The sequence below is a fragment of the Phyllostomus discolor genome, chromosome 2, assembly GCF_004126475.2.
Source record: "Phyllostomus discolor isolate MPI-MPIP mPhyDis1 chromosome 2, mPhyDis1.pri.v3, whole genome shotgun sequence".
In the NCBI taxonomy this organism is placed as follows: domain Eukaryota; kingdom Metazoa; phylum Chordata; class Mammalia; order Chiroptera; family Phyllostomidae; genus Phyllostomus; species Phyllostomus discolor.
Window position 1 is genome coordinate 8,694,206 of NC_040904.2, and position 69,932 is coordinate 8,764,137.

Genomic DNA, 69,932 nt, shown 5'->3' on the forward strand with positions numbered 1-69,932 from the left:
ACCCTGGGTGTCAGGGGCCCGGCATCCTGCACCGACTCTCCCTTAGTGCTCAGAAACACAACTCGGAGGGCCAGACTGGGCTGACGTCTCTTCCAGAAATTCACCAACTGTGTTAGCGTCTGGACACCTTCTGGCTCCAGCCCAACAGCACTAGTCTTAGCAAACTCTTAGCAAACAAACAAACTCTTAGCAAACTCTTAGATGCTGCACTCTGAACACAGAAAACGAGCACAGCGAATTTACAACACTAACAGCCGTTCTCTAGCAGTTTCATCAGCCGTGGGTGTCTTTCCTGGCCCAAACAATAAAGGAGCGGGCGCCGGGCTTCCTCCCACAAACAGGAGTCTGTCCCCCTGTATAAGTGAGTTGCAACACTATTTCCTGTTGGTGAAACAAGCACGCAGATAATGTACTAATTTGAAACATAACCCGCTTAGAAAGAAATGATTGAGGTGACGTCAGCCAGATGTCACACAAGGAGGTCTCAACTCTACCCTGTCCCCGCCTCAAAAAAAAAAAACAAAAACAATAAACACACAACTACCCACAGAAGAAAATAACTCTGGGAGCGCGCCAGAGTGTAGTAAAGACGCTGCAGAACCCAGATCAGCACAAACACCAAGGATGGCCGCACAGAAAAGCAAGCCAGCATTTCACTTTCACCCCACCCCCACTCTGGCACACTTTGGCACCAAGAGGGATTTCCTTGGCATGACGCGCCAGCCCCTCCCCTCCCCCACGAGGGAAAAGAACAGCAGGAGACCCCAGTGGCCCTCCTTGTCACCGCAGACACCTGCAGTTCTCATTCCTAAGGGTCCCCATGGTCTTCGTCGGTGCTCAACCTGGCTGACGGGGCTGCTTGATGGTTCTGCCACTGCAACCCACCCGCCACCCAGAGAGGGGAGGAGTGGCCGCTGCCCCATGCCAGGCAAAGAATGACCCCCGCACCGTGTCACCTGCCTGCGCTATAGCTGCCAGGTACCGCCCACAACTGTGCACATACCCTAGAACCAGGTTTCACAACAGCTCTGCCCGTGTCTCAGACTCAGAGACCGCTCTCCCCACATGTGCACCACCATGCTGGACCCAGCACAGAGAGAGTGCCCTTGGCCACAACTGACCCTGAGGGTAAAAGAAGAACAGGACAATCCCAGCAGCCTTCACCTCTGAAGACGTCAACAGCCCTTGCTGCTACCGTGGCCGCCTGCAGCCTTAACAGGCGTTGAGCCGCCTGACGTGGTTCCGTAGACACTATTCTGCCACTCATTCCCCTCCCCAGCGCTGGGTCTGCCACACCTCACGCAGCTGGCGCCCTCGCACTCACCCCTTGGTGAAGGTCTTTCCCCACGGAGGTCAGTCTGCGAGTCTGGGAGGGACGGCTCAGCTCTGAAATCCTCAGGCAACAATGCAGAGCTGCGAGAAGCATGAAAAGTCAAGGACACATGATAGCGCCAAAGAGACACAATCACTCTCCAGTAAATGGCCCCAAGGAAACGGAGATCTAGGGACTGTCTGACAAAGAGTTTAAAATCATTGTTTACAGGAACTGAGTGAGCTACACAGAACACAGTTAGACACTCACTGGAGAAGGAAAGCAATCCATAAACAAAGTGAGAAGTGCAACAAAATAGAAATCATAAAAAAAAAAGAACCAAACAAAAGCTGGAGCTGAAGGATACAACGACTATAATGAAAAGTGAAAGACAGTTTCAGCAGCAAACTCTGTCGAGCAAAAGCAAAGATCTGCAGACTCAAAGACAGATCATCTGAAATCATCCAGCCAGAAGAGAAAAAAAACATTTCAAGAGTGAAGAAAGCCTGTGGGACTTTTGTGGCACAATGAGGTAACTACTATACACATTGTGGGAATCCCAGAAGGAGAAGAGAAAGACAAAGAAAAGGGCAGAAAGCTTATTTAAAGAAATAATTGCAAAAAACTTCCCAAATCTTGGGAGGAAAATGGAAATCCAAGTTTATGAAGATCAAAAGTCTCCAAACAGGTGAACCCAAAGGAAAAGCACAGGAAGAGACATTATAATCAAATTGTTAAAAGTCAAGAATAGCCCTGGCTGGTGTGGCTTAGTGGATTGAACACCAGACTGCGAACCAAAGGGTCACTGGTTCGATTCCCAGTCAGAGCACATGTCTGGGTTGTGAGCCAGATCCCCAGTAGGGGGCACGCAAGAGGCAACCACACATTGATGTCTCTCTCCCTTCTTTCTCCTTCCCTTTCCCTCTGTATAAAAATAAATAAATAAAATCTTTTAAAAATTAAAATAAAATAAAATTCTTAACTGACCACCTAATAAAAAAAAATAAGTGTCATACATAGAAATGGATTACACTCACCAGCAAAATAGTATATCGTGGTTGTGTGGATAAACAACAAGTTCCAGCAATATGCTGTCTACAAGAGACTCACTTTAGAATAAAGACACACATAGGCTGAAAGTGAAGGATGGAAAAGGATATTTAACTGAGAGAAAGCCGGGGTATTTATATTCATATCAGATGAACTAGACTCTAAGTCTAAAGCTGTCTTTAGAGACAAAGGCGATCATTACCTAATGATGAAAGAGTCTACTCAACAGGAAGATACAACAATTAGGAAGACATACGCATCCAACATCAGCACGCCTAAACACAGGCTGGGGCACACGTAAGTCTAGAGTTGTTCCTATGGAAATGGGTACAATGATTAATAAATAACAATACTAGAATAAACGCTTGTGTTTCACGTACTCATAACTGTAAACCTACTTTCGCCACACCCTGTGTATAGAAACAGATATTGACACATCTGAAGGCAGAAATAGACAGCAACACCATAACAGTGGGGGGATTCAGTGTCACAATTACAATAGTGGATAGACTATCGAGACAGAAAATCAATAAAGAAACAGCTGAGTTGAACAATACTATGGACCAAATGGACTTGCTCAAAGCACACACAACTTCCCACCCAGCAGCAGAAGAACAAACATTTTTCTCAAGTACACATAGAAAATTCTCCAGGATAAATCACATGTTGGGTAGCAAAAGAAGTCATAACAAATTTAAGAAAATCAAAATCATTTCATGACCACAATGGATGAAACCAGAAATCAGTAACAGCAAGGAAAAGGGAAAATTCACTAATACATGGAAACTAAACAACACATTTTGTACAACAATTGGGTTGAAAAGGAAATCAAGAGGAATTTTTAAGAGTATTGCAAAACAAATGAAAATAAAAACACATCAAATGTATGGGATGCAGCAAAAGCAGAAGAGAAAATCTTATAGAGACACACACACATTCAAGAGAAGAAAGATCTCAGATAAGCAACATGACTTCACCAGACCTCAGTGGACTATAAGAAAAACAAACTAAACCCAAATGTTAGCAAGGGAAATAAAGAAAGGAAATAATAAAGATTAGATGCAAAAATAAATTAAATAGGGAACAAAATAGAGAAAAATTTATAAAACTAAGAGATTTTTTGAAAAGGTAAACAAAAGCAATAAACTAGAATAAGACTCAAATGAGTAAAATCTGAAATAAAGAAGGAAACATTACAATAGGTGCCTCAGAAATAAAAAAGGATCACATGCTAACAAACTGAATGACCTAAAAGGACAATGGATAAATTCCTAGAAGCATATGGTCTACTAATGTTTAATCAGGAAAAAACGGAAAGCCTAAATAGACTAATAAGAGAGTGAATCAGTGATCAAAAATCTCCCAACAAGGACAAACCCAGAACCTGATGACTCACAAGTAAACTCTACAGTCAAAGAGGAATTAGTAACAATCTTCTTAAACTCTTCCAAAAAGTAGAAGAGCACTCCAAACTCATTTTATGAGGCCAGCATTTTCCTGATACCAAAACTAGGCGAAAACACTACAAGAAAAGAAACCTACAGGCCTATATTCCTGATGAGCATGCATGTAAAAACTGTTAACAAAATACTAGGAAGCCAAATTCATCAGTATATGGAAAGAATCAAGTGGGATTTATCCCAGGTATGTTCAACGTACACAAATCAATCAGCATGATGCCATGCACATTAACAAAATAAAAGAAAAAATCACATGCTCATCTCAACAAATGAGAAAAGGCACTTAACAAAGCTCATTATCCATTCATGATTAAAAATCTCAACAAAATAAAAATTGAAGGACCTTGCCTCAATACAATAAAGGCCCAATATGAAGAGTCCACAGCTAACATCATAAGCAATGGGGGGGGGGGCGGGGAATGAAAGCTTTCTCTCTAAGATCTGGTACAAGGCAGCCGTTCTTGCCACTTCTTTTCAACATAGCGCTGGAAGTCCTAGCCAGAGCAATTAGACAAGAAAAAGAAATAAAAGGCATCTGTATTTAAAAAGGAGAAGTAAAACTGTCTCTATTTACAAATGAAAAAATCACATATGTAGAAAACCCTAAGAGCTCAACAACAACAACTGTTAGAACTACTAAAAATTACAGGACACAAAATCAATGTACAAAAACCAATTGCATTTTTATACACAATGAACTATCCAAAAAGCAAATGAAGGCAACAATAGCAATAAAACAAGTGAAATATTTAGGAATAAACTTAGTCAAAGAGGTGAGAGATTCATACACTGAAAATTCTGAAACACTGGTGAAGAAAACTTAAGACGACACAGGTAAATGGGAAGCCATCATTTGATCATGGATTGGAAGAATTAATATTGTTAAAATGTCCATTCTTCCTCAAATGATCTACAAATTCAAGGCAGTCCCTATCAAAATACCAATGGCATTCTTCACAGAAATAGAAAAAAAAATGTAAACTTTATATGAGACTACAAAAGACCCCATACGGTCAAAGCAATCTTGAGCAAAGAGAATATCACACTGGAGGCATCGTACTTTCCAATTTCAACATTTAATAAAAATCCACAGTAATCAAAACAGTCTGGTACCAGCATAAGAACAGACATCGAGACCAGTGGAGCAGAACAGAGCTCAGGAATGAATCCAGGCATATACGGTCAAACGAACTCCAACAGGGGCATCAAGAACACAACGTGGGAAAAGAACAGTCTCCTCAGTGCATGGTGTTCAGGAAGCTGAATATCCACATGCAGAAGAATGAAACAGGACCCTTATCTCACAGCAAAAATCAACTCAAACGGATTCAAGACAAAGGTAGGACCTGAAACCATAAAACTAACAAAAGGAAACATAGGAAAAGAGCATCTTGACAATGGCCTAAGGAATGATTTTCTTTAACGGGGCACTAGAAATACAGGCAATAAAGGCAAACACACACAGATGGGTTACAGCAACCTATAAGGGTTCTGCTTAGCAAAGGAAACAGTCAACAGAGCTCCAAGGGAACCCAAGGAAGAGAAGAAATATCTGCAAACCATTCATCTGGTAAAAGGTTAATATCCAACATATTTAAGGAACGGATACAACCAAATAGCAAAATGTAAATAAAGAAGTAATCTGATTTGAAAAGGGCCTAAATAAACACCTCTCCAAAGAAAACACACCAATGGCCAGCAGGTATGCGAAAAGGTGCTCAACTTCATTAATCATCAGGGGGATGCAAGTGGAAACCACAATGAGATATCACTTCACACTTGTTAGAATGCTATTGTCAGAAAGCCAAAAAGACAACAAGTGTTGGTGAGGATGTGAAGAAAAGAAAGAGAACCCTTCTGCTGTGGTGGGAGTGTGAATTGTTATGGCCATTATGGAAAATAGCATGGAGGTTTTGCAAAGAATTGAAAATAGAACTACTATGGTTGAGTAATCCCAAATCTGAATATATATTCAAAGGAAATAAAATCAGGATTTCAAAGAACAATCTGCACTCCTCTATTCATTTCAATGTTATTCACTAAAGTCAAGATGTGGAAACAACCTAAAGGTCCACTGAAGGATGAATGGATAAAGACATGGTGTATATATATTGGAATATTGAAAAAGAAGGGAATCCTTCAATCTGTCACAACATGGGTGAACCCTGAAGATGTCACGCTAAGTGAAATAAGCCACATGCAGAAAGACAAGCATCACTCTATCACACTTCTGTGTGGAATCTAAATGATCAGAACTCACAGAAGCAGAAAGTAAAATTACCAGAGGCAGGGACGGGGTGGACAAAGTTGCATTTATGTAAGATGAGGAAGTTCTAGAGATGTAATGTATAACAGTGTGATTCTATAGACTTCCAGCCAAGATGGAGGCATAGGTAGACACACTATGCCTCCTTGCACAAACAAAAGAAGGACAACGACAAATTTAAAAACAAAAAACAACCAGAACTGACAACGTTGAACTGTATGAAAGTCCAACAACCAAGGAGTTAAAGAAGAAACACTCACCCAGACTGGTAGGAGGGGCGGAGACGGGCAGCCAGGAGAGGACCCATGGCAAGGTGGCAGCTGGTAGACCAGGTAGTCCCACATTCTCATGCAGATAAACCGGGAGGAACAACTGGGGAGCGAGACAGACTTAGCAACCCAGAGCTCCAGTGCGGGCAAATAAAGCCTCAAACCTTTGACTGAAAACACCTGTGGGGGTTGCGGCGGCAGCGGGAGAAACTCCCAGCCTCACAGGAGAGTTTGTTGGAGAGACCCACAGGGTTCTAGAATGTACACAAGCCCACCCACCCAGGAATCAGCACCAGAAGGGCCCAATTTGCTTGTGGGTAAGAGGGGGAAGTGACTCAAATCTGGCAGAGAGTGGAACAAGCAGCACTGGTTGCTCTTGCACCCCTCCCCCACAAACAGCATCACAACACAGCTTAGGTGGTAAGGCTCCGCCCCTTATACGTAACAGGTGCCCTCAGAGATTAAAAAAAAAAGGCCCAAATGCAAGAACAGATCAAAACTCCAGAAAAAATACAACTAAGCAATGAAGAGATAGCTAGCCTATAAGATGCACAGTTCAAAACACTGGTAATCAGGATACTCACAGAATTCTTTGAATTTGGTCGCAAATTAGAGGAAAAAATGAAGGCTATGAAAAGTGAAATAAAGGAAAATGTACAGGGAACCTATAGTGACGGGAAGGAAACAGAGCTGTTCAAATCAATGGTTTGGACCAAAAGGAACAAATTCACATTCAACCAGAACAGAATGAGGAAACAAGAACTCAAAAAGAATAAGGAAAGGCTTAGGAACCTCCAGGACAACTTTATGCCAACATCTGAGTCATAGGGGCGCCAGAAGGAGAAGAGGAAGAGCGAGAAATTGAAAACTTATTTGAAAAAATAATGAAGTAGAACGTCCCTAATCTGGCAAAGGAAATAAACTTTCAGGAAGTCCAGGAAGCTCAGAGAGTCCCAAAGAAGTTGGACCCAAGGAGGAACACACCAAGGCACATCATAATTACATTACCCAAGATTAAAGAGAAGGAGAGAATCTTAGAAGCAGCAAGAGAAAAGGAGAGAGTTACCTACAAAGGAGTTCCCATTAGATTATCAACTGATTTCTCAAAAGAAACCTTGCAGGCAAGAAGGGGCTGGAGAGAAGTATTCCAAGTCATGAAAGGCAAGGACCTGTTACAGAGCAGACCCGGGGCGGGGGGCAATGATGCACTATTACCAAACGGACCCATCCTCATGCTCTGGGGTACCCCACCCCCGTACTAGGTTTGCCTTGCCCACCACCAGGGAAAGACCTCTCTCAATGCCAGAGATTGGTGAAAAGGAAAGGGATTATTTATTTAAAGAGTTAGACAAACTTAAGAGTAATAATGCCTTCACTGAGATCTCAAAGTCCTTTAGAATACCCACAAACGCACAGTCCTTCCTTCCCCCTCTGCCCAGTCTAGAGTACCATATCTCAGAAAAAGAAATGGAAGTCCATGGTGGTTCTCTGCCCAATCCAAGTAATCCCAAAAAGACACTTGATTCTTCTCTGCCCAAGCCGAGTGGTCCCGAAAAGACACGGCATGGCTGCCACACCTGAATTTAAATCCCAGCACCAATCTTCCTCTGATGCACCATTTCTGACTCCTCCCACAATTGGCCACAGCTGCCAGCATTCCTGTATTTTTCCAGCTTTACTGGGCTGCCATAGTAAGTCCAGGCAGGTGTGGCCCTGCTGTGTGGAGCCAATCACCTCCAAGCTCTTCTGCAGGCTCTGTAACCAGGGAGAGTTGCCTCCCAGTTACATCATGGGTTGAAGTCACTCCCATCCCCCTGGTCAAAGCTTGGCCACAGCTGTTTCACATATCTATGAAACCAGTTAAAGGTTGTAGATGTGTTAAATGACCATGCCAGAGGTTAGCTGCAAAGCTGTTGCTATTCAAAACACCTCTGCATGGCCCTGCTCCATGCATCCCATCCCCCAGGTCAGATTTGTGAGGGTGAGGATATCCTATATATATTTTTTTCTAATATTTCCTAGACACCCTGAGTTCTGGACCCCATTACAAATCCCTTTTTGAGCCCTCCCTTGGCTGCACCCTGTTACAGACCTACACCCAAGATGACTCTATCCAGCAAAGCTCTCATTCAGGATGGAAGGGCAGATAAAGTACTTCCCAGATAAGGTCAAGTTAAATGAATTCATCATCATCAAGCCCTTATTATATGAAATGTTAAAGGGACTTATCTAAGAAAAAGAAGATAAAAAATATGAACAGTAAAAGGACAACAAACTCACAGCTATTAACAACTGAATCTAAAAAAACAAAAACTAAGCAAATAAGTAGAACAGGAACAGAATCACAGAAATGGAGATCACATGGGGGGTTAGCAACAGGGAAGTGGGAGGGGGAGGGGGGAAGGGTACAGAGAGTAAGTAGCATAGATGGTAGGTAGAAAATAGACAGGGGGAGGGTAAGAATAGTATAGGAAATGTAGAAGCCAAAGAACTTATACGTATGACCCATGGACATGAACTAAAGGGGGGGAATGCAGGTGGGAGGGCGTGTGCAGGGCAGAGGGGAATAAAGGGGGGAAATTGGGACAACTGTAATAGCATAATCAGTAAAACATATTTTTAAAAAAGAGAGAGATGCAATACGATGAAAACAGCCGCAGCTGTGGGCAGCTGGTGATTGGCAGCTTTGTCACGACAATGCGACCACTCAGGCATCACATCTCATGCCGAGTTTTTTGGTGAAACATCAAATCACCCAGGTGACTCAGCCCCTCTACAGCCCAGATTTGGTGCCCTGTGACTTCTGGCTTTTCCCCAAACTAAAATCACCTTTAAAAGGGCAGAGATTTCAGACCATCTATGAGATTCAGGAAAATACATCAGGGCAGTGAATGGCAACTGGGAGAACTGTGTGAGGTCCCAAAGGTGCCTACTTTGAAGGGGACTGAAGCATCACTGTCCTATGTACAATGTTTCCTGTATCTTGTATCTTCTTCAATAAAATGTCTCTATTTTTCACAGTATGTGGCTGGATACTCTCTGGACAGGACTTGTATGTCAAATCACCAACTTGTACACCTTAAATATATCATTTTAATTGTCAAATATTCTCTAATTAAAAGAAAATAGATTTAGCAATGGTTCGGTCTTATACCCAAAGCTGGATCCTCCCTTAACCTCCCTACTGCCGTTGAGAAAGAGGGCACCCCACAAGAAAACAAAGAGCGAACTCTGGCAGGACATGAGTCCACAAACCCTCACGTTCGAGGGCGGGGGGACAAGGGGGGCGCTGCACAGTCTCTGACAGAGAGCGGGCACCAGGTGTCTCTCTAACAGTCTGATACATTGTCTCCCTCCGGTGGGTCAGAGCGATGGGAGGATCCTGAACCTCTGAGCAGACTCCGCACGTCTTCCACCCCACGCAGGGAGGTTTCTCGAAAACACGTGCGACCTTCCGCTTGGCCTCTGATGGCAGGCGTTCTGAGCCGCGCTCCACAGATGGGGAAGTGGAGAGGTTAATTAAGTCGCTTGTCGTCAGAAGCGGAGTCAGCGTTGGGCCTGGGAGGACCAGGGGGGGCGCGCCCCTTTGTCCTTGGCAGAGCCCGGAAACAGCTGAGCGGCCCCACCCCCACAGGGCAGCTCCCGCAGAGCCAGCCGGAGGAAGACGCCAGCTCCACTCCGCAGTGATTCGTCTCCCTCCTAGTGATTTATAATTACTTTGTTCCTCTGCGTTTCCAGGAATAAGAAACCGTGCCTATCGACCACACTAAGTGCAAATTATTTATATTGTTTAAACGGCCCCAATTATTGTTTGAGAAAATCTTGCACGCCCGTCAACAAAAGGACACAGCGGAGCCGTTTCTGAGCAAAGCCACATTAGAAAATACTCAAAAGGATGAGTAACACCAGCCCTGGGGCTCGAGTCCCTCCTCCGGACTTGCAGCCCCCGACCTCCGGGACGACAGCAGCTTGTAGCCAAGCGCCCCAGAGGCCCCTCGGTGCAGGCGGCCGGCCTGTCCCACCCGGTGCCTGCATCTCAGAGTCCCAGCCTCCGGACTGTGAGAACACAAACGTGTGTCAGTGGTATTTTGTCACGGCCACCAGAGCACACTAGTGCAGGGAGAGGGTGGGGAGAGGCCAGACAGGGAGGTGGCTGAGGGAAGGTGCGGGCTAGAGGCAGCTCCGACCTGGCCCCCGGGGGCTCTGAGGGTGTGGAAGGTGCACCTTCCAGAGGTGTGGCAGGTGTGAGCCGCCAGCAGGTCACAGCTGGTCGTGGGTGCCGGGCCTGGCGAAGGGGGCCTGGTAGGGCATCAGCAGCAGCCACTGCCTCACCCGGGGACTCTCCAGCTGGCACCAACAACCCCGGCTGGGTGGGTTACTAAGTCATCACTGCCCCTGAGCAGGGTGATGTTAGTATCTGGACACAAGGGCCCGGAGGATTAGACTGGCCATCGAGTGACATGCCCAGGGCACACAGGACTTTGTGGGGTGCTGAGACCAGGCCCTGCTCAAGGCTGGGGTTTGCCCCCCACGCCGGCGTTCTCCGAATGCCGCCTGCGCCTGGCTCAGAGCCCACGGGGTCTCCATCAGTGGCTGTCTTGTCTCAGGGAGCCTGGCTTTAGGACAAGCTTTAGACGCCTCTCCTGGGAAACAAAATAGACTTCAGGTCATGAACGTGCCAGTAAGAAGCCCTGCCGTGAAGGAGGAGGAGCGTGGTGGGATCCGGAACTCAGCCACAGCGCTCCCAGGTCCCCCCAGTGTGTTGCACGCCAGGCTGTGTCCTGTTCTCCAAATGCCTCCAATCGCTGCTGGCAGGGGTCCACTCACCCCCACTGCATGCCCAGCATAGACCATGTGCGGACCCTGCAGAAAATTGACCATTGCGGGGACTCGGGTGTCTGACAGTGTGAGATTATTTTCTTGCAGTTTTGCCCCAATGATGTGAATCGGCCTCTGGGTGACCACGTGCTTTCCTTGGGTTCCGACTTAAAGCTACAGAAGGAAAGAAAAGACATTTGTAGGCAACTCGGGAGGCAGCCCAGCCTCCCCGCTCACCCACTGCGGTGTGTGTGCCAGTACCTGGGCGCACACAGGTCCTTGGCTGGTACCAGACAGGCAGGAAGGCTCTTCTCGGAAAGTGAGGGCCGAGGCTCGGTGGAAGGTACGAGGGCCTGAGGTGTGAAACCCAAGAGTTGTCTGAAGCCTGGAGACAGCACAGCTTTGCACAAGGGACGGGGTGTCCCTTCTATGCGCCACCCTGTGCCGGGAAGGTTTGTTTAGCCCTCTGCGCCCTGGCTTTCTCACAAGGTGGGAGGCATGCTCAGCCGTGACGATTAAATGGGGCCTCTACCAGGCCCGTGTGGGGAGCTCTTGGCGACTGCCAGCTCTCTGCCCCCTGCTGTCCTTCACACCAGGAACTCAAGCACATGACACGTGGCTCCTAGCCCCCCCAAGGCCTCAGACCCACCATGAAGCATGGGTCTTACTCACCAGGGCACCAGATACGCAGGGCAGGAACAGAGTGCACCCAGGTGTTGATGGTGACAGCGATGGTGACAATGACGATGCGGCTTCTATGTAGCCTCTCTCCCACGCTGATGAGGGTCTTGGCGTAGCCAAAACCAGCAGGGAAATTTGCCTGCACTTAGCTTCGGTCCGGGCACCCCTGGTTCCATTACCCGCCAGAGCGGCACTGCACACCCAGTGCTGGGGCAGCGCCCCACAGTTCACGCCCCCAGGGTCCACCGAGGCCTCCAAGGCTGACGCAGGGCACCCCCGCTCTGTCTTACAGGGACGGGGACAGAGCTCACGGTGTGGAAACGACTTGCCCTGTGTGGCCTCGACACTCCCACTCCTGACGTGCTTCTGAGTGTCACGCCCCCACAGTCTGGCGTCACGGCTCCGGATCGCGTCGTCCCGGCACACCCGTGCGCTTGGCACAACGCCGAGCAGGGTGGGAGGGAAGTTCAGGACACGCCAGGACCTGAGCGTTGTATCACAGGAGCACGTTTCACCCTCGACTTCCGGTGCGCAGCCTAGAAAGACAGAGAGGCGTCCTTTCCCTTTAAATCAGGGCAGAGCAGAAACCGGACCACAGGCACCGGGCGGGACATACCTGCATCTGGGCCGGGAACGCGGGGTCACCCCCGCCCTGCAGAGACAAAGGGAGAGCCTGTGTGCAGTGGCCTCTCTGGAAAGCCCGCTTGCGGATAAGCCGGCACAGCGCGCGCGTGGGCAGCACACCCACGTCACCCGGCTGCCCAGGGCGTCCCCAGCCCCGCAGGACCTGCTTGGTCACAGGAGTCAGGGCGGTGGCCCTGCCCCCCGGGGTGGGACTGTGGGGGGTCTGGCCTTCCTGAGTTCTCCAGTCCATGTTCGGGAGGGAGAGCTGACCCCCAGGTGGGTAGGGTTCCACAGTGGATACTCCGAGCCCACAGCGCAGCCCGGAGGGTCTGGATTCCTGCGGCATCTGTTTTTAAGGGTCTGGGAGTGGTCCTCTGGGCATGTAGGTGACAATAGGCATGCAGGGTGGGATAAAGTAGGGCGACAGTTATAAAACAGAGAGAGAACACAATAATAATTAATACATACTAATACAAGAGTGGACTCCGTGTTCCGCACACGTGCAGCTACACACCTATTCTGCCCACCCTCGTGTGACCAAGTGTCAGCCAAGACTGGGAGGACAGGAGGGATGACAGCACCAGCCGGCGGACTTCACGGGTTCTCTTGGCAGAGCCCGGAAGGTCGTAAACCGGCCCCGCCAGGCAGACAGCTCCCTCGGGCAGGGGACGCCCTGCAGGGCCCCGCCCCCTCCCGCCCTGCTCACACTCTGATAGGGGGAGCGCAGGGGGGCCCTGGACTCGCCGCTCCCCAACTGCCCCCCTCTGTCCACAACCCCTGGGTGTCTTCCTTGGCGGGGAGACTGTCCCTGCCACCTGGGACCCCCTGGTGGGTGAGCAGATGTCGCCCGTCCCAGCCGCTTAATGTAGACGCCACGTGTACATTCTGAATCAGGCCCCAGAGGGGTCGGCTTCTTCTCCGAGGGAGAAAGGTCCCGGGGGTTTCTCCCCTGCGTCTTTTCTCACGACCCGTCTCCTTCCCGCCCGAGTCACATTTCAGGATGAGTCTGCCGTCTGGCGTCACGCAGAGCGTCATCCTCCTCCTGTCCCCGGGTCAGCTGCTCGGCGGGCCTCCACCGGCATCACATGCCGCCTGCCTGGCTGCCTGGCGGGCCTGCCTGCGGGGTGCGGGGGTGTGGTGACCTCACCTCCCTCCCTCCCTCCCTCCAGGGCAGGAACCGCCCACAGGGGAGCCGGGCCCCAGCTGCTGCTTCTCGCTGGGTCCTGAGTCCGTCACCCCAGGGATGAACCGGCCCGAACCGGCCCGAGGCTGCGGGGGCGCTTGGCTCTGGACCACGCCCACGCTGTCTGCGGGAGCCCCGGGAGACAGAAGGTTCATTCCCGCGCCGGGAGTGCTCCTGAACACCGTGGTCTCCCCGAGCTCAGGGAAGGGGCTCTCGGGGCTTCTGGCAGATGACGGAGGTTCTTTCCTGGGGGAAAAAGTCCCGGGAAAGCGCATCACCTCTCCCTAGTGTCCTCCATTAGGAAGACGGGTGTTTGCGCGTCAGCCCTTTCCTGAGGGGAGGTCGCAGAACCCTGGCACCGGGTTCGTGGTCCAGTCGGCCTGGGCGGCCCCTTGGGGGTAAGGGGGGCCTTGCTGGTGGGTGGGCTGGAAGGCCGGCGGCCGCTGGACCGCCAGGACCGGCTGGGCTCCGTGGTCACCCTGAGCACCCCAGATGGGGCTGGCCTTCCCTTAGGGCCCCTCTGTGCCACTGTGTTCTAAAACTTCTTCCTGGGTCACAGGCCTCTGGGTCCACAGTTCTGTGCGATTCCCGTCTGTTCTCCAACCTCGTATCTGACTCCTGCTCATTCACCACACTGGCTCAGGGGGAGTGGCGCTCCGCTCCGGGGCCTCCCTGCACAGCAACTCGGCCTGCGGAAGCCGCCGAACCAGGCGCAGGTGCTGCTGCAGGATGGGGTGACCCAGAGGCTGACTTGGGCCAGGGCGGCCTCCCGCAGCTTGACCGGGCCCTCCCCCGTGACCGTGACCGTGACCAGCCAGGGAGAGGAAGCCTGGAAAGTGGGCAGCCGCCTCCCCGAGGGCATGTGTGCAGGTGGCGCTGTGGCGAGGGTGCTCAGAAGACTGGGGGCTGTTTGGGTCAAGGGCCAGACCACCCGCATCCTGAGGGCCGTGGACTCTCCTTGGGGTGGCGGCTGGGAGACCCCTTCCTGGGCTTCATCCTTCAGCTCACCTGCCGGTCCCTCAGGGAGGGACGGAGGGCCCCGCAGCACTTCACCAGGGAGGCCCCATGCCTGACCACCCCCCACGGAGAGGGTGTCCCTCAGAGGGTCTGCTCTACCCTCCTTGTCTGCCCTCCTCTCATCTCCGTTGTCACCAGGCTGGTTGCCCTGCAGAGAGAGGGGTCCGCACAGTCTGATGGTGGCGGACTGGGCTCTGGCCCCCTCCCTGTGGGAGGACTCGATGTGTTGGTCCTTGTCCAGCAGGTTGGGCCATGTGGCACCTCTGGCTGATGAAATGGGCACAGTGACAGAGCCTCCACCTGAACAGATGCCTCACGGCCGTCGCCAGACTTCCGCAGCTTTGTCCCCCCGGCTATAAGGAGGTGGCCTCAGGCAGGGTCTGTGCCCTCATCCAGGTCCCGGAACGAAGGGCCTCAGCCGACCCACCAAGGCCGGTGCGTGGGCAAGGAGCGCACCTGCCGGCAAAGCAGAGCGCAGCCTGAGCGTTGCTGGGTCCTCTGCTGGGTACCGGCCCTCACCAGCCCGCGGGAGGGGCAGGCCTGGGGATGGCCCATTTCAGCCCTCTGCTAGCATCCCCTTGCTGGGGCAGCACCCCCGTTGCCCTTTGGGAGCCACCCCCAACTCCTTGTCAATGGAGACCAGGTGGTGTCTGCCCCTGCTACCGCCACCGGGCTCCAGGCCATGTCACCTAGCCTTGGACAGGCAGAGCCACAGAGGCAGCTGTGGAGTCCTCCAGAAGTGCCAAGAGAAAGGTCCAACCTTTGCCCCTGTGCCAGCGTGGACAGACCTGGCACCCCCCAACAACCCCCCAACACCCCACCTCCCCTCCCTGCCCCTGGGAGAAGCCACTCGGGAGGAAAGACCTGGGGGGAAAGGGCAGGGGCAGTGGAGGGGCGGCTGCCTGGTGGGACCAGCGCCCCTTTCTGCGTGAAGGGCCAGATGTTTTGCTCATTGCTTAAGTTTCAGGGCTGGCGGCCACGTGCGGTCCCTGTCACACACCCGTCTTTGTTTTGCATCTTTACAGCCTTTTGGAATTGTGCAAATGCTGGCGGGCTGGACACAGGCTGTCCTCTCCCCGCTGCAGGGCCCCCACCTCTGGGAGTCAGCAAGGCCCTCTGGCCAGGCCAGGATGGCAGGGCTGCCGACGACACCTGAGGACAGTGACGCTGGGACTGGAGCCCAGAGAGACCTCGCAGCAGATGGATGCACATCAGGGCCCTGAGCTGTGACCGGCCAGCGGTCTAGGCCCCGGTCCCAGCTGCTGGCCAGCAGACCCAGCCGGAAGGAGCAGGTGCCGGGGTCACACAGGCCCTGTGCACCCCTTGGCACAACCAGCAAGCTGCCCGGGGGCACTGGGCTCCAGAGCCCGGCGTCCTGAGGGGACCCTGAAAGGTCACCTGGGGTCTGTGGGGCGCCTGGCGGGGCCCTCTCTTCACCGTGAATAATTCACCAGAATGGAGGACTTTCCAGGCTGGGCGCCAGTTCCTCCTCCAGCCCAGCCACCAGACCTGAAGGCCAAGTAACAGCCCAGAGGGAGGGGGGAGGGGAGAGGGGACAGAGCAGAGAGTGGCCGGAGAAGGATACCGAGGGTCAAGGTGGCCCCTGGCCTGACCCGTCCTGGAGGTAGACGAACTGCTGTGCCAGGGGTCTCCATGGCAACTGGCCAAGAGGTGACTGATGAAAAGTGGGGATGCCAAGGCTGCTCTGGACCCCCACGGGTGGGCGGGCCCTTTGCCCATGGCGCATGGCTAGGCAGCCCCCATCCGAGGTCAGAATCCAGCTCAGCAACCCCCAGAGCCGGGTGCCGCCTGTGTCCAGGGAAGGCTTGTTGCATTTCCTGTGAGTCAAAGTCTCCCCTGGGGGTTTGGGGGGCCTCCCACAGATGCCAGACCCTTGCCATGGTTGCAGCCGGGCACAGCCCAGGGTGACCCCTCACAGGCCCCACCCACTAGCCCAATGCCCTCCACAGGCCTTTGTCTGTCTCTGGTCTTGCCTGTTTTCGACTGCTTTTGTTTATTGTCAGATCAACTGCTTCATCTGAAAGCAAATGTCTAAACTACGGGGACGGACGGTGAAGCGGTCAGGGAGGGACTGCCAGGTGTTGGGGGGAGGGGACGGGATGACGGGGGAAGCACAGGGGACGTTCACTGCACAGGGGCAGTGAGACTGCTCTGTATGACCTGACACACGTCACACACCGTTGTCCACATCCGTAGAACGCACGACACCGAGAGTGACCGTAATGCAAACAATGTCAGTGTCGCCTCATTGACTGTAACGGGGGTGCCTCTGATGCGGGGGAGGCTGTGCGGGTGTGAGGGCAGGGGCTACATGGGAACCCTCTGTATTTTCTACTCAGTTTTGCTGGGAACCTAAAAGTGCTCTCAAAAATAAAGTCTATTAAAAAAACAAAAAACAAAAAACACATGCCTGACTTCCAGCCAAGATGGAGGCACAGGTGGACATGCTTTGTCTCCTCACACAACCGACAAATTTAAAAACGAAAAACAACCAGAACTTCCAGGAAATCGAACTGTGTGGAAGTCTGACAACCAAGGAGTTAAAGAAGCAACACTCACCCAGACCGTGCCACAACCCAGTGAAGTGGGTTGCCCTGCCCTGGCGAGTTCGTAAGGCTCCGCCCCTTACAATGTAACAGGTGCGCCGAGACAAAGAAACGGGGCCCAAGTGAAAGAACAGATCCAAACTCCAGAGAAAGAACTAAGCGACACGGAGACAGCCAACCTGTCAGATGCAGAGTTCAAAACACTGGTAATCGGGACGCTCACAGAAATGACTGAGTATGGTCACAAAATAGAGGAAGAAGTGAAGGCTATGCAAAGTGAAATAATGAAAAATGTACAGGGAACCAACAATGACGGGAAGGAAATTGGGACTCAAATCAACGATTTGGAACAAAAGGAACAAATTAACATTCAACTAGAACAGAATGAAGAAATAAGAATTCAGAAAAATGAGGAGAGGCTTAGGAACCTGTGGGACAACTTTAAAGATGCCAACATCTGAGTCATAGGGGTGCCAGAAGGAGAATAGGAAGAGCAAGAAATTGAAAACTTATTTGAAAAAATAATGGAGGAGAACTTCCCCAATCTGGTGAAGGAAATAGACTTTCAGGAAGTCCAGGAGGCTCAGAGAGTCCCAAATAAGTGAGACCCCAGGAAGCACACACCAAAGCACATCATAATTACATTACCCAAGATTAAAGATAAGGAGGGGATCTTAAAAGTTCAAGAGAAAAGGATACAGTTCTCATAAGACTACCAGCTGATTTCTCAAAAGAAAATTTGCAGGCAAGAAGGGGCTGCAAAGAAGTATTCAAAGTCATGAAAGGCAAGGACCTACATCTAAGATTGCTCTAACCAGCAAAGCTTTCATTTAGAATGGAAGGGCAGATAAAGTGCTTCCCAGATAAAGTCAAGTTAAAGGAGTTCATCATCACCCAGCCTTTATTATATAAAATGTTAAAGGGACTTATCTAGAAAAAAGAAGAAGATCAAAACTATGAACAGTAAAATGACAACAAACTCACAACTATCACGAACTGAAAAAATGAACTAAGCAAACAAGTAGAACAGGAACAGAATCACAGAAATGGAGATCACATGGAGGGTTATGGGCGGAGGAGGAGGGGGGAGAATGGGGGAAAAGGTACAGGGAATAAGTAGCATAAATGGTAGGTACAAAATGGACAGGGGGAGGGTAAGAACAGTACAGGAAGTGGAGAAGCCAAAGAACTTATATGCGTGACCCATGGACATGAACTGAAGGGGGGAACGCTGGTGGGAGAGGGGTGCAGGGTGGAGGAGGATAAAGGGGAGAAAAAAAATGGGACAACTCTAATAGCATAATCAATAAAATATACTTAAAAAATGAAAAAGCATATGCCTGAAAGTCCTTCAAAATGCATTTCCCTTAAAAATATAAATTTATGCTTATTAATAAAGTACCGTATATTTATTTCAACTTCTAAAGCTTTGCAAACATCCGTCCCCCTGGTGACTGCACCATTTGTTCTCAAAACACTGTGCATTTTAAAAATTCATTCTTTTATTCTTTCTTCTTTCTTTATTTTTTTAAATTGATTTATTTTTCCAATTACAGCTGGCACACAATATTATACGCGTTTCGGGCGGACGACATAGTGATTAGATGCTTCCACCACCGACGGGGTGACCCCCAATAAGCCCGGTGCCCTCCTGACACCAGGCTCAGTCACCACGGCACTATCGACTGTGTTCCCACGTGTGCTCCCCATGCTGTACTTTGCCCCTCGGCGACTGTTGTTACACCCGGCAATGTGTGCTTCCTGACCCCTTCACCTTTTTACCCATCCCCCCAGCCTAGCTGCGAACCTCTGCTGCAAGTCAGCGTTCTGGGAGGGCAGAGGGTGCACCCAACTCCAGTTCTCGGGGACACGTGCAGGCTGTGGGGGCAGGTGCTGCCGACCCTGGCACGTCGCCGGGGTGTGCTTCAGTGACGGCAGCCCAGGGCACACGTGCATGAAACTGAGACTCCGCTTCTATCCGCAGCAGAACCAGCCCAGGACCCCCAGGCTCAGGGCGGAGATGCTTCTCACACACCCCACCCCCCGTGACCAATTGCTCAGGGCTGGTTCTTTTGAGAAGGGCACTCACAGGAACCCTGACAGCCCTTATTGACCCACTTGAAGTTTCCAAAGAGCAGCTCAGAGGAATATGCTCTTTCTTACAGGAAATGAATTCATAATTAGTTTTTTTTCTCCCTTGCCAAATTGGGATCCTGAGGGCCTGGTACGACACAGGAAAGTGCGGCTCAATTTATAGCTGAACCTGTGTGCCCAGGGTGTGCGCGGGGGTGAGTGAGGGAGGGAGGGAGCCTCTTCAGCAAGGGGAGGAGCCTGTCCCGCTGCAGATCCACCAACAGGGCCGCTGCGGGCAGAGCCGAAAGAGTCATCTGTGTAGCTGCGGCAAGAGCAACGTCATCCTGGAGGCTCTAAGCCTATCCCCACAATGGGCTGTAATTATCAGAGAAGGTTGGCAACACATTTGCATTCTAATTAAGATTAATGAATCATGCATGATTCAGTAGACCATTCTCGCTGTTGGCAGGGGACAGAGAGAAAGCCACCATACTGATGAGGGTCCGTGACAGTGACCACGTGTCAGGTCTCACACACGAGAGGACCCCTCCCTCTGGCTCCTCCCACGGGCTCTGGGCAGCGTTCCGTCCCCAGGGACACCCATAGTGGCTGTTCCTTGGCCACGTGACCTGAGGGTGCAGTCCCACAAAAGCTTATCGTGCGGGAGATCAGTAAATGTGACATTAAACAAACAAAAAAGTTCCGAGGTTAAGTAAAAGGCAAACAGCTGTGTGTGTTTGCAGCTGCAGGTCTTCTCCGAGCCCACGAGATGCTCATGGGCATCCCCAGGCTCCTTGGCGCCCAGAGGCTCTCCTTCCAGAATCCACCCCGGACACTGGCGCAGTGAGTGCTCCCCGGGCCGGGAAGCTGGCAACCCAGGCAGACACCCCTCTGTGGAGTGACTGTGCTGTGGGAGCCGCTGGGGCCACCCCCTGGGTGGCTGCCTGGTGGAACCACGGACACACGTGCACAGAGATGGGGGCCCCTCCAGGACGTGTTCACAACAGTGGGGGCATCAGCTTGAACCTGCACCCGACGCCAGCGTCACCCCCTCGCTGTGGTCTGTGGTCTGCACAGTGTGGAGCAGCCCCACACCTGGCGTGGGCGCCGTGTACCCCCAGCACTCCACAGGTGCCCGAAGCGCCCCAGGGGGCTGCAGGACGCACGAGGCGCACCCCGTGAGCACACCCCCTGCTCTCAGTTTCCCTCCCTGTGAAATGAGGTTGGCCGCCGTGGGTCTGCGTGGTCAGTCCAGGTGACGTGCTCGCTGCAGTGCCGGCGCTGGGCGGCCTCAGGGACCAGCAGGTGGGCGGGAATGGTCACACGCACGCTCCGCCCTGGGAAATCTCACATGTTTCTCTGCAACGGGCGGATACTTTGCTGGGCGTACACTTCTGGGGGACACTTTTCTGTGGGTATTCTGGGGTTCACCCTGTCTTCTCTCAGCTCCCAGCACCACTGCACCGAGGGCGGGAGTCAGCTGTGCTCAGATGCTGGGTCTTCGTGGTGGACGTGTTCTGAAATCTCGGGACGGCTCTCGAGGCTGGCACTTCTTCACGCATCATGGAGTGGCCTCCTTCCTCTGCTGGGCGGGTGATGGGGAGCGGTCTGGGGCCGGGTGAGGAGGGGGTCTGGGCCCTGCAGCTCCCAGTGGCTGCCCCACTGGGCACCCAAGCTGTCTGGCCGGAGAGCTGGCTCTGGGACGTCGTCCCACCCCACTCTCGGCATGCAGTCCAGGCTGGAGTTTGGGGCACTTACCGGGGCGTAGCTCAAGGGTCAGGAGGAGCTTTGTCTCTGTGTGAGGAACTGACCCTCAGAGCCCCTGGCTGCGCTCTCATGGCCAGTGGGCTTCCCATCGGATGTGGCTTCCTGGGGGGCGGTGTTGGCAAGCACCTGGGGCTGTGTCTGGGCTCAGCAGGAGGAAGGGCAGCGGTGACCCGGCCACCAGGGCCAGGAAGGGCGGGCTCCACACTTGCCCCTGAGGCAGTGGCAAGGGCTGGCTCTCCACTCTGATGTCACCCAGCAGCCCCCACTCCCCCGCCCCGGATACATTTCCCCACCCCAGGGCTCCCAGGGGGGCCTGGGGGAGGTGCCCCCCACACGGGACACCCCGCCACCACATCCAGCCACACAGCCGTCCTCGAGCACAGGTCCACCTCGAGCCCTTTCGCCTGTGCCCCGCACCCTGCACCCCACACCCTGTACCCCGAACCCTGTGCCCTGCACCACCTGGAATGCTGGCCAGCACCTTGGCAGTTCTGGTTCCTCAGGCTCATCACTGTCACTCAAAGGTCCTCGTCAGAGACCGTTTCTGACCGCAGAGATGGACGGAGGCTGTCGCCCTCGCCAGCCTCCCTCGTGGCCCCCCGCCGCACTGTCTTCAGAGGTGGTCTTGTTTGACACGTCACCATGCCAACTACGCCTTCTCTAGAGCCCCTGGTGCCCAGAGCCCCGCCCGGGAGCTCCGGGCACGCACTCGCGTGGCCCGGACAGGGAACAGCTCCGGCCCCCGCTTCACACCTCCCGGGGCAGCCCTGGCCAGGCAGCGAGCGGGTCAGGCTCACCTGCGCCCAGGTGGGCAGGCCTTGCAGGCGCTGGATGGAAGGCTCACAGGGCAGAGGGTGAGGCCTAGAAACACAGCGGTGGCTGGTGTGCGACCTGGCACCTTTGTGCTTGTCGTGTCAGATGGAAGCCTAGTCTGGGGGCAGGTGGGTGACTGTGTGTGCATGTGTGTGTGCAAATGTGGGTGTGCTGCAAGCATGTGTGTAAGCACAAGTGCGTGTGAGGTGATGAAAATGGAGTGTGTATGTGTGTGTGTGTGTGTGGCACGTGGGTGATGCGTGTGTCTCTACATTGTCCTGGCCCGGTGCCCTCCTGTGAGCCTGGCCAGGGGCTTTCTGGCTTCTGGCTTTTGGCTCTGAGTGGCGGCCGCTGGGGCGCGGCAGGCCAGGAGTGGGCGCTTCTCCTCGGGACGGGGAATTCCTCCCCAGGAAACTGGGTGGCCCTGGAGCTTGGCACGGCCCCCGGCCAGCTGCACGGGCTGGGTGACCTCAGATAAGCACTTACTTACCTGCTGAGCTCCAACTGTAAAACAGCGTCAGGACTGTTGGGGTGGTTGATAAAAGAAGCCCCTAATACACCACCCCACGCGGGTGCCATCAGCGGCCCCCCGTCTATTTATAGAATGGAATAACAAATCCCCGGGGTCAGGGCCGGAGACCTTGCAGAGACGATGGGAGAAAGTGTCCCCTGCGCTCTCTGTGTCTGGGATCACGCTGTTCGCTGACCTGCCTCCCAATACACTGTTCATGTTGACACCCCAAAATGTGGCTCAGCAAGACACAGGCACCTGGGGGCAGGGCAGAGACGTGCTCTTGTGTGGCTGACAGCCGGGGAGGAAGCTTCAAAACCAGACAGGGCGTCCTGACCCTGGGGTCTTCGGGGCCCCAGGCCAGACTGCCCGGCGGGGGGATAGGGAACACGAGAGCATTGGAGAGCAGGGCTGAGGGGCCCCAGCAGCCACTGCTGCCCATGACCGGCCCCCAGACCCTCTTGGGGGAGGACCCAACCCAGACCTCTGGCCTTTCTTGCCTCAGAAGCTGCAGCTGTCCCAACCCTGCCGGCTGCTGCCCGGAGTGACGGCTGGCCGGGAAGAACAGACCTGCCGTGGTCCCTCTGTGTCTCCTGGCACTGCCTCCCCTGGCTGTGCCTGCTCTGGCTGGGCCAGGCCCCTTATGTGTACTGGTTGTCACTGGGCTTTCACTGGGGCCCTCTGGGGCGGGCTTGGGGCTGAGGTGGGCAGCAAAGCCCCCCACCGCCTCCCATATGGTGGGAGTTCCAGTCCCGGGTTCAAGGGGCCGCACCAACCCAGCCCTTGTGGGTCCTGGTCTTGCTTGCAGAGCCCAGCTCAGCTCCACGCTGCACATCACTCAAAGGCGGGAACCAGACACAGCCCCAGGGGAGGGCCAAAGGACTTGCTGATTGAGGACAATCATATTTTAGGGCAACAGTTCTGAAAATCAAAAGTGCGTAATTCACCATGAACCAGATTATCAAACTTTTAAACAAAGGCAGCCCCAACCCTGCCGCAGGGTGGCAGGGGGGGAGGGCGGGCAGGCATCCGGGCCGGGGCTGCCCGTGTCCAGAGGCACCAGCTGCCTCCCAGGTTTCCCTGGCAACAGCCCAGATGTGGGGAACAGATACTGCGGAGGGGGAATCCCTGCCCAGAAGCGCTGGCGCCCAGGGCTTCCTACGGAGGGAACACCGTCCCGCGTGGAGAGAGGAAGTCCCTCTTCCTGGCATTTCCCAGAATCCGCTGTCAGATCACAGGACAGCAGCCTCCGAGCCTCCCTCCCTGGGCGGTGTGGTTCCCGGGCCCCAGGGGACCTGGAGGGGGCTCAAGGCAGCATTTTCTAGCGTGTTTCCCCTTTGCCTAATTATTTTGCAAGTCGAGTGATAGCCAGAAGGAAGCAAAAAGCTGTCATAGTGCGTTTGCCTGCATTTTCTTTATTAAAAGCCCTGCCTAGGCGCTGGTGCCACTGAGGATAAACCGGAGGGGAAGATGAGAGTTGCTTCCAGATCCCCCGCTGGGAAAGCCCGGGGAAAGCCCCCTCCGCGGGCAGCGGGCTGCGCCTGGCCCGGGAGGAAGTGCCGGCCCCGGGCCTGACAGGAAACTGATGTGCGTTCAAGCTGGGTCGCTTGAGGAAGCAAGGCAGGAATGGGGGGTGTCCTGCTTTGCCCAGGAGGGGGCTGTGTCCGCCCCTAGACCTGGGGAGGGACAGGTACTGACCTTGAGCCGCAGTGGTAGGCAAGCCCCTGAGGGCAGCGTCGATGCCCGCTGTGCCAGTCAGACTTCTCAGAGGGACAGACCAATGGGACATAGATGCATATTACTACACATGTACATATACATGCACACGTGTGCATGCACACACAAGCGTACACACAAATGCATGCTAAGAGGCCCTCCCTGCAGAGCTTCATGCACGAGAACTGAGTGGGGTGGACACCCAGTCCCACTCACTCCCGACCCAGCCCGTGTGTGGGTCCGGGGGTGGGGTGGGGGGAGGCAGGATCCAGAGTTGGTGGTTCACTTCAGGGCCAGCCCCAAGGGTGGGGGCACTGAACGGAAGAACGAACACGCCCGTGTCCCCACCCCATGCCCTGGGAGACACTAGCCAGCTCCCGAGAGAGAGGGAAAGAAAGCACTGAGCACATATGGGAGGAGGGCTGCCGTAGACCCAGCGTGGCCAGGCGGGATGGGGTCTGCACAGGGCTTGCGGGGGGCGGGGGGTGGACAGAGCTCGGCTGGGAGCCACGACTGCGTGAAATGAAACTGTGTTCTGTTCACCGCGGCCCCCGGCTCTGCGATCCGTCCTGTACCCTGAGAGAACACACGTAGTGGCCTTCCTGCTTTTTCTGCAATCACTTACATCGCTTGCAGAATTTTAAGAGAAACAATTGCAGGAGTACGAGTGCATCTGTGTGCATTTCAGGGAGCCAGTTTTTTGGCTGGTAAATGAAATGAGAGAATGGGGAAAAAAGGGGGAGTTAGAGACGGAATACTGAGAGGCAGATTGAACCAGAAAGCCTGGGTGAAGTTCGAGGACCGAGGCTTCACTGCCTCCTGCGGTCAATGGCAGATTGGACCTGGGAAACCTTCTCCATCCCTCATCCTGTGCCCCTCATCGGTGGGCGAGGTTCTCAGCGGTGTCTGCGAAGCAGGAAGCCTCCCAGGGAGGGAGACCCTTGGAAGCAGCTGGCCCTAGGAGATGGGAAGGCCAAGGAGATACACTGCCCACTGGGACCCAGATCCATTCAACATCACTACCCACCCCAGGCTGTCCTATCAACCCCTGTGCCATCTGTAAAAGACATTTTAGTTACATTCTTACAAAATACCTCACCCCCTTCTTCCAGATTCTGGGACATGGTAACTTGAGACACCAATTCAGATGAACTTAAATTGAAAGTGCGTTTCATTGGTTTACCTAACAGCATCACCCAGGGCAGCTTCAGGCATGGCTGGATCCAGGACCTCAGAGCTCTGCCTCCCTGCCAAGGCTGGCACTGGGCAGGCAACCGGTGTCCAGCACCCATTTCACACTTGCTCTAGGCCCCACTGTTCCCAGAGTGAGCCTCACAGGCTACAGGTTGTGATGGGGGTTGGGCAATGTGATAACTGTGAGGAGGACTCCAAGGGCAAGGAACGCCCGCCCACCCTTCCCCTCCCCACCGTCAGTCCTGCAGCAAAGTTGAGTCCTTTAGCTTGCGGCCACCAGAGGAGGAAGAGCCAAGACCTGGGAGGCTGAGAGGTTTCCTAAAGATGACCTTTGTCACCTTACAGGTTCTCCAAAGCCCATGTTCTCCACTTTCTCTGACCAAAGAGCCCCTATGGGCAGGGGCGCAGAGGCACCTAAAAGGCACCTTCTGCAAGGAGCCCCTCCATTCGGCTGGGGAGGCGTAGACAATGCCCAGCTTCCCTCCCCGCTTCGCCGGGCAGCAAGCCTCTCCTCCCTATGGGGCTGACCCTATCTGGTTATGAGGACAGCTGCCTCCCCTCCACCAGTCTGTGGTTCACTCTGAGGTGCTCACATAGCCCTAGCCACGCCTTAAGGAACTCCTCTGGGGCTTGTCTGCAGAGTGACTACAAATACCCTCTCCCCGGTGGGGCTGCCGACTCGGTAGGAGGCAAGTGTGGGATTGCTAAAGGCCGCTCCCACCCCATGGGGAGAGAGTTGACATCTAGAATGAAGTCAAAGACAAGCAGAATGAAGACATGGGGAGGCAGAGCCTTGAGGCCACCACATGGGCTACTGGATCTAGCCATGCCTGAAGCCGCTTCCAGGAGATGTAGTGAATGTAAGCCAATAAATTGTATTTTTTACTAATGTTCATTTAAATTGGGATTTTGCACAAAGAGACTTTTAACAAATACAGGGAGACTTGCACTCATGCAGGAATGCCAGGTTAATGTACTAGGTGCTCAAGGAGGGGTGTGCAGGTGTGCTGTGGACACAAGGGAAGGCAGGACCCTTGAAGGACAAGTGCAGGGCCAACCCAGGAATCAAGATGACCTCAGAGGGCTGAGTACGGGCAGCGGATGGTGGGGTGGAGGCCGGGTGCCTGGGAACAGCAAGTGGGCACGGTGTGGACTCACCTCGGGGTGAGTAAACACTTCCCAGACACATGCTCACAGCGACCAAACCAACCCTCGGCCCGCAGTGTCTCCCGACCGCGTGATGGAATTCGCAGAGCACGGCACCCCTTCCTGAAGCCCCCGCACCCTCCAGTCGGCCGCCCTTCTCCCCACCAGTTACCCATGAGATGAATCTCTCTTCCCCTCCCCTTCCACCCGACTCTACCCACCCCCCACCCATTGCCTTGACTCATGGGGGACCATCAAAGCTCTGAGCAGCACCCTAGCCTCCAACCTGGGAGCCCCAGGCCATGGGTGCACCTGCACAGGTGCGCCATTCCCGCGCTCTGGAGGGCCCCTGCCTGGGGCAGCCCGGGTGGGCGCCTTGATGGTCTTAGTCCTCTGGGACAGCAGGTCCCACATTGTCACCCTGTACTGGGCCCCAGAAGCCATGTCACTGGCAGACTCCTGCCCCCATGCCTCCCTGCTCTCTACCCTGACCTCGTCTGGGCCTGGGGGCAGCCTTGACTCATGCCGGCCGCCCTGCCCTGTCGCCGGGGACTGGTTTGCACCTTGGAACAAGGAAGCCCCTGTGTCAGAGGCCTGGGGAGGCTGCACAGGGCTCCCAGGGCCGCAGGGCGGGGCCAGGAGCTTGCCGGGGTGGACACAGTGCCCAGTGTGGGCCTTGCCTGGACTGGCTAAATGGGTGTCCTCACCCCAAGGTCATGAGTGAGCTGGTCTCAGGCTTCCCAGGCAGAGTCCGTTGGGAAGAGAAGAGAAGCTCTCACCCCTTGCACCTGACGCCTCACTCTGGGGCATGGCGCCTGCCTGGCACCCTCAACCCGTCTTGGGCTGCATCAGGACCTCAGGAGAGAAGGCGGGAGGTGTGATTCCAGAGCCATCGTCGGAGCTGGACGGAGGTGCCTGTGTCTGGCAGAGCCGTGCCGGGGCGGGCCTGGGAGCTGGGGCGGACGCTGAGCACAGGGAGCTCCTGCAGGTGTCTCCTGTGGGCTCTCCACCCTGCCAGGTGGGGGCAGGCTTCATTGACCTGAGGGCCCAGGGCAAGGGTGGACACCCCATCCACAGAAGCCCTAGGAGGTGAGGGTCACCCTGCAGGGATTTGGGAAGGGGGCCTCCTGGCTGGCAGAGCTTTCCTGGGGCAAAGGGGCTGTAGTCCCGCCTCCGAGAAGGACCTTGACAGGGGCCCTGTCCTGGGGAATGCTGGGTCAAGGCCGCTGGGCCTCTGCGTTCCATCTGCATCTATTCCTCAAAATAGACAGAGAAAAAGGCATCTACGTTTCAAAGTCAAGGATGAAATGCCACCTGAAAATGACGTGTGTTTACACAATCACAGAGTAATAGGGTTACAGAATGGACCCATGGCGGGGGGGGGGGCGGGGGGGACAAAATACTATTACCGAATGGAACCGCTTCTCCCAGGGTCCCCCTGTACTAGGTTCGCCTTGCCTACCACCAGGGAATTATAGCTCTCAATGTCAGAGACTAGTAAAAAGGAAACGAATTATTTGTACAAAACTTATACAGACTTAAGAGTAATGACTTAATGTCTTCATTAAAATCCCACAGTCCCTTAAAACACCCACAAACACACACAGTCCTTCCTTCCCCCCTTTGCCCAGCCAGGGGCACCATATCTCAGGAAAAGAAATAGAAGTCTGTGGCTCAGGTAGCCCCTCGGTTCCCCGCAATCCACGCTCAGCTGGCCGACCTCCCTCGGTTCCCGGCACCATCCGCTGTGTTGCTGCCACGATCTCCAGTTCTTAATCCAAACCCACGCAGCAGCTCTCATGGCCCACCAGCAAGAGTCCTTTCACCCCTTTCCTTCCCGCAGTGTCTCTCCTGCTTCCCAAGACACGTGGCAAAAGGGAGCACCTCAAAGCTGCATGATCTCCTCTAGTGTGGTTGCCGCACCTGGGTTTAATCCCAGTGCCAATCTTCCTCTGCAGCCCCATTTCTGATTCCTCCCACAATCGGCTACACCTGCCAGCATTCCCGTATTTTTCCAGCTTTTCTGGGCTGCCATAGTAAGTCCGGGCAGGTGTGGCCCCGTGGCATGGAGCCAACCATCTCCAAGCTCTCACGCAGGCGCTGTAACCAGGGGGAGTTGCTTCCCAGTTACATCCTGGGTGGAAGTCACTCCCATCTCCCTGGCTCAAAGCACGGCCACAGCTATTTAACATATGCATGAAGCCAGTTAAAAGTTATAGATATGTTACATGACCATTCTAGAGGTTATCTGCAAAACTGTTGCTATTCGGAACAACTGTCAATGGCCCTGCTCCCTGTGTCCCATCCCCCAGTTCAGACTTGTCGGGGTGAGGACATCCTGTATCTATATATATTTTTTTTAAATATGTCCTGGACACCCTGAGTTGTGGACCCTGTTACAAATCCCCATTTGGGGGACCCCTGGCTGCACCCTGTTTCAACAGGCGTGCAGAAACTCAGCCACCACCGCCCAGCTCTGCCCTGAGGCCAGAGAGCTGTGGCTCAGGGCGGCCCCACGGGACAGGGAAGCAGGCCCAGAGGCCAGAATCTGGGCCCCAGGCCCGAATAGTGAGCTTCCTAGGGCCCAGCTGGCCCTGCCTGCGCTGGCTGGCTCTGCTCCCCACGCAGGCTCTCGGTGAGGCAGGCCTTTGTCATAACACTGCACCGCAATCCTTGGCTGCTGGAAACCCAGCTTGCAGTAAGCTCTCATTTGTCTGCCAGGACACGCAGGGGCCGCTGGACCAGGAAGGAGCAACCTGCCCCTGCGTGGCTCTGGTCTCTGGCCTCTGAGGTCGCCTCCCCTCACCGGCCTCGGGTGGCGCTCGACCCAGACCCTTGGCACAGCTTGCAGCCCCTCCGAGATGTCTCGCACGGTTGTGGCTGTGCTGCATTCACCCCCTTACAACAGGGGCTCAGGCTCAGGGGCACACACAAGCATGCGTGTACACAGGCATGCACACGCACCCTCGGGCGGCGCGCTGCACGTGTCCCCCCACACCACAGTGGACAAGCAAGGCTGTCAACACGGCTGGCATGGGGGACATCAGGTTGGCTCTCGTGAGCCTCTGGGGTGGCCCCACAGCCAGGCGTGGTTCCGGGCTGAGGCAACAGAAGCCCTTACTGAGGGTGAGACCCTCAGGCCCCAGCAGAGGGACCCCAGGCACTGAGGATTCCGGCCTGCAGCCGCCAGTGGGCCCCAGGCCAGCCTCCAGGCCCAGAGGAAGTGAAGTCCGCCTGCCGTCACCGGCCAGCTGTCCCCGGCACATGGGAGTGGGTCCGCTCCTCCGCCCTCCGCCCACGGAGGCCGGCCGCCTCTTCCTGCTTTTGTGGGGGGGGCTTTGCTTCCCTGCGGTCAGCTCTCCCTGGGTCACGCTGACAACATGAGATGCTCTTCTCCTGCCAGGGGCTCGCCCACCTGGCCCCGCTGGTCAACGGCGCTGTCCCCAGCGCTCAGGCACCTGACCTGAAGTCACACAGGCCAACGCCAACTGGTGAGCTGGACTTGGTCTGAGTCACCGAACCTCTCAAACCTCAGCTTCCTCCTCTGCAGCCTGAGGACAAATGGCGGCTCTTCCAGCCTGCTGTGGTGACAGAACAAGTCACCATATGTCAGAACAAGTGGGGCGAGGGGTTTCTGTGCCCACCCGTGCCCCGGTCTGTGCACACACGGGTTCAAATACGAGCAAGCACACACCACCCAGCATCGCACTGCAGATTAGGCCCCGCCCAGCCTCCTGCCACCTTCCTGCCCCCTGGCCTTCTCAAAAAAGACGCCTGGGAACATGCTTGGTACTCGGGGTGAATCGGGAAGAATTGGGGTGCTAGGGCACATGGTGAGCCTTGGGGTGCAGGCACAGCCCCATGCCCTCTCTTCTGCTTTCTGCAGGCTGACCCCGGGGCTCAGCGTCCTCTTCAGGACAGTGGAGACAGGATGCCTGCCCCCCGGGAGGGTGGGTGTGAGGGTGAGTGACTGTGTGTGTCAGCTGGCACTTGCTCTACCCGCACCGGGCTGCAGTGCCCGCGGACAGGTCCCAGCCCTGGCTGTGCCACCCGCAGGGCGTCCTCTGCTGATCCTGGCGCTGGTGGCTCTGAGGCCGCTCCCCCGCCCTCTGGCCTTGGTTTCTCCACTGGGTCCCCACAGCCCATTCCTGGGGCATCTCCTGATGTCCCCGACTTGTGGCACGGGGCCACCTCCAGAGAGGTGTCTCCAGCCACCCCGAGCTCAGGGACCTTCTTAGGGAGTGGCCGTGACTGCTTCTGGCTGCCTCTGGAGCAGATGGGCCCTCTGAGGCACCAGGGCTGAGCCAGATCTGGTCGCCATGCTCCTGTCCCCTGTCTCGGCACATCACCTCCCAGCCACCCCTGCCCCATGTGAACTGCAGAGGAGGAGTTTTCATGGGGGCAGGAACGGGGTGCCCATGCTGGCCCCCCCAGGCAGCATCACCCACCCCCAGGCCTCCACTGGCTGCTCTGGAATGGCAACCCCACCCCACAAGGGGGCTGATTGGGGGGGTACTGCCCTGAGGTTCCCAATGGGCTCTCCCAGATGGCGGGGCGGTGTCCACGTGTGTGGAGGGTTTGGCTGTGAATGGGGAGGGGCCCGTGTTCTTTGCTGGGGCTGGGGGCTTCGGTTCCAGAAGCACGAGCGGCCCAGCCCCCGCTGCCCCTTCCGCACGCTGTGCCCTTGTGACTTTCTGCCCTGCACTCCCTCTGCCCACTGGGGCAGACCACTTCCCGCCTGTGCTTTCATTTCCCTTCTCTCACGTAGGGAAGGTCCGCTGCCCCGGCCAGGGCAGGCAGCAGGAGGAGGCAGCAGGAGCTTCTGGGACCCGGTGTCCTTCCTCAGCACAAGTCAGGAGAAGCACCGCCTGCCCCCAGAGGGCATGGGACTCAGGGCCAGGGAACAGCCATCGCCTGGGCCACAAGTCGCCACACCCCAGAGCAAGGATGGGGAGACAGCGGGGTGCAGCCTCCTCCCATTCAGCCCAGCACATGCACTACGGTCCCACCGGTGGCCCCTGCGTCCCAGCAGACCAGGGCAAGCAGCCCCCAGCAGCCTGGCTCCCTCTGCGGCCAGAGGGAGCCTCTCGCCCCAGCCCCACACCCAGCCCCGCCGCAGCCCCAGCCCGGGACCAACCCTGGACACGCAGCAGCCGGGCGCATCTTTGACCCCTGTCCCCAAGGAAAGCGCAGCTGGGCCGAGTGGGTGGAATCTCACTTCCTTCGGAGATTCTGGTTTAAGAGGCCGGGCTTCCCAAGGAGGGAGGGGAGGCAGGGGGCGGCTTCCTGTTGCTTGAGTCCCCCACCCCCACCCCACTAAGGCGCCCTGTCTCTCTAAAGATGGTCTGCTCGCAGCAGGAGCAGAAACAGCCGTGCTGGCGGGGCGCGGCCCGCTGGCCTTGGAGCTGGGAGAGGGCACAGGGCGGAGGCATCTTGGCGCAGCCACAGCGGGAAGGGCATGAGGCTCCACAAGTTCCCCAGCAGGTGACCTGTGACCTGGGCCGTGGGTCCTTTCTCCCTCAGAGACGGGAACTTGCCCGTTCTGGCCTCTGTGTCGCTGTGCTGCGGCTGCTGTATCGAATACCGCAGAGGAGTGTGGGGCGGGCACGCTCCCAGTTCCAAGGCTCAGAGCCCCAGGCCGAAGTGCCAGTGGGCCACGCTCCCTCCAGGGGCACCGGGGGAGGGGCCTCTCGCAGCTTCTGGTGGCCCCAGGCGTCCCTCGGCTGGTGGCAGCGTCACCTCGGTCTCTGCCTCTGTTTTCACACAACCTGCTTCCCTCCAGGCGTGTCTGGATGTCCCTCTTCTTACAAGGCCACCAGTCCCGCTGGATTGGGGGCCCGCCCTGACGACGTCAGCTTCCCTTGCTTCCATCTGCAAAGACTCGAGGTCCGAATACGGTCACACCTGCAGGTACGGGGGCTGGGACCTCCACGTATCCTGTTGGGGGACATGGTGCCACCACAACACCCTTCTTCTCAGAAAGGAGGTGCAAACGGAAACCCCATCGGAAATGGGGCTCATCTCCCACCTGGGGGTCTGAATTGACGTGAGGCCTACTCTAGGCGGGGTCTGGGGGGAGGCGCTCCAGAGGCTGTCATAGCAAGGGGGCGGGCCCGGAGAGTTCCCCGGCTTCCCAGGAGAGCCCCAGGTCTGGCTGCCCTGTGTGATGGCCGTGGACCACCTCTGTGACCTGGGACAAGGGGGTTAAACTCCACGTCTCCATCTGTGACCCGGGCTGAATGGAGACCACTGGGGGCTAAAGCAGGAGCTCTGGGCTGCGTCACGTTCAGGGCGCGCTGTCACGCCTGGTGCAGAGCCTCCACCCCCAGCAAAGGGCGGGGGGCGGGGCGGTGGGTCTGTGTTTTGCCCCACCCCTCCTGCTGCAGCCAGGCCTGCAGCGTCCCTCCACAGCTAATCTCTGGGGCCTCAGTTTCCCCGCCTCTGCAACCCTACAGGGACAAAGCTGCTTTGTCCCCAGCCTCTCCGACAGATGAGGCTCCAGGCTTCCTGAGCCCCATCCTCAGAAGAGGAGCCACAGGAATGGAAAGGGGACCAGACACGGCCTCCCAGCCCTGTTTGCGGAGGGCCCCCACCCCCATCCTGGTGCTGAGAGGCCTGCAGTCCACAGTCCCTCCCCCAAAGACAATGCGTATGCCGCCTCCAAGCCCTTTGTGGCTTCCCTGCACTGGGACAGCCTCCCTCCTGAGCGGGGCTCTGCTGGCGCTGCTTCACACCAGCCGCCTCCAAGGGCCCAGACAAGGGGAGAGGGGACCCCGTGACACCTCGGGCTCCCTCCCTGCCTCCTGCCCTGACCCTTGCTCCCGGACCAGCCCTGATGTCACTGGGCCCTCGGGGTCTTGCTCCTGCCACCACTGCGGGGGTGCATGTTGGGGTGTGTCCCCCACGAGAGGACCCAGCTTTGCACTCCATTCACAGAGGGCAGTCCTGTCCTCCCCATTCAAGATTTACTGTCCGCCCCCAGCCCTCCTCCTCCCACCGCCAGCCTTGTGACCTGCCGTGCCACTCTAGCACCGACCCTGCAACTGAGAGCTGCGTGCGTGCGTCCCTTGGTCCCCCGGGGCCCCCGGGCAGGGTGGCTGTGGAGGGCAGCGTCCCCGACCTCTGGCCTGCCCGAACCCTCCTGCGGGCGCCCTGTGTTCCCAGTGGCCAAAGGCACACCGTGCCCCGGGAGGCGATAATCACCGCCTGACTCAGACAGGCAAAGACTATTGGGCTGCCATGCCTATTTCAGGAAAATTAATTACACCCCATACGGAGAGGGAACTCGCCTGTTAAATATCTTAAATGCACTGGGCCAGAATGCCACAGCACAGCCTGCCTGCAGCGAGGAGCACGGGAGGCAGTGGGCGGAGCTTCCAGGAGCCCCAGGCGTCTGCACACCCCCGCCCCCATGGTGGCAAGCAGGGCTCCAGGCCCCGCCAGCTAAGCCCCTAGCCCTGCCATCTATCTGTCAGCTCCACCAACGGAGTTCCACTGGGCAGCCGAGCCTCTCAGCCAGCTCGCTGCCGGGAGGGGCCTGGGCTGCTGCTGACTCTGGAGCCCGGCCATCCCAGGTGTGCCTTTGGAGACTGTGCCTCGGAGGCCAAGGTGGCCCATGCATGGGGAGGGGTGTCCCTATGTCTATCTGAACAGTTGGTCCCACCCTGGTATCCCCTCCTCTCCCTCACTTGCTCTTTGGGGTCTTCTGCTCAGAAGAGCAGAGGGACCGCAGGCATGTCCGGGGGCCAGGGCTGGAGGCGGGCTCAGCTGGTCCCGCAGCCCCAAACCTCTGGGCCCCGCCTTCCCTGTCCGGCAGGAGTTGAAACGCACACTGGCATCCGGGGCACAAATAACAGGGACAAGCTTCATTGGGACAGCTGCAGCTCCTGCTGCCCGGAGTCCCCCGCCTGCCCTCACCGGTCCTTAGACAGCCCGGGGCGAGTACTGCTGTCATCTGTGCAGCGGGTGGAGAGAAGGGGCTGCAAAGGTCACAGCCAGGTCGGGCACAGAGCGTGGCCAGGGAACCGCCGCCCCCGCCCACAGCCGCCCGCAGCCACCGGCTCCAGCGCAGTCCTGCGGGTGGAAGGCACGGCCTTGGCACCAGCCTCATGGAAAAGTGAGCTTGCTGGTCCTTGCCCTCTCTCTCTGCATCCGTCAGTGGAGGCTGGTGTGTTTGCTCTTGGTTTTTAAGCCTTTGTTGTTATTGTGGTTATCACAGAGAGAAATCTTCTGCTTTCATCAGATCCACAAACCACGGTCAGAGCGGGCAGCCCCGTTGAAGGCCACGGCTGCCCTGACGTGAGGTGTGGCTGCGTGTCCACAGCCTGACCTGTGGGCGTGGACGGAGGGGTGCGCCACGCACCTCCCTTCCCCGTGGAGACAGCTGCCGGAGTGACGACACAGTCAGCTGCTCTCCAAACCGTAGACAACATAATCTCAGAGTGGGCCACAGACGTAGACGGACAAGCTGAAAGTAGAAAACTCTAGAAGGTAATGTAGATCTTTCTCAACATCAGGGTAGCCAGGACACAAAAAGCATTAACCATACATGATAAAATAGTAAGTCAGACTTCAGAAAAACGGAAACCTTTGACTCCGTTCTTCCAGTGAAAGGCAAGGCAAAGATGAGAGAAATGCCCGTGCGTGTGCACATGAATATCCGTGTATGCGCACACACCGGGATATCCACATGTGTGCACAGCAGGCGCATACACATACATGTACTCACACATGTATGTATACATATATAACATAAGTACACACATACTCATTTGACAAAGAATATATGCAGAACATTTTTTTAAAACTTCTTCAGCTCGATAATAAGAATTCAAAAAGCCCAATAAAAAATTCTCAAGGACTTAGCCCTGGCTGGCGTAGCTCAGTGGATTGAGCTCGGGCTGCGAACCAAAGTGTTGCAGGTTCGATTCCCAGTCAGGGTACACGCCTAGGTTGCAGGCCACGGCCCCCAGCAACTGTACATTGATGTTTCTCTCTCTCTCCCTCCCTTCCCTCTCTAAAAATAAATAAATAAAATCTTTAAGAAAAATTCTCAAAGACTTAAACTGGGAAAACAGGAGAGCTAAAAAGGACACACAAAGAGGTTAGACACCACTGGTCCCTAGGAAAACACAGAATCACGATGAGGCCGTGCTGCGGAGCCACCGGGACGGCCAGACTGGAAGGGGCGGGCACTTCCCAGCGCCGGCATGGACGTGGGGCGCCCAGGCTCCCACGTGTGGGAGGGAGGCAGGCTGCTGCGGGCACTTCGGGCGGCGGTGGCGTGGCAGCTTCTCTTGACGTCAGTAGCCAGCATTCCACACACTGCAGCCATTGTTTCCACCTGCGTTACCCAAGAGAAATGAGACACGCGCACGCCAGGACGCACACACAAATACAGCAGCAGCGTCTGTCACGGCGCCAGGCTGGAAGCAACCCCGGCGTCCGTCGACAGGTGAGTGATGAGCACGCTCGGGGCCGCCCACACCCTCGTGGGACACGTCCCAGCAGCAAGGAGGACTGAGCCGGCGGCGCACGCAACACCTGGCGAGTCTGCGCCTAATTACACCAGCGGGATGATGCCAGACATGTGTGACCATTCGTGGAAAATTCTAGGAAATGTGAACTAATCCCTGGTAACAGAAAGCAGGCATCGGCTGCCTGGTGCCAGGACAGCAGGCAGGGTCCTCCACAAAGGGCAGGGCGATCTGGGTGACGGAGACATCCTGTGTGTCTGTACGCTGCCAAAGCCCAGTGCACCAGTCCCTCACGACAGGTGCACTTTACTGTATGTCGGCTACAGCGTGGCAAGCTGATCTGCTCTGTGGGTACCGATTTCTGAGGGGGGCTTCCACGCCCTCGTCCCTCACAGCCTTCCATCCTCAGTCCAGTGGGGCCGGGAGCCTGGGCCTCGCACTGCACCCCTCGCCTGCTGGAAGTCTCGGGTTTAACGACAGCAGCAAAACCCCGAAGCCTGCCTGGGAGCCGGTGTGTGCACGTCAGCCCAGAAGGCGCTTTCACCGAGAAAGGGCGATGGGGCGCTCTGGCCACCTGGGCTTTCTGAGTAAGGCTCAGGTCCTCTCCGAGGAGTGAAATAATGATCATCGAAGGGGAATGAGTCAGACAAGACCCCGGGAGTTCCCCGAGGAGGGGAGCTGCACATGCCCTCCCCCGCCCTCGCTCTCCCTCCCCTCCCCTCCCCTCCGCCTCCACTGCCCTCCCAGCTACACAAGCCTCCCAAGCCCCAATTCCAGGCCCCTTGGTTTCCTGTTCTCTTCGCTCAGCCTGGACAACAGTCCACAGAGCCAGACCTTGAAAAACCCAGGGGACCCACAGAGGACTCTCCACCCTGCACACGCTCTTGGGGACCCTCCGCCAAGATAAAAAAGGTCACGCCATAGGACAGCCACGTGCACCCTGCCCCGACCGCAGAAACACCCTGGTGTGATTATTCTGGAAGGAAACCCAACAGGCCACTTCTTTTTCTTCCACCCTGAACAAGCCAGTTCCTCTTCAGCCAGATTCAGTTCCTGCCTCCCAGTGAGAGGGGCCTCACCCCCACCAGGAACTTCCCCCGCAGCGCCCCGCCCACACTGACCCGGGGCCCCGCCCCTGCCGCAGCTGCCCAGTCTCATTCCGGTGCTGCCCCATCTCTGGGCGCCCAGAAGGACTTCCTCCTGAAAGCAGGTCATACACACGAGCACGTGGGCCCCCTCGCCCCACAGCGAAAACGCCACCAGCTCTGGGTGTCAGGAACACGCGGATGGACCGGGGGCAGCTTTAGGTGAAGGTCGCCCCCCCCCCCCCGCCCCCCCCGCCCCCCCCCTGGAGGAGGAGTCAGCACTTGGAACTCCAGCAGCGAGATGCGTGACCTGGGCCCCTGACGCTCCCTCCCCTGAGGGCGTCTGCCCTGCTGGGTGGCTGCGATGACACTGCTGTGCTCGTGGCGCACTCACTGTGTGCCAGGAGCCCTAAGCGGCTCCTGGGGGGGTCTGTTCTTTACTACCCTAAGAAGTAGACTGCATTGTCATGTGCGCCACCTTGAAAATGATGATGGTGGGGCACTGTCCACTGTTGCAGGACCAGGAAGCTGCAGAGGGGGTCGAACCCAGCTGTGTCTCATATCAAGGACACCTTCTCAGGCCACGTGCTCCTCTCTCTGTGGGGGGTCCGTCGGGGCCAGCTCCGCCTTGTATTAGCAAGGACTGTAGCAGCCACTCGGTCTGCAGCGGTCACCGCTTCAAGCTACACCTAGACCCTGCCCAGAGCAAAAGGAGGAGAAAACCGCAGAAGCCCCAGTGCCGTCACGTAGGGTCCCATGCTGAGGGAGGTGCCGGAGCGTGCTCCGCCGTGCCACACCCCGACAGGATCAGACACATCCACAGTGTCAACATCTTGTGAAACGCCCAGCAGGTGCGGTCGTCCACGGCACAGAGATGGTGGCAGGGTGAGACGCAGGTGGTGGGGCCCAGGGAGGGGGTCCCCGAACCCATGGGCAGCCCCGCCGAGTCCCACGGCTGTACTGAATCCCATGTGGTGCTGGCCACCTCTTCACCTGCGGGCTGTGAACCAGCTGGTGAGCAGGCTTCCCGGAGACTAGGGCTGCGTCCTACTCCCACAAGGGCCCCCAGAGGCTCCCTGAGCGGGGTTACATGTCCCACCCGGGAAACCTGCATGACATTAATGACCATGATAACAATGACCACAGCGCACCACAAGTCCCAGAAGGACCAACTGAGCGGGTGAGCACGGCAGTCCCTTGGCCACCGGCTATGTGTGGGGAGCCGCACCTGTGCCCGGTGGAGCTCAGGGCTGTTGGGGCACGGTGCGACCGGATGGGCACCCCCAGGGGAGGACTGCCTACCCACCCCAGGGGCCGAGCCCCACATCAGTCCTCCCCGGCTGACGAGGCTCCACGTCGCCAACACTGAACTGAGAGCACCTTTTAGTCTTCCCACAGCAGAGCAGAGGCTGGGCCCCCACCCTCCAGGCCCCGGTGACCCAGAGGCTGAGAGCGCCGTGTGGGCCACCCAGGAGCCCAGCACGGGCGTCTGCGGGGTCCGGGAGCTCTCCTGGGGCTGCGTGGTCTGGTGCTCCTGCCCCTCGGGGGCTGGGAGCCACAGCCCAGACGTCGGAAGTTCTCAGCCCAGCGGAGCCCATGGACGGCGCTCCCCGGAAAGCAGGAGGCATCGGCGAGGTCTCCCCCTGCCCCGGGACTGGGAGGCCCCGCCGGCCTCTCCTCTCAGACCCGCCGGCTGCATGGAAGCTGCACACACACAGGCCGTGGGAAAGCGCTCTGAGCTTCCACAGATTCCCCGTGGATCTGACGCTACGGTCGCCCAGAGCCCAGCTCTCCGTGAGGAAGCTACTGTCCTTCCCTGGGTGTCTCGTCTGCCCCGAAAGAACCTTCTTCCTCCGTGTGGTGGTGAAACACACGTAACACGGGACTCACCGTCTCAACCGTTTCTAAGTGCGCAGCTCTGTGGCATCAGGCACATTACGTTGTTGGGCCGCCACCACCACCATCCGTCCCTGGAACTCGGGTGTCTCCTCAAACAGGAACTCTGTGCACTGCCTGTCTCCACGGATCTGCCTCCTCCAGGGGCCGCACGCACGCGAGTGGAGCCCCACCGCGCCTGCCCCTTCGTGCCTGCCATGCTTCCTCAGCACCATGTCGTGCGGGCTCACCCACGGGGCAGGGGTCAGAGCCCCCCCTTTTAAGGCCGAGTCACATCCCAGCGTGCGGATGGGTCTCCTTTGCTTGGGTGGACGCTGGGGCAGCTCCCGCCCCGTGGCTGCTGTGCTGCCGTGACCTGTGCACAGGTGTGGTGCCTACTCACACCCCTGTTTCCAGTCCCTCCGTGTCTTCGCCCAGCCGTGGGGCTGCCGGACCCCGTGGCGACTCCGCTGGGCTTGCGCAGGAGCAGCCGGCCCCGCCTGCACCAGCCATGCGCCCAGGCCCCAATCCCTCCACCTCGCCAACACTTCCTGTGTGCGTTTCTGATAACGACCGTCCTGGCGGGCGAGGAGTGGAGAACTGTGACCACGGAACAGGGACAGCACAACCAGGGCCCGCTGCTCACTGGGCTGCCGCGCCTGCCCCGGGGCGGGAAGGGGCAAGGCCAATGCGAAGCGACCAGGAGAGTTTGGTCGTCTGAGTCTCCCAAATCCCTGAGATTCAGAGGACATTATGAGGGAAGGAGCAAAGGGTGAGTGGTGCTCTGGGAGGGGCCCAAGAACCGGCGAGGCTGGGCACGCACCCTGGGATGGCAGCTTCAGACCGCGCTGCCCGCACCCTTCCTGAGCCCTGCCCGCCCACCACCACCACCAGGCGAGGGCAGTGGGGTCTGCAGCCTGGTGGCAGCCAGCTCTTTGCGGCCAGGCCGAATGCAGGGTTGGCACAGCCCTCTCCTTTCAGACCCGGAGCATCCGTGAGCCTGGAGGGCTGGGCCTCTGCGAAGTGGCTAGGAAGGGAGGCGTTCCCGCCGGGACCCGAGTGAAAAAGTCAGGGTTTTTCCCCAAATATTTTATTTAAATATTAAATTAAAAAACATACATCCACTAATCATTTGGCATACATTTGTCATTGCTAACATAAGAAACAAAAATAATTCAGTTGTGGTAAAAAAAAAAAACAAACCGTATACATTTTAATCAGATCGCTTAGTGCCTTCCACCAGGCCACCGCATTCACGCGAGAACGGCGCGGCTGAGGAACCCGGAGCACGCACGTCACACACACGCCACACACACGTAGAAACAAGACACACAGCCTGACTGACAGCGACGAGAGAGAAAACAACCCACGTGGAAGTAAAGTGCTTGTCGTGGTTCGGAGGCCTTTGATCTCTGGCGTGACGACAGACAGGAACTTCACAAGGGGAACGGGTTCTGTGCCGGGACCCCCATGCTACCTCCGTGCAGAGGCAAGGGCCGCGGCGGCGCCATGCCGCCAGGTCCCCTCCCAGTCCCCAGCCTCCCTGACACGTCAGCAGGAGGCTTCGGAGATTCCTCGGCGGCCCAGGGCAAGGACAGGCCTCCCTTGGAAGCAGCCGGAGCAGCAGCGAGCCGGGCAGACGCAGACGCAGGGTGGCAGGGGGCTGTGGCTGGCTGGGCGGCCACCGCCCCACCCTCCAGGAACGCCAGGGATCTTTGGCTTTTACAGGTGCCCCCCCTCCCCTGCCGTCACCACCTGTTTAACACTGAGGGTGTGAGAGCCAAGGGAGCTGAAGGCACCTGGGGTGCAGGACGGGGCGGGTCGGGCGGAGGGAGCACGTGGCCGCGACCCTCCCTCCACTGCAAGGGCCGCTGGCCGGCCCGCCGAGCCGCCACCTGAGTCCGCCTGCCAGGTGCGGGCAACCGCGCCTCCCTCCTCCACACGGGCCTGGTGTAGCACTTTGTAACGTTGCCAGAGGGGAACTTAAACCGGGAACACAACGGTGTAGTAAAAAGTATAAAAAATAAGTAGTGTCTATCTGTCTTATTTATACACATGTACAGTATCTGCTTACGAAGGAACAAAGCTGAACAACACTGACCCCACCTCTCATTCCACCTTCTTGAGCAAAAGCCAGGCAGGCGCGGGCCCGGGGAAGGCGGGCCCTCCACCGGCAGTGACCCGTGCCCAGCCTGGCCTCACCGTATTGCACGCCCCTCCCCGTCAGTTGTTCGTTTTTGGACCCTGATAATGAAATGCATAAAACGTAATTAGCAGCGGAAAGATGTGCAGCAGGAGGTAACTTCCCTGGCAGGCCCCCGGCCCGGTGCTGCCGAGCGCCGCGCCAGAGCCAGCGCCGCGCCAGAGCCCGCCCCGCAGCCGGCCCGCCCCGCGAGGCTCCCCCTCGTAGCAGCTCGGAGGACGAGTCCCGGAACTGACCCTTGAGCAGTTTACAAAACTCCTCAGTTAAAAAAAGAAAAAGTGATCCTCTGTTTACTGACTTCGGGGGAGAGAATTCCAAGATTTTGCAGATTATCTTCTCCTGGGCCGGCCCCCAGAGCTTTTTGAAAACTGATACATAAAGCACAAAGTTCACAGCTTTCGTCTGAAGCGTAAATGTGTCAGGAAGTGGAGAACTGTTACTTTAAAAGAAGGATACCACTGAACACGGCACGCACGCACACGCGGTGGAGATGCCCACGCTCACTCCCGAGGCACACGGCTCACACCACGGCTCTATCCAAGGCCATGGCCTCTGTGCCCCACAGCGCCCGCGGACAAGGGAGCCACCTGCCCCTCCAGCCGCTGGGCAGGCCCGGCAAGCAGAGCCGGCCCTGCCCTCTGTCCCACCTCACTTCCCTTCTTCCCCTCAGGTCCACCCGCCCCCACGACACACCCTCAATTATTATTTTTCTTCAGAAACTTTCCAGTCCCTACTCATGGCAGCAGTTGCTCAGTGCAAGGAGAAAATAAAACTAAAAAGCCAAAACACCAAACGTATTGCTTGTTTCGCTTCTAAGAAGTCATTGGCTTGGAGTCCAGAATCGCCTTCACATACTGAGGTTATTGCTTCGAGGAGTCGCAGCCCGTGCGGGAGGAGGGTGGGGGCGGCGCCCTCACTGCACCAGGACAAACGTGCCCCGCTGGCCTGAGGTCAGGTCCTCCATCTCACAGTCCCCGCGTGGCAGCCCCACGGGGTCAAAACCCGGGGGCAGCACGGCGAAGTGCGGCTGCAGGGGCGCGGCGGCAGGCAGGGGCGCTGTGGCGGTGCTGATGTGCAGGTGGGTGTCCAGGAGCTGGGCTGCGGAGGCCACCGGGGACACCCCGGCCTGGAGGAGGTGGGGCGGCAGCAGCGGGCCGGGCCCCAGCCCCAGCTCCTTCTGGAGTCCCGACACAAGGAGGGCGCTGTCGCAGGGGGCCAGGACCAGGGGGGCCGGGGGCAGGTGGGGTGCCTGCTGGCAGCTGGGCAGGGCTGCTGGGTGGTGCTGTAGCTGCAGCAACCTGGGGGACATGAGGAAACACGGAGGGGGACAGGTCACCACCGGCTCCGGGAGCTGCCTCTCCTGACAAGTCCCACCGGGCCGGGCTCCTACACCGGCGGGTTTCCGCAGCTGCAGAAGCACCGGCGGGAGCCGCCCCGAACACGCAGTGCCGTGCGTGACTAATCCCCTGAGCAATTCCTGACATTTCCATTCTCCGTCGCGCTTCTACAGCAGCTCGGAGATGCCAACCAGACGTGACATTTTTATTCACTGCCCCCCTCCACCCCCCACTTCCAGGCTTCGAAGTGACAAAACCTGACGGCTCCCCACCTCTGCCACCATCTGCGGGAACCAGGCCCCCAGGTCGCCCCCCCCCCACCGACTCAGGAATAGGGAGGCGCACTCATGGATGACAAGGAGAAGGGGGAGCTCAAGAAACGCTGATGAGCGTGAGTGCCACCAAGGTCACGGGGGACTGGCATGGGGCAGGCCTACCTTTGCTGGTGCAGCACTTCCTCTAGCAGGCTTCTGCCCTCCCGGCTGCCGGCCCCGCTGCCGTGCAGGCCCGGGCTCTGTGTGGGCAGCGGGAAGGCGCTCAGGCCGCCCCGCGTGGCCCGGCTCGAGGAGGGCTGGCACACCTGGCGAGCCAGCCCCTTGATCTTGTTCAGGCCCAGGAACCCTTTGGTCCTCGCGTTCTTCCTCAGCTGCTGCCGGAAGGCTTTCAGGCCTGGGGAGAAGCCAGTGGAGACGGGTTATGGGCCTGTGCTCCCAGCCCAGGACCAGCAGCGCACAGCTGGCGGGGGTTTCCAGACGGTGGAAGGGAGGGAGGAGGGAGCCAGCGCTGAGGGTGCTCTCTGCTCGTCTAGTCACTTCCCACGCCCCCTCCCACACCTCAGCGCCCTGTGGGGCTAGGAAGCCATCTTTTGGGGGTGGTCTGGGGCTGCAGGTCCCACACCAAAAAGGCCTGCATCTGGGTCCTTCGTGGAAGAAGGGCATGAGCAGTGCCACGGGACTCGGGAGGGGGCTCGGGGCCCCCAAGCCCTGGGTGGCATGGAGGGAGCCCAGGTAGCCAGGCATGGAGGGCTCACCCCCGGCCCTGGCCCTCCTCCAGGTCAGGAGCTGCTGCCCGGCATCCGAGTGTCTCCTGAACTTTTAAGACCAGACACCAGAGGCCCGGCGACTTTGTCCCAGGACACCAGGACACCAGGCCACCCGGAATCTGGGCGGCACCTTCGATCTGCCCGGGGAGGGCTGCTGCTCCGCCCAGGCCTGGCTAGAGATGGAGGGAACCTCTGCCATCCAGGACAAAGCGACTCCCGCCAGGGCCACACACAGCATCCCCCGGGGAAGGCGGAAAGGAGAGCGGAAGGGGGAGTCACCTTGAGTGAGCGAGGTGTCCGAAGCCCTCCGGCCCTCCTGGAAGCTGACGGGGAGCAGGGCAACGCCGCCCAGGGCCCCCTGGGCCTGCAGCACCGGGGTGGCAGACTGGGTCCCCAGCAGCGGTGAGGCCAGTTTGAGCGGGGAGCAGGTGCCCACCAGCCCGTGGGCGGCCAGGCGTCCACTGAGCCCCGCCGGGCTGTCCCCCACTGAGAAGGTCAGGCAGCTGTCGGAGCTGGCGCCTTCTGCAGGGCTCGCCGCGGAGGAGGAGATGACGATGCCTGCAGGAGGAGCACGGTGCTCTGGAGGGGCCCCCACGCTGCCCACGGCCAGCGCAACCCCCGGGAGCCCTGCCGCCCTCCCCAGGCCACTGCAGCCACTCCCAAGCCCTGGCCAGCCCTCTTGGCCCACTGATAGGGGCGGCCAGCTGGCCTGGCTTCACCACCTCTCTCCTCAACCTTGGGGGTGGGCGTCTGACAGCCCGCCAGCACAGGGGTCCCCGCTGCAGCTGATTGGTGGGGCTGACCAAGGACACAAAAGGTCAGGGGCGAGGACCTGCCCTCCCAGCACCTGGGGGAAGCTAAATCCCACGTTGTCCCCACCACTGAGCGACCACACGGAGTGTGTGTGACCTTTGTGGCCTCCAGGGTTAAACCAGGGGCAGATCTGAGGACTGTAACCAGAGGCGGCCCAGCAGAAAAGGGGTGTTTTGTATCAGCCCCTCGTAGCCCCAACCGCAAACCCGCCCACCAGGCTGGGCTCCCGTCCACGTGGTCACTTACATGGAGGGGCGCATGGGGAGAGGGTGGACACCTCGGCCAGCGTGTGCCTGCGGCCCGTGCTGCCAGGCAGGGGCCTCTGCGCCTCCGGCTCCTCCTTCAAGCCCTGGCCCTGCCGGACCTCCTCGCCGATGGCCATGCCCAGCGGGCCGCCGGGAGACACGGAGCGCTGCCGGAACACGCTGTTGCAGTTGGCGTCCGCAGGGAAGAGCAAGGGCTGCGTGGGACGGACATAAACCGGTGACCCTGCGGCTCCGTGTGCCCTGGTGTGGGGGCCGTCACCACCGCTGCCGGGAAGGAGACAGGCCCCGCCCCCGTGCCGCCCGGCACAGACACTCACACACCTGGAGCGAGCTGTGGAGGTCACAGTCCATCTCGGCCTGCAGGACGGACGGCCCCAAGGCCTGGGGCTGCGGGCACAGCAGGGAGGACCGGAACGCGTCACTGGGGAGGACTTCCTGAGGCACCTGTGAGCCAGCGTGGGAGGGCAGATGCCGTCAGAAAAGTGGCTCCGTGAGCCTCGCAAGGAAGACCGGGCTGGCCTCGCGCTGGCAACAAATGCCCGCCGCTGGCCGCCCAGGCGCCTCCTTCCTCCCGAGGCCGCCCTGTGTGGGAGGGACCACAGGTGGGGCCTGACTCCCAAAGAGTGACCAGCACCCCCAATTCTCCATGCATTCCGTGGTCCAGGGCTCACAGGGGAACCCCTTCTCTCTGACCCAGGGCTTAATGGGTGGGGGGACAGAAAGGGGGGTAGGAGCTCAGGCTGCGTCTCGCTCCTAGGCCCATGTGAGCAAGGGATTTCTCTGACCCAGGGGACAGGGGGGTGGGGCTTCAGACCCTGCTCACCTCCAAACCGGGGTGATCGGAACTCCTGGGCCTCGGCTGGCGGGCCGGGCAGGGCCGGGCCAGCGGCGGGCTGCTGCGGTACTCCTTTAGCCGCTCCAGGAGGAGGTAATAAATGGCCGCGAAGTGGTTGTAGCTGCTGTTCTGCAGTGACTGGGGGAGGCGGGGAGGCAGAGAAGCAGGTCAGGGCCGGGCCAGAGGAGCGGACAGGGGCCCCGCAGGGCTCCCATGTGCGGGCAGCACCTTGGGATGTCTCAAGTCGCTCCCTGACAAGGCCGTCCCCAGGGTTATTCTTGGGTGGACCAGAATATCCTTTAGAAGAGTGGGCAAGCTGGCCCTTAAATTAGCCCGTGCTCCCATTTTAACTCGGCCGGTGAGTGACGCCTCGCCTGACACGGTGGCCCCCGCCCCCCAGAACAAGCACCGCTCCTGGTGAAGCCCCGCTGGGGGCGGGACGCGGCGGCACTCACCTCCACAGTCCTCTGCCGGTCCACGCCGAGCGTCTGCATGATGCCCAGCACCTGCTCGTCGTAGTCGCCTAGGTTGGAGTTGTAACTGAGCGCGGCGCTGCCGGGGCACGCTCGGGACAGCGTGGGGTCGGCCTGCATCCACCTGTGCTGCCGGATCTGGGCGATGCTGATGCGCTTGGTGGGGTCCACCACCAGCATGCGGCGGATCAGCGTCTCGCAGTCTGCGGGGCAAGGGTGGCGCACTGAGCACATGCACGCCGGCAGCTGTGCGGCTGCTGTGCGCACGGCCCCGCCTCCCGCTGCTGAAGGGAACAGGCTCCCTCCACGCGGGCAGAGGGACACGTGACCACTCTAAAGACCTGCAAGGCCAGGAGTGCTGGCCTGTGCCATGGGCTCTGACTGACCACCACACAGAGCCCCCACCAAGGGACAGGCCTCTGAGGGGGCGCAGTCCTCCTGATGTCCCTACGGAGGTCACTCAGACTCCCCATTCTGCCGTGACCACGCGTCAGTGGGCGACAGGTCACATGTTTACGGAATGAAAAAGAAGAGCACGTGTGTGGAGCAGGTGAGACGCCAGGGGCACTGGGTGGGGGCTCCCGACACCAGGCCTTCAGCTGGCCCGCCAGGGGATACCCCCGGAGGCAGGTACCTGCCCGTCCCCTAAGCAGGGCACTGAAAGCACACCCGTGGGTGGGGTCTCTCCCGCAGGTAAACACCCTGTGGTGATGCGGGCCTGACTCACAGACCCAGAAGACGGTCCAGCAGGCCTTGCAGGAAATCCACCCCTCCGCCGCCGCCTCCCAAACTGCCGGCGGCAGGCTGCCACCGGCCCTGCCCGCCCGCCAAGGAGAGGGCCCGGCGCACCTACCTTGAGACATGAAGAAGGGGATGCGGAACCGGCCCTCGAGCACTCGCTGCCGCAGCGCGGGCAGGCTGGGCCCGTCGAAGGGCAGAGAGCCACAGACGAGGACGTACAGCACGACACCAAGGCTCTGCGACAACCAGACGGCAGGGTCAGCACCAGCGCGCCCTTACTGGCCAGCGCTTAGCCAGTCCCAGCACCCGACCTGGGGGGGGGGGTGTTGTGCGCGGGGCTCCTACCCAGACGTCCAGCTGGGGACCTTCGTACTCCTTCCCCTCAAAGACTTCCGGGGCAGCGTACGGCGGGCTCCCACACCACGTGGACAGAGGCTCTCCCGACTTGTAGAAATTCCCAAATCCGAAGTCTGAGAGACAAAGAAACAGACGATGACGTGATGGCAGAGGCGGCAGGGGCCTCGGTTTCGGAAGGCCTGTGAGCCAAAAGCCCGGAGACCCTCGCTGGGACACGGCCCCTCCCCCAGGACCCTGCTTCCTGGGGGGGGGGGGGGGGGGGAGGGGCGACCCTCCCGCTCACCTGCCAGCTTGATGTCCATGTTCCCGTCCAGCAGCAGGTTCTCGGTCTTGAGGTCCCGGTGCACGATGTGGCGGCTGTGGCAGTACTCCACGGCCGACAGAATCTGCCAGAACTTCTTCCGGGCTTCATGCTCGCTCAGGTGCCCGTTGGAGGTCAAGTAATCTGAGGAGCGAAAAGAGCAAATGACAGCCCCCAAATCCGCAAGCGGGGCTGCCGTCCAGCCCGCGACGGAGGGACGCTGTGCGGTGTCAAGGTGGGCAGACCCGAGGCGGGGGAGGGGACAAGCGGGCACCACTGGCTCTGGGCAGGTACTAAAAACGAGGGTGGCTTACCAAACATTTCTCCATTTTTCGCGAACTCAGTGACAATGTAAAGCATGTCCTTTGTTTCCATAACCTAAAAAAAAACAACAATAAAGACCAAACGTTTAACCACACAAAAAGGGAACATGCCGGTGGTGTAAATAATCTACCTGAACACCCCAGGGAACTGTTAACTCCTCCGGATGAGCGCACGCATTATTTTTGGAAAGGAAGGAAAAACTTGCACAATAGAGAAACAAGGGGATTCCTGTTGGAAAGAGAGCTTTTTAAAAATCAGAAGTGAATGCCTCATGAGCCTGCCCATCCTGATATGTCTTTGCTCTCGGTGAAGGTCTAAGGGTATTAGAAGTCTCCTTCACTGTATTTCTAACTCACTTTGTCTCACGCACCTGGGGACTTTGAAGGCTACAAAAGTAACAATGACGTTGAGAGTTCTGCTCGGGCTTTCTTCTAGAAGCCTAGCAGGCAACAGACTGTTCCAGCCAACGGCCAGCACCGCTGAATAATAGATAGCAAATATCCCGTCCCCACGTGCGTTGGTAACATGATTAATTAGGCCACAAGAAGCCGGCTTTGCCAGGTGAGCTACGACAGTCCAGTCGGCTCTGTGTACACAAACCACTCAGCGTGTGTCCACGGCAACAGCCAGTGCCAAGTGTGCCCAAAAGCAGGGGCCCCAACCCTTTTGGTGCCGCTGGCTTACCCGCTGTGGGTGGATGGGTGGGGGGGGGGGGGGGGGCGTGAGATGGTCTGGGGTTTGGGGACCCCTGCCTTGAAGTTTCCCTTACTGATCGAGAACTTTATTTCACTTTGAAAAAAATGTTTTAAAGAATTTAAAACCTAAGAAACACGGTAACATTAAAATCTTTGGTACTGAAAGTAAAACTTGCTAATATCTGAATATTTAAAACTATGTCAGAGGGAGACGGAGATAATATATTCTCATAGAAGAAAAAGACTTCTTTGGGGTTCAAACCAGGGTTATTCCTGTAAAAAAGACACTTTAAAGACAACTGCTTTGAGCTGGAAATCTAGAAATGACCACCATGCAGGTCAGCTGGAAGTCTGACTGCCCTGGCCCTCGATGCATGTAAGTCCACCCCTTTGCTCAAAAAAAAAAAAAAAAAAGGTGACTTAGAAAAAATGAAGAGTGAATGGGTTTTAAGTTAAAAAAAAAAAAAAAACAACAACAACAATGAAAAAAAAAAAACCTCAAGGAAAGAGTGCAGTGTCTCACCAAGGCCCTGGGCCTGAGCCAGCTGGATGAAAACCAGATACCAGCGTCAGAACCGGGGTAAGCACACTCGCTGCCGCCCCGCACGGTTAAAGGAGCACCCAGGGAAGGACGACAATTCACCCCAGAAAGGACCTCTAACTCGGGTCGCGGGGGCAAGGCATCGCTAGCTGAGCTGGTCCACACAGGGGCCAGCATCGGACAGGAGGGCAGGGAAGCCACACTCCGGCTCATCCGTCCAGCTCAGTCAGAAACAGACGGGGCCAGCCTACCCCTGCGGAAACAGGCCAGGCACGTCTCTCTGGCACTGACATCAGTGACCAGGAGGAAACTTCTTATCCAGACGGCAACTTACAAATGACAACAGAAACAAAACACGAACACGGGCTGCTCTGAACAAAGATGAGTAAACTGTCATTCTGGAAATGCAAGCCCCGGTGACTACTTCTCCCTTCACGTTAATTGAGCAAGGAGCCTTCCGTGGGGTGATTTCCGATGATGACAGTCCTACCTCCTGCCCACGGCACACCTAGCCCTGCCGACGGCACAAACACTCACACCAACCCGTGTTCATTCCAGACTCTCGGGGGCTCCTGCACCTCAGCAGAAGGAATTTAACGGCCAACACAACCGGACGACACAGTGAGCATGTGCAAAGAACTTGTCCTCCTGCACCAGGCTCGATTTCGTCTTTGCAGAAGTGGCCACTAAATAAGAGACTGCTCTGCTGTCCTAATTAAAGCAGCACTTACTTCCCAAAGATATAATTTATCAGTTTCAACAGGAGAACAAAAACAAAGTCACCAAACGAACCAGCAGAGGCGCAGGGTGAGAGGCCCATTCTGAACACGGATTAGAGGACGGGCTCCTCGCTCTCCCTCTCCCTCTCCCTCTCCCGCGGAAGTGTTTTTGCCTCTCCGAGGGGAGAGCCGCCGCGAGGAACACAGCCGCTCCCTGCTGCCTCTGCGCAAATGGGTTTATAAAACCGGGCGAGAGCAGCCGGTTTGCAAGTTTCATAATTCTCTGCAAAGGCAGAAGTTTCACTAGAATTTGTCCTCTTTCACTCAATGCTTGACTTGTGGCAACACACAGATCTGGGTGTTGGTCCTCACAGTAGAGTCAAGGCAACAAATTCCCCCCTCCACACATTTAAAACTGGAACAAATTATTTCATACTCAATAAAATTTCATGGAGCAAATCTCAATGATGACCCAAGAGCCAGAAAATAACTATCAATGCATCTTCACCCCTTACAGAAATCAGTCTGTTTACCCTGTACAAGCAACTCCCTGACTCCAAAAAAAAACCAGAGAGCGGCAGCCTTCAGAAACTGCAGGCTTAGGTTGCTGGAAATAAAGTCGAACACACTTGCCAGAAGTTACAGCAAAAGGCAAACTCCAGTCCTTCCTTACCTGATAAAGCTTTATGATATGGGGATGATTCAGAAGCTTCATGATCTGAACCTCACGGTATATCTTCTCCAAATTGCTTGAATCTAGGCGTGTTTTATCGATTATTTTTATTGCTACCTACAAATTTTTTAAAGAAAAAGGGTATTTTTAAACAACCTCACTTAACCGAATATACACATTGGTTAATTTCTAAAACACTTTATGTCCCCAAAAGGTCACAAAAAGTTGGGGTGGGGGGGAGACCAAAAGAACTGTTAATATTACTTAAAACAGCCCAAGTTAAATAATTGTCCTAAGTCTTTGCAGGCTGGCTTTGCAGGGCTTTAGCTCCGGAACCCAGAGCACTCGCTCCTGGGTGATTGGATCATTATCCTCTTTGCTGTCCCCTAATATTTGTTCAAATTATGCAACCATAATACAAAACATTTTTTTTCTTTACCAAACTAAAAACGGTCAGCGTGTAGACCTTACTCGACGGACCCTGCAGGCAGGAATCCCAACAGGCCGGCTGTCCCCAGGAAGGGTCCACCCCAGGGAGTGTTCGCCCCAAGCACCTGGGTTTTGGTGACTCGATGCCTGGCCAGCTTCACCACGGCGAAATTGCCTTTGCCCAGGGTCCGCTCGATGTCGTAAAAGCCCACCCGGAGGGGCTTCTGCTGACCCTGGCTCACGCCCGCTGGGGCCGCGCTGAACTCCGACATGATCACCATGGCTCCGGGCACCTGCGGACGCCGGGAGCGATCAGCGACCACCGCGATCCCACACCCGCCAGCCCCGCCGCCGGTGGTCGGCTCCGCTCTAGTCCCGCCGGACCCTCTTAGCCCCGCGGGAAGCTCAGACCCACTCCCACACCCGCCGCCCCCGCCGGGCTCCACTCCTGTGCCCCCGGACGCCCTTAGCCCCGCAGGAAGCACGGACCGTTCCTATACCCGTCCCCGGACGCCCGCGGTCGGCTCTATCCCAAACCCTGTAGCGCTTCAGTCCCTTGGGGCATATACCCCGCTCCCCGCGGTCGGTTCCACTCCAGTCCCTGGGACACCCTTAGGTCCGCCGGGCGTGTGGACCCGCCCCCGCCGCCCCCCGCGCTCGACTCCTACCGAATCCCTCACCCCTCGGGCCGTGTACCCGCCGCCCGCGGTCGGTTCTGTTCCGAACCCCCAAGCCCCTCGCCCCGAAGGGTGCGTGGATCCGCTTCCGCCGCCCCATAACAAAAGGGATGCGGCGGCTGCGGGGCAAGCGGCGTCCCGGCCCGACTTTCACGCGCGCACCCGCGGGGCCGCCGGAGACCCGAGCCCAGTCCCGCGGCGCCACCCCGGCCGCCGTCTCACCTCCGCCGCCTCCGGGACGCCGAGGCTGGGACGCCGCTCGCCCCGTCGCCCCCACCGACCACTTGACCGCTCGTGCTGCTCTGGCGCCTGCTGCTCGGGTCGCCACAGCCACCGCTTGTACAGCCTGCCGGGCCGCGCAGCATGTCAGCTCTGAGTCCGCGCCGCGCACCCGGCCGCACGCGCCACCGCCCCGCCCAGGCCCCGCCCCTGGCCCCGCCCCGGCCCGCCTCCGTCGGCTCCGCCCCGCCGCCGCGCTGGATTGATACAGTCCCATTGACGTCGTTTTGACGCCAGAACGACGCGCGGCTCAGCGCCAGGCGGAGGGAGAGCGGGAGATCGGGACGTTGCCAAGAGACAGGCGGCTCTGACGCGCGGGCTGATGGGGCCGTCGCCCTGGCGACCGCGGGGCAGTGACGTCAGGGGCGCCGGGCACTGAAGGCCCGGGGAGGTCCGCCTGCGCCCGCGTTCCCGCCGGCGCGCGCCCCCTACCGGGCGCCGTGGACTCTGCAAACGGCTTAACCCTTGCGTACCAGCGTACCCTGCGCGCAGCCTTACCGCGTGCTCGCGCGAGCGTGGCTGCTTCTCGCCTGCCACCTCTTCTTGCACCCACCCAAAAGGTTTGGGTCTACAACAGCTCCGAAACTGCGAAGTGCAGCACTTGCGGGTTCTCTTTGGACCCCTACTCCACAGTCCTGGTGGTCGAGGCCCTGGTCTCATGTATTCCCCAGTTTCCATCGGAAGTGCTTGGCCTCGCCACCTCTATTGGGCAAAGTGCCAGGTGAGGCTAGGGAAACCTCGAAGACTCGCAGAATGAGGCCGTAAGGCAGTGCCAGGTGACAGCACTCCAACTCCCACTGAGGGGGTGGGGGGTGGCGGGGAGCACGCCAGATCTTGGAGAAGGACCGCACACCGCTGGTACCCTGTGCAGCATGGCAGCGATATATTCGAGGATCTTGGGGCTGCCCAACTTTGATTTTTCTTGTGTGCGAATCTCAGTTGTTCGGCAAGTTAGGAACAAGCACAAGAAAGCTGGTCAGCATCTCTGGCCAGTGATCGCGGGAGGCGAAGTCCTGAACGGGTGCTGGTGCTCCAGCCCCCAGGCCGGTGGAGTGGGTCCTCGCCCCACCTAAAGCGAGCCCTGCCCTTTCTCCGTCAGATCGGCTCTCAGAAGCCAGCTGATCGCAGAGGAAGGTCTGGGTCCTTTATGATGGAGCTACTTTGATGAAGGAACCCAGCAAAATGGAGAGAAGAAAGGCCCAGAGGGCTGGTTTGGGGGCAGGGGTGGCAGCGGAGGTTCAGGTAGAAATGGATTCGCTCACTGAGGTCTTCAGGTTCTCAGGTACCAGAGTAATGGGAAACGGGGTCTTCAACACCCTCAATTCAGCACATGGCGGCTCATTTCCATGTGTTCCTCTGACAATGTCCACCCAACCCCACCTAGGTGCTCCCTACACAGACAGTGAAAGGACCCTCCTGCCCTCGGAGGAGCGGCGTCCCAGGAGGGCCAATGAGTGCAGCCACCAGTGGCCAGGACTACTCCCCTTGGCGGCAGGGGGTGGGCGGCACATGGAAGGTTCTGAAGTGTGGGTTACTTTCGTGCACTGCCTGGTCCGCCTCGCTGTTTTCCCAGAGCTGCAGGGGACCAGCGGGACAGGAACTGTGTGCCCCTTAGGACTGAGGTGCCTGGTGGCCTCATCCCCACCTCCTGGGAGAGAATGAAAATAGCAGTGGAGGATATTTTACGCTGGTATCGCTGCTCGCTTTTTGTTCTTTCCGCCTCATCACAAAATAAATGTTTTCTAAGGGAAGCCGGTGGGTATGGGTGATCAGAGTTTTTAAAACATTATTAGGAAGGCAGAAATTTAGGATTTCAATTCTGCACCTGGCCTAATTTTCCTTTGTGTTCAATAAAAACACTACTTCACAGAAGGGGGTGGGGAGCAAAAGTCAAGTGAAACGGATACAGGACCGGGAAACCGGCAGAGAGGGGAGGTGCGTGGGCAGCTGCCTGGAGACGTGGCTCCCCCGCCCAGCGCACGCGCAGGCTGGGCGGGCTTCGCCTGGTGAACGGAGACTGGCCAACCAGACACCCCCCATCACCCCCTCCCTGAGTGAAGGTTTGTGAGTCAGTTCGTTTGAAAAGGCCTTTCAAGGACACTAATGGTCCCAGAGTTTTCCTTGTCTTTCAAAAGTGACCCTCGTTATCTGTCCCAGGTTTACCCAGAGAGGAGTGGGAGGAATATGTTTCCTTCCTTCTAGCTGAATAGTTTACAGTCCCCTTTAGCTTTTGTCCCCTTGAGGGGGGAGAGCAAGAGAAAAAGTGAAGAAACCACAGACCTGGATACCTACCCACCTGCTGTCTCTCATTTTGTGGCTTCAGAGCTTTCCTCAGGTGTTACCCAGCAAACCGGCTTCTCCACCCCTTCATACCCACCTGCCCCTTCATACCCACCTGCCCCAGGGCTAGCCAGACTCTCTGGAAAGGTCTTAAGTGCTTGCAAACACTTGGCTGGCTGTTTGGAAACATTTTGTCATGGCTGAGTAAAAATTGCAGCCAAAGGGCTGAAGCTGCCTTCCCAGGAAGGGTCCCTGGACCCAGGTGCACTTGACCCTTGCTCCCAGCCCTTCCTGGACAGCCTTGCGTGGGCTGTGGCCCTCCCTGAACCCTTGGTGGGAGTCTGCTCCTGGAGAATGCAGGCAGGGCAGAGGATGACGCTGACCTCAGAGTGGTTGTCATCTCTCCCAGGTCCCCAGAGGTGCCTGGGGGCTCCTCCAGGCACCCCTGAGTATCTGGGGGTCTCTGCCCAAGTGTCTATGGCTCTTTGCATCCATGGTCTCTGGAGGCGGTAATTCCTTCCAGAATCCTTTATTTTCTTTTAGATTTCCAGTCTCCACACACACACACACACACACACACACACACACAGAAACAACAGCAGCATCAGGTCCCTCTACAGGCATAATCAAATGATTCAAACAATTCTCCCTGGCATGTAAAGGAAGATATGTACACTCTGAAGAAAGATCAGCCTCCCAGCAGCATCCTCGGTCCTCAGGGGTGACCCCGGTCCCTCCTGCCTGCTGCAGTATTTGCAGAGCTTGACGCAGACATGCTCAATAGACAAATGCACAAACATCAGGGGATTAGAGTGCATGGCCCGGGGCCCAGCAGGTGGGCCAGACGCGCTAACCCCAGGGGACGGCCCAGCTGTTCCCAGGCTAACTCAGGGGCCCAGGTGAACTGGCCAGCCAGGCACAGGCCAGCGGTTCGGCCTCCGATGGCATCGCCTCCTACATCCCCACTGCTCCAGGATGCGTTTGCTCTGTGACTGCCTCGGCGATGCCCACGCTCCTCAGTGCAGGCCCTCGGCAGGCCGGAAGGGAAGGAATCCAGGACCTGGGACGTCGGGAGCAGGGTCGGACAGCCTGGGTGGGGGTGGGGGCCCCAGAGAGCCAGCCCTAGGACAGGCAAGGCAGGACTCTGACGTCTTCTTCCCTGCAGAAACCTCGGATTCACGGACCACGGGCCCTCCCAACAGCAAGGGTCTAGGGTTTCTAGGTCCCACGTCTGTTTCTGCCACAGTGAGCTGTTGCGGGTGGGGCTGATGGGGTTGCCCAATATTAGGGCAGGTCAGTAGATGACACCACACCTGAGGACCCAGAGGCCTTAGGGTGTCCATCTCCCTAACCAGGGTCGTAAAGGCAGTCATCTAGGAAACGGAAGGTGGGGGCGCAGGATGGAGTGAGGTGAGCAGCTGTGAGTCAGCAAGAGCCCAAAACAGGGGCCTCGGTACTCCGTGGTGGGCTCCTTTAAGGAAAGTGGCATCAAAAACCTCATGGGGTGTGGTCACCTGTCCTGCTGGCACCCACAGAGTAAACCAGCTGAAAACCTCAGGTGGAAGTAGCCACATGCTCAAAAGCCAGAGTTCCCCACTGCTTTACTGGCAGACCCACAGTCAGGGAGAGAAGTTTTAGCTCCTTCCACGTTGCGGAGCAGAATCCCCTGGGTCGCTCTGGCTTCCTGCAGACTGGGGAACAAAGCCAAGAACTCCAGTGTGGGCTAGGCTGCCACCGCATCCTTTATTCTGGGCTTTCCACAGGAGCTGCATGGAGCACCCCAATTCCTCTGGGAGATCCGAGACTTCTGAGTGGTGCTTTTCATTTAAGTGCCTCCAGGGTGTCCACTGGCATCGGGCATAATATACACTTCTCTCTTTTTTTTTATTACTACTCAATCATTCAAAAAAACATGCGAATTTCTACTCTTTGCAAGAACTTGGCAAACACCATGCCAGACGGTGGAAATGAGCATGAGACTGCTTTGAATTGTGACAGACACACTAGTAGGGACACAGTGGGGAGGGAAGGCTCAGGTCCTAAGATGGTATGCTGTGCTGAGAGAGTCGCCCGCAGGACCCAGGCTCATAAAGCACCTACTGTGTGCCATGCACTGTTTGGGGTGTGAGCACAGTGGGAAGGAAACAGACACGATATCTTCTCTTGAGGGTTGTCACCTGCTTAAGGAGACAGGCAGTGAAACCATAGATAATGAACAAATGCTCTCAGAAGGCAGCGAGTGAGAAGGAGCAAATAATCAGGCTGGCGGAATAGAATGGTCTGGCAGGGAAAGTGGTCTTCATGGGGGGACTCCTGCCATTTCCACCAGAGAAAAGGCAGAGGGAGTGGCCGCAAGGCAGGAAGGGTGGGAGGAGGTGGCTGCGGGGAGAAAAGGGGAGCAGACATGGGAGCAGCCCCGAGAAACGCTCCACACTGCCCGCTGGCTGCTCACTGGCTGTGTGGTCTTTCTCCGGAGGTGCTTGGACAGGGTCGGCGTGGCATTGCGGGTGTCTGGGGCTTAGCCAGGGTCGGGGCGTTGCTGGGAGAGGATGATGATGGGGAAGAAGCTGTTGGGGTGTTGGCCTGGCAGAGGGTCTGGTCTGGAGTGTGGCTTCCAAGCCGGAGGAGGAGGGCATGGGGTCGAGGCATAGGAGCGGAGGGACGTCCACTGTGGGGGGCGGGGGAGGTCCTGGCACCTTCCAGACGGACCCCAGGCACTTTCGGCAGCGCCAAGCGGGAACAAAGTGTTCTGCTCCCCCAGCAGAGCATTCTCCTACAGAGTAGCGTGTGCTTTTCCAGGCGTCAGACTCGGGAGAAAATACAGCAGTATGTGAGGGTGGGAACAAAGAGCACGGGCGGTGCCCTCGCCGGTCCCGAGTTTCCCATTGGTCTCCACCGGGGACTTCTGTTGGGAACCGCCCTGCCTGGTGTCAGAAGCTGAAACCCCCGCCGAGGCTAAGGCTGAGGGAATGTCCTTGGACCGTAAGCAGGCAAGGAGACAAAAGCTTATCTCCCCGGCAGGAGCGCCGCTTCTGCTGCTTCATTCATAACTGAACCCCAAAGCTTGGTTGGTTAGCCAATGACGGGTAAGATTCCCCATGGGGGGAATGACTTAAGACAGGCACGATCACGTGGGAGGCCCCCAAGGAAGGACTTTGGGGGCTACAGCAAAAGGGGGTGATGGACCCTCACCCCTCGGCTTTGACATAGCCTGAGTCCTCATTGTCTGAGAGAAAATCTCCTTATCTCTTGGTTGCCTTAGTTCCCTTACTCCACCTAAGCCTGAAACAATGACAGGGTGGTGCAGCCCTGTGCTGGAAAGGGGGGGTTCCCTTGGTGATCAGGCCTAGGAAAGAATATGTAAAATCCTGTGAAACCTGCTTTGTTTAGAATGCTCTCAGTTGAATGATAAGGGTCCAAGAAAGAAGTAAGTTTGTTCCTCAAAGTTTTACAGCTCTTTGACCCTGACTCAAAATAGGCCCTCAGACTTCCTTGTTATCTATTGTTTGATCCTCACTTCCTAGCAATGAGTAATGAGCTTTACCTGAATTCTTATGCAAACGAACCAATAAAAAGCCTCTCCAGAGGGGGAAAGGGGAGCTCTCCCCACCAGAGAGAGGGTGGCCAAGGTGTTCTCCCCACCAGAGAGAGTGGCCATTTTGTTCCTACTTCCCCACAGGACCTGGTTGTCTCTGTGTATGTTTTTCTCGTGTGTCAATGAGCCAACCACAGTGTTCCACGGTCACTGCCAGTCGGTGATCACTTCAGGCTTACATCCTGCCGGTTTCAAGGGCGTGTCAAGGACTTGCCGTGGCATTTCGAGGTCATCAGAGCCATAAGTTTCAGGTGTCTGCTTGGAATTCCATTATGCAAGTGGCTATACTGTCCCCTACTGAACCCCTCTTCCTCCCCCCCTCCATCTGACATCTCGGTCACTCCGAGGGGTCTTCTTCCTACATTCTCCAAAAGGCTTGCTTGTCTGAGAGCAGCCGGGTTGGGGCGAGATGCCTGGGCCGGCCTGCCTGCTCCGGATGGCGCAGCCCCGGGCAGAAGGGGTCTCTGGAGGCCAAGGGCAGAGGCTCATGAACAAAGGGGCCCCCAGGTGCCCCTGGGGACATGCAGGCCCAGGCCACCGCAGCAGGGTGCCTCGTCCCCTGGTTGTCAAGGTGACTTAGAGGGGTCTGATTGCCCAGGACGACTCGCAGCGCCCGGCTCAGCATCCAGCTTTTGTTGGTGCGGACTGCAAAGGTGTTCTTATTCTCTCCGACCTGGTTGCCATGGTTTTTGGTGTTGTTGTGTTTGTTTAAAAAGAAAACACACAGATTTACGTCACGAGGAGGCAAACACATCTTCGGTATCAACTAATAAAAACGACCGTCATCTCGTCCCCAGACCAAGCACCCCGTGACAATACCTCCCAGGCACACCGAGGCGGCCCCCGAGCCATGCGGAGACAGAGGACGCGGGACAAAGCGAGAAAGTCCACTGGCACCCGCACACCCTCGTCACACTGGCATCTCCACTATGACCCCTGCGGAACCAGAACGGACAGGAGCGTGGAGGGAAAATCACACTTTGCGTGTGCAACACAGTTAAATCGGAGACTGCTCAGAACAAGGCAGGAGTTTGGGGGTGGGCAGGGCCTCTCAGGGCCAGCTGGACCAGGAAGAAGGTCCAACCAGCCCTGCCCCGGGGCCAGGAAGTTCTGAGTTGCCCTAAGATCTGGAAGGAAATTTCTAGAACCTTCTTCTCACAAATAAACCACAGACACAAAATCAGTAGGTCTGGTTCGGGACCTGGGCCGCCAGGACTGGAACCACAGAGTCTCGCATCCCCAAACGAGCTGGGCCTGCTTCCCCTTTCTCAGGAACGGAGCACAGGTGTGCGGGGTGGGGCGGGTGGGGCTCCTTCTGGTTCCCTCAGTGCCGCCCCGCGGCAGACACGAGACGCCACAGGATGGTGTGATGTGACTTCATCGGATCTGTTCAGAACCCAGAAGAAGCGTAAGCACCCAAGCGAGCAGAGGAAGCCCAGAAGCAGGGCTTACCTGCCCGCCTCAGTGCCAGTGCAGGCCCGAGGGAACCCCGGGCTCTCTTAGGGAGGACCCCATCCGGCCAGGCCTGCAAACACCGAGCGGATTCCCGGCTGACTTAGCAACACTGGTCAACGGATCCATCTTTCCTCGTTGCCCACGGCCGCAGCCCGGACCCCTCACGGTCAGCGGCAGCCGTGCAGTGGAGGAAGCTGGGCTCTGTGGACTCTGAGGCCGGCTCACACCCCACTCCCGCTGTCCCCGCCGTTAGCCCTCTGTCCCTGGGAGCCCCACGCACGGTCTCATCACACCCCGTTTAAGGAGCCAGGACCCCTGGACCACAATGAGGTATCACTTTATATCCACAAAGATGTCTATTATTTTTTATACAAAACCTGAAAATAACAGGTGTGGGCGAGGATGTGGAGCAATGGGAACCCTCTGGCCCTGTTGGTGGGAATGTAAAACGTGCAGCCACTGTGGAAGTTGGTAGAGGGGGGTCCTCAAAAAATTACACATATGATCACCATAGGATCCAGCAATCCCGCCTCTGGGCATAGACCCAGAAGGAGTGAAAGGAGGGACTTGAACCTGTACCCTCAGGTCCACGGCGGCACCACTCACAGCAGCCGAAAGGCGGAAGCACCCGCGGTGCCCATTCACAGAGGAAAGGGTGGACCGAATGGAATAGTACTCAGCCCCCAAAAGGGAGGGGATTCTGACACCTGTTGCATCGTGGATGGGCCTCAAGAGCCTTGTGCTGGGTGACGGAAGCTCCACAATGACACGGGATTCCTCGAATGGCCGGATTTACGGAGACAGCAGAGAGCAGTTGCAGGGGTGAGGGAGGGGAGTGAGTGTTTGGGGAAGACGGACTTTCCGTTTGGGACGATAGATGAGTCGCGAGGTGGATGGAGGTGAAGACTGGGCAGCCATGTGAATGAAACAAATGCCACAGAACTGTGAACTTAAAAGTGGTTAAAATGGTAAATTATATATTTTACCATAATAAAAACAAAAAAAAATTTAAAAAGCCAGGCCCAAGGGTCCAGCAAGAGCCAGAAGCAAGCACCGCAGGACCCCCAGGCAGCCCCCCCCCCTTCGAGAAACCAGAGGCTGCTCCGGGACCGGGACCGAGGCAGGCCACGGTGCCCCCTCTGGGCGGGCGCGGGCCGTCTCTGCACCCTGCCTGCTGGTCCCCACCCTGTGAAGCGAGGGGACTCCCGCCCAAGAGGAGGCTGGGCCCAGCGTAGCTCCGGAGAGACCAGCCCCAGAGGAGGCAGCCTTCCCGGCGGCCAGGTGTGACTCACAGCCTTTTCCTTCTATTTTAAATCACACCTGTGACTCATGGCGCTCCTGCAGAAGTCAAACAGCACAGACAGACCCGAAGCCCTCCCCTCCACCCCCAGGGGACACGCCTCTCTCGGAGAGCCGCCGCTGGCGCACACACGCTAGGACAGGCAGAAGCGTGGGTGGAGTGGGTGCCTGTGTGGGTGCCTGTGGCATATGTGCGTGCTCTTCGTGTGTCTCTGGCATTGGGGGGGGGGTGTACCTGTGTCATCGGTCTGTGTGTGTGTGCACGTGCTTGGCTCTGGCCATGGTCAAGGCCGTGCTCCTGCTCTGGGACTTGCTAGGACCAAGCCTCTCAGGGTGTCTGCCCCCATGGATAAAAAGGGAAATGAATGTTCTTGGGGTTGCTAGACCTTGAGCACCCCTGGGCTGGGCACCAGCTGTGGGGACCCAAAGGAATGACATTGTTCTGTGGAAGGACCGCGGGTCGGCAGATCGAGGGCTGCAGACGAGGCTTGGACAGGCCAGGAGTCAGAGCCCAAAGCAGGGCAACTGACCAGCCACGTGCGGGTCATGTGACCATGGGTGTTTCTGAGAGGAGCCTGAGGGGGACCCCGCCCTCAAGCCATGCGACTGAAAGCTCGGAGATACCTCTGCCCCACCCAGGCCACCTGGTGTCTTGCAAGGAGTAGGCCCTCTCCTGCGCAGGGTGACCGGGTGGTCCTGGGGAGGCAGCTGGCCCTGACAGGACCAGTACTGTGACTAGAGACCAGCCAGGACCTTGCCAGCATGGCCTGAAGCTTGGGGACAAGGTCCGTTGCCCTTAGGGCAAAAGTGAGCACCCAGCAGAGCTCAGCTGGCCCCAGGGTGCCTGGTAGTGGGTGGTCAGGAACAAGCCTGCCCTCCACAGGGGGTGCCCTCTTCCTCCAAGGTGGTTCAGTGGACCCGCCAGGCCCCCACCCACCCCCCAGCCGAGCTTCAGAAGGGAGGAGGGCAGAGAAAACCATTTATTAAACAGGGCCCAGCCCCTCACAGCCTGATCTTAGGGACACTTGAGGGGTTTTCCACGTAGGTTTGGAAATGTGGTCAGCTTGTCCGTGGCCCTGGGAAGACATCGACTGCCTGGTAAGTGACACTCCTGTCCCTGAATGCTGGATCTGCCTCCAGTGTCATCCCACAAGCCCCATGGTGTGAGCTGGTTGGTGGTGGTGAAGGGCTCGTAATCGGTGCGCATTATTACTCTGAACAATGCTGACATGAGCATCTTTTCCAAAGCTCTTCCTTTCCACATGAAATTTTATGTTTGGATAACACCTTAGGAATGGAATTAATAGCCCTGTCCGGTGAGACTCCGTTGGTTGGCGCGTGGTCCCAATTACTGAAAGGTTGCAGATTCGATTCCCAGTCAGGGCACATGCATGGGTTGGGGGTTCGGTTCCTGGTCTGGGTGCTCATGCTCCACCATCCAGGCACGTGTGGCCCCTGGTCTGACGCATACGGGAGGCAACCAATCGATGCTTCTCTCTCGTATTGATGTTTCTCTTCATTCCCTTCTCTCTAAAAAGCAGTGAAAAAGTGTCCTTGGGTGAGGATTTAAAAACAAGGGACTGATAAATGGATAAATGCTCATAAAGCCTTAGGTACTTGTCACCAAACTACTAGAGAAGACTCCTGACTTTACACCTTGCTGGCACTTAAAAATTTTCATTTAAAAAGTAATTTGCTAGCGCTGGCTGGCGTAGCTCAGCGGATTGAGTGCGGGCTGTGAACCAAAGCATGGCAGGTTCGATTCCCAGTCAGGGCACATGCCTGGGTTACAGGCCATAACCCCCAGCAACCGCACATTGATGTTTCTCTCTCTCTCTCTCTCTCCCTCCCTTCCCTCTCTGAAAAGAAAAATAAATAAAATCTTTAAAAAAAGTAATTTGCTCATTGCGGAGGTGAAAGGATGTAGTGTCTGAATCAGTTTTCGGGGGCTGCTGTGACCAAGCACCACAGAGGAGGCAAGGCTTCAAACGGCAGAAGCACGTATTGTCCCCACTCTGGAGGCCAGGGGTCTGGAGGTCAGGGCATCCCCCGGCTCCAGGGGAGGGTGTTCCCTGCCTCTTCCTGCTGCTCTTGTTCGTTCTGTGACGACACGGAGATCCAGCACTCCAAGCTCCGCCTCCATGAGCACGTGGGCATCTTTCCCCCGTGTGTCTGTCTCTTCTTCTGAGGAGACACCAGTCAGACTGGATTCCGGCCGTCCTCCTCCCGTCCCACCTCCTCTTAACCAACCGCGTCGGCAACGACTCAGTTTCCAAATGCCTTCCAAATGCCGTCGCAGCCCGGGGTTCTAGGGTGAGGACGCCAGCGTAGCTTCTGGGGAAACACAGTTCAACTGGTAACAGTGTGCATTGATGTTACTGTGTGAGTCTTGAATGTCCCCTCCCCCTGTCATCCTTGTCCTCATGTCCACTGGCCATTTGTACTTCCCTGAGAGTCAGTTCTCTCCAGTCCTACGAGTGGGTCTTCGCCAGGACTCCTGAGGTTCTGAGTGGCAGCATGCAAATGCTTCCAGCCAAGAGGGAAAGAGGAGGCTTGCATCGCTAAAGGGTTCAGAGCGCGTTAGGCTCCAGGTCTGAGTTGGACCCAGGGCCTCGGATGTTCCTCTGGGCTCTGCCACCCTTCCACCCACACCTCTCAGCTCGGCTCCCTCAGGCTCTGTGCTCCTGCCGCACGCTCCGTCCTGCAGCAGCAACGCCTGACATCTCAACAGTGTGACAGCCCACCGCGGGGGCATGCCCTCTCCCCAGCGGTTCCAGCCCGTGACTCAGGGAGGCCCTGCCCTGGCCAGGTGCGTGGCACTCGTTTGTCCCCTGGAGGTGAAGTGTAGGTCAGCCCATTCCAATCTCCTGGGCTAAGGGTGGGAGGAGGGGTGTTCCCAAGAGCCGTGGCCAGACGAAGGAGCCACCGACTCCTCTGAGTGGAATCAGAAGATGTCTCCTACGAGGGTAAATACTTTGTTTTTCTTATTTATTCTTGAGAACTCATTTTATCTATTAAGGATGGTGGTGCTTATGTTTGTCTTTGTTGGGTTTCTTTTCTCTCCCCGGATGCCAAATGCTGCCTTTGAGGCTGTGTCACCTCTGTGACACCCTACCACGTAGCCTCACCGCGTCACAGCGTCCGGTCAGAGGGCTCCGTCGGGCCACATTCTCTGGGTGTGAAGCCGCCGCTGAGCAGGAGGGGAAAACTCCCGTGTCTCATTCCTCGGTCAGTGCACTGGCGCTGAAGGCCGGTCTTTGTCACGACAGACGTCACAGCGGAATGCCGGAGCAGCGGGACAGCCGCCGCCCCTCACCAAAGCAGGGCCGCGCCCGCAGAAGTCGCTGGGGTTGTGCAACCCAGGAGGAGAACACCAAGGGCCGCTCCTGCATGAGTGGGTCTCAAGTCCTCTCTGTCTTCAGAACGTGATAAGGAGAGTGACTTTGATCTCATTAACCTAAACCGAAGGCAAACACCGCGGTGGCCTGACCCTCCCTGTGGCTGGCACGGCCGGCCGAGGAGGAGCTCTCGGGCGGGTCCTGGGACCAGGTGGAACCCAGGGTCCAGCTCCTGGCAGCGTTCTTCCCAGCCCCGGCCCTGCCAGCCCCTACTCCGCGCCCTCCTTTCTCCCTTCTGCTTTCGTGGGTGCAGGTGCTACTGGAAACTCGAGGGGGGGAGGGTGCCGCTGTTACCACTTTGCTTCCTCCCCTTCATCGTCAGGACCCCAGGTCACGCCATTATGTTTAAATTCGAGGGCAGCTGCACCTCAGAGGTTCCTGGTGACGGGGCCGCACAACCTCGGGCCCACAGGGACACACTCCTTTTGCACAGCTGGCGGGAATGAGTGTGTGGGGCAGGGGCTGGGGCAGGGAGAGCGGTGAGGGGCGTGGGGTGGTTACGGGGCACCTGTGGCCCAGGCGCCCGCCCAGACCATGCTCTCCTCCCCTGCCCTGGGGGAGGTGACTTAGTACAGGGGGTCCCCGCCACCCTTCAGGGTGACAGACCTGCTCGACCCTGTCCCTTCCCAGCCCCTGCCCAGGAAGGAGGTGTCCTCAGGGCCACAGAACAACACACAGGAAGTGACTAGGAGGGAGAGGGTGAGGGACAGTGTGTGACTGACTGGGACAGGGTCACGTTGGATGGAAGTGCCCCCCCAAAATAGGCATTGCGTTAGTTAGGGTTCTCCCGAGAAGTGGAACCAGTAGAACCAATGGACAGGTAGGTAGGTCGATTGGTCGGTAGGTAGAGCTGGGTAGACAGACGGACGGACACACAGAGATGAGATAGATCTACGGGAGGAATTGGCGCCCGTGACCCTGGAGGCCAGCAAGGTCTGAAACCCGCTGTTTCCAGCCCGGAGACCCAGGGGAGCTGGTGGTGAATGCCGTCCAAGTGCGCAGGTCTGAGAACAAAATGTGTCCACCCTCTAAGTCCTGGCCTGAGTCCAAGGGTGGAGGAGGGATGTCCCAGCTCGGCCGTCAGACAAAGAGCCACTTCCCCTCCCTCCACCTCTGGCGGGGGGCGGGGGGAGGGGGCACTGGCCAGAGCACCCTGCACGCCTTCATTCCTCACAGCCCAGCGGCTGACCTCAGCGCGGGGGCAGGGCCAGGAGAGAAGGGGGTCCCACAGGGGCTGTGCCCCGGGCCACGTGCCAGCCGGGGAGGGGGCCGAGCCATCACAGAGCAGCAACTCGGGTCCCTGTGTTTGTGATCTGGGGACAATTCTACCTTCTTGTCATTTTACTGTATTGAGTCCCTGTCATGGAGTTTTCTCCCTTTGTAGATTGCAAATAGCTCCACAGATCAGGAAGGTGTTTGCAAGTCCTTCAGGGTCTCTAGGGACCCAGGCACGCCCCCAGCACAGACTCGCATGCTCTCCCACACACGCTCACGCCCGTACCCACGCACACACCTGCACCCACATACCCACATGAGAACACGCAGCTCCCCGGCTAGCCCTTCTGCTGCCCCCACCCCCACCCTGCGCACAGCCCCTGGTGCGCCCCCCACCCCGCATCCTCTCCCACTTCCCTTCCCGGCCACCTGGCGTTGCTGCGGGCCTCCCGGAGGCGTGACAGAAGTCGTGCCAGCGTACCCTTGGCTGACCCGGGTAAACATGCCTGTTGCAATATGTATAGGAGGCCGCCTCCCGGGCCTGCTGCACATGCTTCCTGGCAGGAAGACCGCGGTCCCGAGGCCCACTGGGACAAGGTCAGCTGGCCGTCAGCCGGCTCACCCGGCTGGCTCGCAAGGCCCCCTGGCTGCAGGAGGCAGGCTGGGGCTGGGCATGGCCGCCTGCAGGGCAGGGTCTTGGCCTCCCGGGTCTGGAAAGGCCAGCTGGGAGCACGGCAGGCATACCCGGGCCCAAAGGCACTCCCACCCTGTAAGCCACGAGTGTGCCCTTGGGGTGTGCCCAGGAGGGAGACCCTGGGTGGCCTTACCAGAAAGGCCAAGTCCAGGTCTGGGGTCTGAGGGTCCCAGGCTGGAGGGAAGAGGAGGGGTCCGAGGCTGAGCAGGAACCTGCAAGAAGATGGTCAGAGGGGACAGTAGGAGTTCATGGGGCTGGGCTTCCTGTCCAGGCCTCTCTGTGTGGGGGGCCCGAGCATCCTGAAAGAGACCCTCAACCCAACCGGTTAACTGCAGCCCCAAGACTGGGGCAGCCAGTGCCAATTTCTTTTGAACTGACGGCATCCTGGGAGGTGGAAGGGCCAGGTTCTTGCGAGGATCTTCATCAGCAGGGTGCCCACTGAGGCTGAAGGTTCCCGTCTCTTTGTTCAGGCTTCCAGCAGGGGACCAGCCGTCCCCCGACCACCTTGCTCCTTGACACCGCCCCACTGTGACCTGACCTGCCCCACTGCCACCTGACCCTGCTCGGGTTTCTGCGGGAGCCAAGACTGGCAGCCTCCACAGACCAGTCCACACTCATTTCACGCATGGACAGCCTGTCTCTGACCTTGTCCCTTGCTCACTAGCCCCTCCTGAATGCCAGCCTTGAACCTGAGTCCTAAAAAGCGTGTGTCCCTGGCTCCCGGGTGGTGGGCAGCCTGCAGCTGTCACAGGCAGCGGGCTCCCATGTTGGCTTACGGGGCGAGAGGAGGTTGTTCTCAGGCCCGTGCCCCCACCCCTGCCTGGGGGCCTTCTCAGGGCCCCGTCCAAAACCCTGAGAGCAAAGGCCGATGGACAAGGGCCGGGGCTTGGTGGATGCATTGCGGTCTCCTTGTGCCACAGGCGCCATGCAGAGGTGCCCTACGGCCCTCCCAGCAGCCCCGTTACCCGCGGCCCCTGCCACTCAGTAAAGCATCTGCCTTTCCCGGTCCCACCTCCTCGTCAGGTTTCCTGGGAACACCTCCAACTACACACACGCCCTTCACCCAAACCCTTGCCTGCGGGGGAACCCGAGCTAACAGAACTCGAGGGTGGCCCCAGGTGAGCCCTGGCGGGGCAGACACCCAGACCCCTTCTAGCCCCCTCCACCTGCAGCACCAGGGCTGCGAGAGCGGGCAGGGCACGTGGAGAGCGAAGGCCCTCCTTTGCTCGGCTGGCTCGGCGGGGCAAAGAAACCCCATCAAGGAGGGTTTGGAACTGGGGGACTCGGGGAGAAGACGGCCCCGAGAGCCCTTTGTTGTTGGGTCCCTGCAGCACAGCACAACACAGGCCCCGCCGTCCTGTGACGTCTGGGGGCGTTTGTTCCTTCCTCTCTCAGCGGAGCCTCAAACCCCACCTCATGCAGATCAGGCTGGAAACAACCCCAGCTGCAGCGACCGGCTGATTTAATCAGGGAGAACTGCGGAGCCCATTAGAGCCGGTAATGACGTCCCTTACCTGCTGTTGGAAAGCTCTCCACGGCCGGCCGCAGCCTTGTGGGGGCTGAATCAGGGTGTCCCTGTGGGAGTTGGGCGAACAGCCCACCAGCTGTGCTGGCCCCTCCCCCAGCTGGGCTCTCCACCGGCTTCCTGGGGACCCACCTTCAGGAAACCTGATATACTGAAACCCAGACTGAAATCAAATGCAAGTTACTGAGGCTTGCTTTCTTCCTTTCCTTCCTTTCCTTCCTCCCTTCCCTTCCCTTCCCTTCCCTTCCCTTCCCTTCCCTTCCCTTCCCTTCCCTTCCCTTCCCTTTTTGCCTAGTAGTTCCCAAAGGACTCCTTTCTATCCGACTGGACCAACGGACACCCTTTCAGATGCAGCTTCCCCAGGAACAAGTCACTGCAGGTCCGGGGCCAGCAGCGCGTGGGGCGCCTGCAGGAGAGGGAGAGGGCTGGGTGTGCCTCTGTCCTCCCCGTGTCCCCCCCTGGCCAACCCTGTGTGTGTCTGTGTCCTCCTCTGGTCTTACAAGGACACCGGTCCTGTTGGGTTAGAGCCCACCCGAATGAATGGCGTCCGTTATAATGGAATCACCTCTGGGAAGCCACACCTCCAAATGTACAGTCACATTCTGAGAGGCTGGGGGTCAGGGCTTCAGCATAGGAGTTTGGGGGGACACGGGACCCATGACAACGTGAAGGAGAGGTGGCCTTCGCTAGGACAGCTGCTTGATCATGCTGCGTCTTCCTTAAAGTGAAGGGGAAGAGTCCTGTCCCCCAGGGCCCGGCTGGCGTGGGAAGAGAGCAATTGAGGCCCAGGTTCGGGGTGCTTCTCAGCTCCTCTGCCCTGTCGCCCCTCAGTGTCTAATCGCACGTGGGCGCCCCGTCCTGACGGTCTGGTTGTGGTTTCGTTACACAGCAGCACGTGTAGACGGCGGCACTCAGATGTCCCTGTGAGTGGGCCAGTCACTGTCGCCCGCCCAGGTTCTCAGCAGGGGGAGCAGGTGCTGCTGGTCCAAGGGGCAGGGCTAGAACCCCACAGGGAGCACTGAGGGCACCCCCCACCCCGCCCACCAGACACCTCGTGGGAGGGGAGTGCTTCATCTTCTCTCTGAAAGAGCCGCCCTCGCCTGAGCAAACCGAGCAAACGAGGAACCCTGCAGGCCCTTGAGCACTGGCGCGGGGCCAGCTGTCCACGCTTGTCTTCATGCCGCGACTGAAGACAGACAGGGTGCAGCCCCGTGCCACCGCCGGCCTGCCGCTCAGGCTTCCCTCTGGTCCCGTCCACCCAGACCTTCCCTCTGGGAAAGGAAAGCTCCGGTCGGACACTCCAGCCCTCCAGGCCCCAGGGCTGTGGCCGGGTCATCCCCTCCGGCTTCCTCGGCCAGCACCTCCCCCGGAAGTGCCTGCTCGACGTGGGGAAGGTGCCCCTGGGGGTGTCCAGACCCAGGCAAGCCCCCAGAGTTTTCCGGGGCTCTTGAGACAGTGACCTTGTGTCTCTATTTTGAGAGCTATTCTTTCTGTACAAGCTTTTTTAAAAATCGATTTCAGTGAGCCAGCGTGTCAACAGAAGACAGTGGAAGGGCTGGCTTGCAGGGGCCGGTGTGACCAGGCTGTGGCCAGCGTGACCAGGCTGTGGCCAGGCAGTGGACTGAGGGGCAGGGTCCATGCTCCCCAGCTCGGAGGTGGGGCCTGCGAGGGCTCCCAGCTTCCTGCGGATGCCTTGTCTCCCTCCCCTCCACACCCCAGACCGGCTCCCAGTGCACAGGGTGCCACCCAAGTCCCCCTGTGCCGGGGCGGGCACAAGAGTGGGAAGATGAGCTGTGTTTCCGGAAAGTTCTTTCCAAGTGCAGAGCAATAGGTGAACCTTGGGGATTTCTTATCGCTCGCCCAGCAGTCAGGGGCTGACGTCAGCAAGGTCTATCGGATCCAGTCGAAGGAATTCTGGCAACCCCTTCCTCCCCAGCTGTGTCCCCCAGATCTGAAAAACGGCCGAGGGAGAACCAGGCCCGGGCTTGGCACAAAACGTCCTTTCCAACATGGCCCTGCCGCAGCTGGGCGGCACAAGCCCAGGGCCTCCAGGCCTGGGGCCCACCCCCGGTCACTCCCAGCTCCAGCTCCCTGTTCCTGCCTCACAGGCTTTGAACCTGGGGCCTGCTGACCCTGGAGGAACGGCCCCTCCCAGGGCTGGCTAATTCCTTCCCTGTGCCAACCCACCCCTCCAGCGCCAGCGAGGCCAACACCGCAGGCCACCATCCCGGGGCCAGGTGCCAGGCAACCAGGGCTGTGCCCTATGCGCCCATCTGCCAAAATCATGCAAACCGGCCAGTTCCAAGCCTGCTGGCCCAGCCCTGCTCATCCCTTTCCTAGAAACCATGGTGAAGGCTCTTGACCACATTGCCCCTCCCCCTCCTGTCCCCACCTGAGGCTCCCCCAGGGGCCCTCCCCCTCCTCTTGAGAAACAAGCTCTTTTCCGAGGCAGTCGCCTGACCTGTTGGCCTCACCACACTGGACAATAACAAAACCCGCCTGCACAGAAAGCAGAGGGCCCGGCAACCCCTCTACCCCTCACCCCACACAGCCCAGAGGCCACTGCAGACAGCCCCCCATGGGGCTTTGTGGGAGCTGGTGCCCTTGCTGGGTGGGGCCCCCTCATCCCTGTCCCCATCTCCTCACGGGGGAGGGTCAGCAGCTGTGCAGTAGCTGTCTGCAGGGAGCGGGCAGCCGTGGTGCCGTGTCACCCACATCCCGGGGTCTGCTCACCCCTTGGAGCCTCTGAGGGCCCCGGACACTGCAGAGGGAAGGGGTGTCCAGATGCCCCCCAGACTGGGACACGGGGCAGCATGCTCTGTGCTGGCCCGGCCCCCTTCTCCCTCACTGTTGGAACCTCGTC

At 57.8% G+C, this 69,932-nt stretch overlaps 1 protein-coding gene across 1 annotated transcript; it reads right to left on the reverse strand.

Moving 5' to 3' along the window:
* Nucleotides 1–40,949: 40,949 nt before the first annotated feature.
* On the reverse strand, nt 40,950–51,718 carry SIK1 (salt inducible kinase 1). Its single transcript, XM_028504579.2, has 14 exons — nt 51,552–51,718; nt 50,778–50,945; nt 50,224–50,340; nt 47,586–47,649; nt 47,254–47,415; nt 46,959–47,083; nt 46,726–46,849; nt 45,855–46,075; nt 45,388–45,537; nt 44,886–45,008; nt 44,545–44,758; nt 43,765–44,043; nt 42,881–43,112; nt 40,950–42,404 (listed from the first exon to the last, which is right to left on the reverse strand). The coding sequence occupies exons 2-14, from the start codon at nt 50,931–50,933 to the stop codon at nt 42,020–42,022; spliced, it is 2,352 nt and encodes a 783-aa protein (XP_028360380.1). The 5' UTR covers nt 50,934–50,945; nt 51,552–51,718; the 3' UTR covers nt 40,950–42,019.
* Nucleotides 51,719–69,932: the final 18,214 nt, after the last annotated feature.

Excerpts from the sequence above, each read along its gene's own strand:
- SIK1 (XM_028504579.2), bottom strand. The coding sequence starts at position 50,933 with ATGGTGATCATGTCGGAGTTCAGCGCGGCCCCAGCGGGCGTGAGCCAG. Across the intron at positions 45,538-45,854 it reads ACCGGCAGAGGACTGTGGAG|TCACTGCAGAACAGCAGCTA; the intron begins GTGAGTGCCGCC and ends CGCCTCCCCCAG. Across the intron at positions 42,405-42,880 it reads GAAGTGCTGCACCAGCAAAG|GTTGCTGCAGCTACAGCACC; the intron begins GTAGGCCTGCCC and ends CATGTCCCCCAG.